Here is a 72,089-nt window from a genome sequence, read left to right on the forward strand (position 1 = left end):
GGGGCCTGGTGGAGGCTGCCCCTGCACTGCTGGGGGGTGGGGGTGGTGGGAGACATGAGTGGGGGCCTGGTGGAGGCTGCCCATGGTGGCAGGGGGGTGGGGGTGGTGGGAGACATGAGTGGCGGCCTGGTGGAGGGTGATCCTGGATGCTGGGGGGTGGGGGTGCAGGGGGACATGAGTGGGGGCCTGGTGGAGGGTGGCCATGGTGGCAGGGGGGTGGGGGTGGTGGTAGACATGAGTGGGGGCCTGGTGGAGGCTGCCCCTGCACTGCTGGGGGGTGGAGGTGGTGGGAGACATGAGTGGGGGCCTGGTGGAGGCTGCCCATGGTGGCAGGGGGGTGGGGGTGGTGGGAGACATGGGTGGGGGCCTGGTGGAGGCTGCCCATGGTGGCAGGGGGGTGGGGGTGGTGGGAGACATGAGTGGGGGCCTGGTGGAGGCTGCCCATGGTGGCAGGGGGGTGGGGTGGTGGGAGACATGAGTGGGGGCCTGGTGGAGGCTGCCCCTGCACTGCTGGGGGGTGGGGGTGGTGGGAGACATGGGTGGGGGCCTGGTGGGGGCTGCCCATGGTGGCAGGGGGGTGGGGGTGGTGGGAGACATGAGTGGGGGCCTGGTGGAGGCTGCCCCTGGTGGCTGGGGGGTGGGGGTGGTGGGAGACATGAGTGGGGGCCTGGTGGAGGCTGCCCATGGTGGCAGGGGGGTGGGGGTGGTGGGAGACATGGGTGGGGGCCTGGTGGGGGCTGCTCATGGTGGCAGAGGGGTGGGGGTGGTGGGAGACATGAGTGGGGGCCTGGTGGAGGCTGCCCCTGGTGGCTGGGGGGTGGGGGTGGTGGGAGACATGAGTGGGGGCCTGGTGGAGGCTGCCCATGGTGGCAGGGGGGTGGGGGTGGTGGGAGACATGGGTGGGGGCCTGGTGGGGGCTGCCCATGGTGGCAGGGGGGTGGGGGTGGTGGGAGACATGAGTGGGGGCCTGGTGGGGGCTGCCCATGGTGGCAGGGGGTGGGGGTGGTGGGAGACATGGGTGGGGGCCTGGTGGGGGCTGCCCATGGTGGCAGGGGGGTGGGGGTGCTGGGAGACATGAGTGGGGGCCTAGTGGGGGCTGCCCATGGTGGCAGGGGGGTGGGGGTGGTGGGTGACATGAGTGGGGGCCTGGTGGAGGCTGCCCCTGGTGGCTGGGGGGTGGGGGTGGTGGGAGACATGAGTGGGGGCCTGGTGGAGGCTGCCCCTGCACTGTTGGGGGGTGGGGGGTGGGAGACATGAGTGGGGGCCTGGTGGAGGCTGCCCATGGTGGCAGGGGGGTGGGGGTGGTGGGAGACATGGGTGGGGGCCTGGTGGAGGCTGCCCACAGTGGCAGAGGGGTGGGGGTGGTGGGAGACATGAGTGGGGGCCTGGTGGAGGCTGCCCATGGTGGCAGGGGGGTGGGGTGGTGGGAGACATGATTGGGGGCCTGGTGGAGGCTGCCCCTGCACTGCTGGGGGTGGGGGTGGTGGGAGACATGAGTGGGGGCCTGGTGGAGGCTGCCCCTGCACTGCTGGGGGTTGGGGGTGGTGGGAGACATGAGTGGGGGCCTGGTGGAGGCTGCCCATGGTGGCAGGGGGGTGGGGGTGGTGGGAGACATGAGTGTGGGCCTGGTGGAGGGTGCCCCTGCACTGCTGGGGGGTGGGGTGGTGGGAGACATGGGTGGGGGCCTGGTGGAGGCTGCCCCTACACTGCTGGGGGGTGGGGGTGGTGGGAGACATGAGTGGGGGCCTGGTGGAGGCTGCCCATGGTGGCAGGGGGTTGGGGGTGGTGGGAGACATGAGTGGGGGCCTGGTGGAGGGTGCCCCTGCACTGCTGGGGGGTAGGGTGGTGGGAGACATGGGTGGGGGCCTGGTGGAGTCTGCCCATGGTGGCAGGGGGGTGGGGGTGGTGGAAGACATGAGTGGGGGCCTGGTGGAAGGTGCCCCTGCACTGCTGGTGGGTGGGGTGGTGGGAGACATGGGTGGGGGCCTGGTGGAGGCTGCCCCTGCACTGCTGGGGGGTGGGGGTGGTGGGAGACATGAGTGGGGGCCTGGTGGAGGGTGCCCCTGCACTGCTGGGGGGTGGGGTGGTGGGAGACATGAGTGGGGGCCTGGTGGGGGCTGACCATGGTGGCAGGGGGATGGGGGTGGTGGGAGACATGAGTGGGGGCCTGGTGGAGGCTGCCCCTGGTGGCTGGGGGGTGGGGGTGGTGGGAGACATGAGTGGGGGCCTGGTGGAGGCTGACCCTGCACTGCTGGGGGGTGGGGGTGGTGGGAGACATGAGTGGGGGCCTGGTGGAGGCTGCCCCTGCACTGCTGGGGGGTGGGGGTGGTGGGAGACATGAGTGGGGGCCTGGTGGAGGCTGCCCCTGCACTGCTGGGGGGTGGGGGTGGTGGGAGACATGAGTGGGGGCCTGGTGGAGGCTGCTCCTGGTGGCTGGGGGTTGGGAGACATGGGTGGGGGCCTGGTGGGGGCTGCCCCTGGTGGCAGGGGGTGGGGGTGGTGGGAGACATGAGAGGGGGCCTGGTGGAGGCTGCCCATGGTGGCAGGGGGGTGGGGGTGGTGGGAGACATGAGTGGGGGCCTGGTGGAGGGTGACACTGGATGCTGGGGGGTGGGGGTGGTGGGAGACATGGGTGGGGGCCTGGTGGGGGCTGTCCATGGTGGCAGGGGGGTGGGGGTGGTGGGAGACATGAGTGGGGGCCTGGTGGAGGCTGCCCCTGGTGGCTGGGGGGTGGGGGTGGTGGGAGACATGGGTGGGGGCCTGGTGGGGGCTGCCCATGGTGGCAGGGTGGTGGGGGTGGTGGGAGACATGAGTGGGGGCCTGGTGGTGGGTGCCCCTGGTGGCTGGGGGGTGGGGGTGGTGGGAGACATGCATTGTTGATCAGTAGTGCAAGGTGACATGTGGGTTGGCTGGGGGGCATGCCCATGGTGGATGGGCTGCCTGCGGGACATGAGCAGGGGTGCAGGGTAGTCCCCCGTGGTGTGGGCTGCCTGCAGGGTCCGTGGAGGTTGTGGAGCGTACACCTGGGAGGACCCACACGGCCAATTCACGTGTGGTACTCCCCAGAACCCCTGAAATACACATACCCTGCTGAAATCGTGTGTGGAACTTCCCGCGCACCCCTGAAATACACGTACCCTGCTCGCACTGGGCCAATCGCGTGTGGAACTTCCCGCGCACCCCTGCAATACACGTACCCTGATGAAATCGCATGTGGGACTTCCCGCGCACCCCTGAAATACACATACCTTGCTGAAATCGCGTGTGGAACTTCCCGCGCACCCCTGAAATACACATACCCTGCTCGCACTGGGCCAATCGCGTGTGGAACTTCTCGCGCACCCCTGCAATACACGTACCCTGATGAAATCGCGTGTGGAACTTCCCGCGCACCCCTGAAATTCACATACCTTGCTGAAATCGCGTGTGGAAATTCCCGCGCACCCCTGAAATACACGTACCCTGCTCGCACTGGGCCAATCGCGTGTGGAACTTTCCGCGCACCCCTGAAATACACGTACCCTGATGAAATCGCGTGTGGAACTTCCTGCGCACCCCTGAAATACACATACCTTGCTGAAATCACGTGTGGAACTTCCCGCGACACCCCTGCAATACACTTACCCTGATGAAATCGCGTGTGGAACTTCCCGCGCACCCCTGAAATACACATACCTTGCTGACATCGCGTGTGGAACTTCCCGCGCACCCCTGAAATACACGTACCTTGCTCGCACTGGGCCAATCGCGTTTGCAACTTCCCGCGCACCCCTGCAATACACGTACCCTGATGAAATCGCGTGTGGAACTTCCCGCGCACCCCTGAGATACACATACCTTGCTGAAATCGCGTGTGGAAATTCCAGCGCACCCCTGAAATACACGTACCCTGCTCGCACTGGGCCAATCGCGTGTGGAACTTCCCGCGCACCCCTGAAATACACGTACACTGATGAAATCGCGTGTGCAACTTCCCGCGCACCCCTGAAATACACATACCCTGCTGAAATCGCGTGTGGAACTTCCTGCGCACCCCTGAAATCCACATACCCGGCCAAATCGCGTGTGAGACTTCCCGCGCACCCCGGTATACACAAACACGTATTTTTTGTCAGCGGGTGTCCGTGTTTGTGGATACCCCTTTGCACGTCATTTGTCCTGGAGGGCCACAGTATAGGACATTCATCATGGCAGTATATAGGTGCTATTTGTTGGCGCACCTTTTGGCGCACATTTCTTACAGCCGCAGAGACGCTACCGCCTGCTTTCTTGTGGCGGTCATGTTTGTGCCTGTGCGCTGGTTTGACCGTGCGCTTTTTTGCCCTATTCTATTCCATGAATACGTGTTGTAGGCGAGCGTGTGGGCGTTCCGCGCAATTGTGCCCTGTACTTCCCCCGTGACGCCCACGTTTTGGCAAGTTGTTCCCCATTCCGAGTGTTACGCCCCGTGTTCCGCCTACTTTTGTTGCGTGCGCCGCGCTATGTGCGATTTTCACTGTGGCCTGTGCAATATTCGCTGTGACCTGGCGCACGCAGTTAGATGGCCTGTGCGCCAAAGTGCGCCGCACACTTTTTTATCGCACATCCGCTGGTTTTCTCGCGCACGGCCTTCCATGAATCGATGTGCGCTGCTTTTCGTGCGATTTACGCACTTGCACTGCGATTTTCGCTATTCCACTGCGATTCGCACGTTTTTGCCCACTTGCGCTGCGCTAATTATTCCATGAATCGGCCTCTGAATGTGGTACCCTGCCGCCTCTCCTGGGACGTGGGAATGCACATTTGCTGTTCTAAGTCCTTGCACTTTTTAAGGAGTCTGTTTGCTTCATTTTGCAAATAGTTGTTTTCATCACTCATCTTATTAATCACCTCCTGCATGTCGCACATTTGCATTCGGCATTCATTGAACTCTTTATTTCTCTTGTCTCTTTCTTGAGTCATTTTAATCATTTCTTGTTCTGCACTCTGGAGATCACATTCTTTTTCACAATGTTCTTTTTGTAAAATCTGCATTTCTGAAACAACCTCATCTTTATCCTGTCTAATGTGGTCCACTAAGGCTTTTAAGTGTATCAATTCTTGCTCACTATCCTCAAATTGTTACTTGCTTTTGGATAACTGAGCATCAAAGTCTCTGCATTTTAATTGCATGTCTTTTTGGCATACATCCAATTCTGCTCTTAACATTTCCTGATTTTTACTTGCCCCATCTAATTCAGTCTTTAACCTGTTAATTAGCTGGGTATCATTTTCCTGCATTCGCAGGGATTTATTAAAAATAAACCATATTTTGCCGCATAGCCGTATTAAACAGTCTTTCTCTGCACTTTTATCGGCTGCATTCAATAATCTTGTAAGGCAGACCTGAATTATGCTGCCTTCTGCAAAAATATTGTCTAGTTTTTCTTTCTGCACCTCACCCTGAATGCGGTCACGCCATTCTAAGGTGCTGTTCGACGACCACGTCCCATGTGCAAACAACTTTGCCTCTAAATATTGCACTAGGTCTGAAAATGTGGTTTCCCTTTGTGACATTCTGAAATTCGTTTTTAATGGCACACTGCTATTATAAAATGGGTTCCCTTTAATGTGCAAATGGCAGTGTGAGACACGCTTGCCACGCCCAGTAGGTACTCTATGATCACTTTCCCGGCCTGCAACGCACCATAAATATGTTGGGTATTTTGTGGATATTTGGGGCTTTGCAGTATTTTCTTACCGCCAAAATACCTTTAGCAATAATCACTCTCTGTATTCATATTGGGTCACACATGACAATAATACATTGTATTATTTCAGAATTCAGACCTATTTAGATGGTATGCGCGGTAGTTTGCGTGGTTGGTTGGTATAGTGGTTGGTTTATTTGTGGCCCCAATATCCAACATCCCTTGTTTTTTATCTAGATTGTTCTTGATCACTAGAGAGACCTCAGGCCTACATTTTAGGGATACCACATTTTCAGTGTTAGTGTTGTGTGCCACCATGTGCAATTGTGGTATTTTTGTGGTAATTTCCACTACCTCATATACGGTAGGGAACTATGTCCAGAGAGTCTCTCTTTCCGTTGACTCATGTACCTCCAACAGGCTATGCTACAAACAGTCACTCACAACTGTCCATACTGAATAGAGTCATGCACACATCTGCTTTAAAATGACAATTGCACTGTTTAAAAATCTACCCACGTTTAAACCTTTCCCCATGCAAAATTAAAGAGAAAGATAATACACACTAGCTATCTGTTTTCAAATATTTTTGTATTATAGAAATTTCATTTAAACAGTTTAACTTTTTTTTACAGAAATAAATAAAATGGTACAACATTATTTGTGATAAAATGAACAGAGAGCTGCGAGAATATATTCAATTGGTAACATTAAATATGCTGATAAGAGACTGAGGCTCCCTCTAATACACTGACTGAACAGCTTCGCGCACTTTCGCACAGCTCCCACTCGCTTCTGTAATTACCTTATCTGTTCAGCATGAGTTTTCTCCGGCTATTCTCTTTCTGAATTTGGCTCCCTTGAAGATCAACCCCAGTGAGACCAAGCGTCTGCTGTTCTCAAACCGGGGTTATTGCCTGGCGCTCTCAGCTTTTGCAGCAGGAATGCCCCAGCCAGGAAAGAGATCCTTCTCCCAGCTCTGCAAGATGTCGACTGTCCTCCCCCTCTTCTCAAGCTTCTCCAGCAAAGTTCTAATCACAGCCTCTAGCATGATGCTTGCTATGACGCTGCTCCAATCAGAATCAATCATGTCATCTCCTCCTTCACTACACAATGGCTCACTTCTACAGTGGCAATTGTAACAAACTGATTTCCTGCTCCTTCAAGCTCTTTGCTTCCTGTAGTTATGTGGACAGAGCAGCAGAGAAAAAAAATGAATGTGCGTTTAAAAGTTCACTTTCAGAGTAGGCCTAATTCTGCAGTGGAGACACATTTTTATTAGTGGGTTATGTTAAATGAAGTTTTATTAGTCAGGTTAGTTGTTAATAAGGTTAGTTATTAATTTTCAAATGTGTCTCTTGCAACATAGGCATTTCAGGTGAAAAATATTGTGCATTTTGAATGTGCAGATGTGTGCTTTTAACTGTAAAAATGGATGTACATCTTATATGTAAAAATCGTTTTTGACTGAATAGCCTGTGTTTACTTATATGTCCATGTTACTCTGGCAACACATATAGCAATGCACCACACCCATGTAGTGCTGCTGCATAAAAAAATGCTACCTGTGCAGTAGTGCTGTACTCTGTGCTGTAACACGCCAAATATCCTTACAGCACATAGGGAAAAATGCAGCTATCAAATGACAAGGCACAATGCATCTATCAATTGGCAGGCATATGGGCAAAATGCAGCTATAAAATGGCATGGCACATATATACATAGTACACAGTGGGTACATCAGGTCCAATGGGCTGGAGCGCATATCCAGGTCAGGGCAGAGTTGGTATGAGTTATTCCTCTCGTCCACTTTGTTCCTCTCTTCCATTTCATTGATTTCATCCAGTTCCTTAAGTTCATCCACTTCACTACTTTCATCCATTTTAGGCAGAATCCTGTGCAGTTCCCTTAGGGAGCACTACAGAAGATTAAGACTACAGGTGTATGCAACAAAATCCCCTTTGGTAATCGTCTGTACTACAAAGATTTAGTTGGTAGCTGTGGCTAAGCAGTCAGACTTATCTCAAGAGGGATATGAGCAGTATTCAGGATTTACACATAAGAACTACAGCACTATGGAACAAGGAAACACTGACCAAAGCTTTGTATATTTATTTTACACACTCTAATGTTCACACACAAATCCATATTTATAAAAGCAAGTTAAATCAGTCAAGAAAAGTATATACAGCTCCCTATTTAAATTGTAGACAAGTTTGAGCAAGAGTGAAAACTGAGCAAAACGGCACAGTGAAAACAAAGCAAAAATGGCACTCTATCAATTTCTCAAAAGGGAGGGAAAGGACAAGTTATACAGGAATACACTCTTTAATACACCAGCAACACTTCCCAGGAAGACTGTGAACAAGTTAAGCAAGGCAGTACTTTAGCATATGCAATACTGAGGTGAAGACCGAGCAAAATGGCACTCCCTCCACAAGTTTAAAAAGAGGGAAGAAAAAGGGGTTATAAGAGTTAGGTGCACCAACACATTTCTAGGTGAGAAGAAATCTAGAGAAGGCAGTTGTTACAGATTTAGCCAGAGTCAATAGGCCTGTGCCAGAGTCAGTGATATAGGGCAATGTGCCCAGGAGCCAAATGTTCTTGTCGCTGAAGTCAAGTCTTTGTTTAACGATTTCGAAAAGGTGGTTGCAGAAGGTGAAAGACAAAGTTACATGATAGGGGTGGCCAACCCAGTAGGTAAGACAAGGATTTAAAACACCTTTAACAATACCCAATGAAAAGGGCGGCTTGGCGGAACAATGTACCTTAGTAGTGGAAGAGGCTCCTGCGGTGGCAGTAGTTCCTGGCAGTTCCTGCAGTTCGGGAGATCCAGCAGAGGAAGAGAGGCTCTCATCATGGAGGAAGGTTCAAGTTACTGCACTGCCCAGGGATGAAACCAGCCGTGGTGCTGCTGGACGAATAAAAGGTACGCTCCTTTAAATCGCAGTCGTGGTGGGCGGGTGCCTGGCTATCCGTACTCCCAGTGCTTGGCACTGGCAAATCGACCAAGGCAGGTCCTGGAAGGTGATTGGCGAACTGGTTGGCCCCACCAGCTCAAAAGAAGAAGACTCTTGCAGGTGAAGATCTTCTTGAGTCGTTGAAGAAAAGTCGTGAGGATCTGCAGCAGGAATTCCCTGGTGGTTCAATTGTTGCACATGTCTTTGGCTCCTCTCCTCTTCGGCTTCTTAGTTCTCAGGACCCTGCTTTTATGCAGCAAGACCCCCATTCATACAGCCTAGCTGTCACTCACACAGTGGGGTGGCTCTCCTGGCGGGAGAACCCCCCAGCCTATCAGGGCAGAGTGCGACTTGGTCCAGGGTGCCTATTCCCCTTCCCACACATCCTGTCTACCCCAGACTCAGTGGCGCCTAGAGGAGGGCTTCTGTGCCGAAGCCCGCCAAAAGGACGAACAAAGGATCGCCGACCTGGGTTAGGCTTACAGAGGAAGACACGAGAAAGAAATATTATTAAAGTTCTGGCAATAAAAACCTACCAGAGTAAATTTAATATAAAAATATACCGGCGGTATGTTAGAGGCTGTCAGTAAAAGTGGTAGCCTCGAACAATGGGAAAATCCCATAGGAAAATATTCTCTGTCGAATATTTTCGGTAGTAACCACTGCCACCAGCCAGAAACTTTTGAGAGAGGAACTGTACGGTACCCCCTCGAAAATGAACACTAGTGAAAAACTATTAACCCTTCCCAGTACTTCCATAGTAAGAGGGTTTGTACTGGTTTGGTTCATAACTATTGACTAGTAAAGTCAATGGCAACTTTACCTGCCCAGGGAGACAGTAGTCAGTCCCAGGGTATGGAGTCTATGTTTGGGGGTCGCTAGGACACCCCTTTGGTACGGCACGGAAGGTGCTGTGTACCACACATGTAAAAAAGATGAGTCCTATGAGGGTGAGAAAACCCCATAGACCACAAGCACACACCATAGCCTAAAACACACACTAGCAAACTGTCTAAGAGTGGGAAAAAAATAAACCCTTTGAACCCAGCAAAGCTGCTGGGGACTCTATAGGTAAGGGAAATTAGCCTTGAAAGAGAATTCTCCCTAACAATCCAGTTTATTCCTTTCATCCACTTCACTACTTTCATCCACTTCACTCGTTCTATTCAGTTTATCCGTTTTAATTTACATTGGCGGTTATTAGTTTTCGATTTCTAGCTCGGATCATGATGCTGGAATGTTATTTATGATAGAGCAGCTTTGGGCTAAGTTCATTGATTGCTGTCATCCAGATTGAGTTAGGAGTCGATTTTAGGGGAAGAGCCATGTTTTCAGTGATTTGCAGAAAGACATGAGGTCCTCGGTGAGTCGGATGTGGGGTGGAAGTGCGTTCCACGGAGTGGGGGCCAGGGCTGAGAATGATGATCCAGCAAACCTGAATGAGTTGGTTTTTGGTATGACTAGGAGGCCGGCAGAGCTTGATCTTAGAGTGCGTGGAGGATGGTAGTTTGTCTTGAAGATATTGAGGTCCGGTTTTATGCATTGCTCGGTGAGATATGCATAAGGATTTGAAGGTCACCCTTCGGGCAACCGGAAGCCCGTACAGAGTTTTGAGGGCTGGGGAGATGTGATCTCTTGGGCCAAGTGCTAGTAGCAGTTTGGCTGCGGCGTTTGTGCTCTTTGTAGTTTAGTCAGTTGGTACGCGTGGACTCCGAGGTAGAGTGGGTTAGCATAGTCCAGTCTTGACATAACAATTGATTGGACCGCAGCGAGTCTGTTGGGAAAGGAGAGGTATGGAAAAATGCACCTGAGAGTTTTAAGGTGGTAGTGGCAGGACTTAGAGATGTTGTTGACTTGGAGTGAGAGGGTTAGGTCTGAGTCTAGGGTGCATCCAAGGTTTTTTGCTGAATTTGAGGGTGTCAGGGAATTGCCCATGGCAGTTGGCCAGGGTAGCGGGTGCGGAATAAGTTTGGTGTTGCCACATACCATGATTTCAGTTTTGGAGGGGTTTAGCAAGAGGTGGTTTGTGGTCATCCAGTGATCTATGTCGAGGAGGTAGGAAGCGAGGTCGGGTTGGCAGTTGGGTTGTGAATTCAGGAGTTTTAGGATTAGTTGTGTGTCATCGGCGTAGTTATAGCACAGGATATTGTGGGAGTGGATTATTCCGGGGAGGGTGGACATATAGAGGTTAAACAGGAGGGCTGATAGGCATGCTCCTTGTGGAACTCCAGTGTTGACTGGTCGGGCGTGGGAAGCATAGGTGGAGAGTAAGGTTATTTGGTTCCTATTGTCGAGGAAGGATGCTATCCATTTGAGAGCGTTTCCACGGATTCCCAGGGAGTGGAGGCGGTCAAGGAGGATTGAGTGTTTGATTGTGTCGAAGGCGGCGGATAGGTCAAGAAGGATTAGGGCGGCGCATCCCGCAGAATCAGCAGTATTTTTAAGGTCATCCCAGATTGAGGTTAGGGTGTTTTCGGTTCTGTGTCGGGCTCTGAAACCTGATTGAGCGGGGTTCAGGAGATTGTTGGCTTCGACAAAGTCATTTAGTTGATAGTAGGCGGTTCGGTAAATGAGTTTGGCAAGTAACCTGGTGTTTGAGATGGGGCGGTAGTTTTTGGGCTTGATAGGGTCGAAGGAAGGTTTTTTTAGAAGATGCTTGACATGAGCAGTTTTGAACGCGTCGGGAAAAATTCCTGAAGAGAGAGAGTCGTTTATGATGGTTCTTGCGTGTTCTCCTGCGCAGGTAGATGCAAACATTTCATTGAGGGTTGTGGCTGGGCAGGGGTCGAGCGGGGAGCTGGATGGTTTGCGGGCAGAGAGAAGTTTGAGAAATTGGTCAGTTGATATTGGAGTGAAGGAGTCAAAAGTCGGTTGGGTAGCGGTCGCAGGCGGTGGGGTGGCAGGTAGGGTGGGTGGATTGTGTGATGGGTGTAAGAGAGCTAGTTTGTTGGTTAGAGAGTTTGTTCTTTTGAGAGCTGTGGTGTTAAAGTGTAGAGAGAGTGAGTCGCACAGTGATTGTGACGGGGGAAAGGTGGTGGTACATGATGGTTTGGTGAATTTGGCGATGATTTTGTGAAGTTCTTTGCTGGGGTTTTTACAGTTTAGGATTCGGGAGTTGTAATGGGCTTTTTTAGCTTTCCGGATTTCGGCCTTGTTGTGTAGTAGTGCCAAGGAGGATCTGCTCAGGGCTGTTTTGTCTTTCCGCCATTTGCGTTCTAGGGGATTATATAGCTGTTTAGTGGTCTTCAGTTCTGGTGTGAACCATTTAGGAAAAAGGCCATGGCGAGCTGATGGTTTGCAAGAGGGGGTGAGCGGGATTAGTGAGGTGTTGAGCCATGAGTCAAAGGTGTTGGAGGTTAGGGGTTCATTGGGTAGGCGGGTAGGTGGAGGAGACTGAAGGAGTGCATCGGCTAGGTTGGGAAGGATTTTTAGTTTCTTCAAGCATTTGCGTAGATTCGGAGGTTCTGGTTTAGGTAATGGGAGCAGGTTGGGTGAGCGAATGGCGAAAGAAACAATGCAGTGATCGGACCAGATGATAGGCGTGGGGTGGTTTAGGTGTATCAGGTTGTGGGAGCTGAAGATGGCATCAAGTGTGTGTCCTTTATAGTGAGTCAGCCCGTTATGTGGGTATGGAGGTTAATCGCGTCTAGGCCGTCAACTAGAGAGTGGGTCATAGGGTTGGTGGGGATGTCAAGGCATATGTTGAAGTCTCCTAGAAGGGTGAGGGTGGGATGGTTTAGTTGGAGGGTGGAAATAGAGGCGCATAGGTTGTTTGAGAATTGTCTATCGTAGCCAGGGGTTCTGTAGATGATTAGGAAGCTGTGGTAGAACGAAGGGGGGTGGGATAGTTTTACGAGGAGTGATTCGCAGGGAGGAATGGATAGCTGGTTGTCGATGATTGAGGCATAGAAGTGAGACTTGAAGACGATTACTATTCCTCCTCCTATAGAGGGACGGTTCAGTGGGATGAGGAAGTAGTCTGGGGGGAAGGCTATGTTGGCGATAGGGGCGAAGTCGTCAGAGAACCAGGTTTCTGTGATAAAGAGGTGAGGAGGTCAAAGATGCTGTGTCTGTTTTTTGCTACAGGTCGGGTATTAAAAAGGATGCAATTTACAGGAGGGTGATGAGGGATTTGCAGAGGTGGGAGGGGAGAGGGTGGAAAATGGGGAGCTCGAGGGGGGGTGCTTGGTGGACGATGGGAAGAGTAGGCGGGCGGTTCAGTTGTTGGGTTTGGGGGGGAGGGGTTGGCATGGTGTGACGGGTAGATTGGATTTGGGTCAGAGGATTTGAAGGTGGGGTGTGAGGGGTTAGGAGTTTCAGTTGTGGTCGGTGAGAATTCGAGGGAGAGGGGTTTCAGGTAGGGTGGGGCAGGGGGGAGGGTGGTGATGATCGAGGTTGGGAGGATGAGGAGGTGGGTCGAGACAGGAGTGGCGATGAGTACTGAGAGATTGCGGGAGACCAAGTACGTTTTCTCTTCAGTGTTTTTGTTGCGGTTGGTGTGTGAGAGAGGGTAGGGGGGTCGGAGGAGGAAAGGGAAGCGGCTACTGTTCTTGCCAGTGCGAGGCATGCAATTTTTGGGGAGGGGAAGGAGTGGGCTTGGGGGGGATGATGGTGGGAGTTGATAAGGGGACTGGGGGTGGATGGTAGCGGGGATGGGTGTGCTTGGGAGGTTAGGCTGGCCGTTGGTCAGTGGAGTGGGGGGAGCGGGTATGATGATAGTAGGCAGGTAGGAGGGGGGATGGGAGGAGGAGTGGTCTTAGGATGGTTGGCTCGCCATTGTGCCCCTCTGGCTTGGTGTTTGGATAGGGGATGGGTAGGGGATGTGGTGGAGGGCAGGATGGTTTGGGGAAGGGGGGGATTGGAGGTAGGGCGGGCGGAGGGGAGGCGGGCGCGAGGGGGTCATTTTCGGCAGACTTTGGTGGGTTGGGAGGACTCATGGTTTGGGTTAGTTTGAGCTGTGTTATAGTTGACGTTGGATGATTTTGTTCACAGCTTCCCACTTCAACTATAACACCGGATGTTAGTTGTACACTCTCTATGATTAACTGTACTACCGCTGTACCACATCGATAATTTGCACTTTCTAAGTTCAGCTATACCACCGGGTGAGATTATTCACAGTTTCTAAATTCAACTATACCACAGGGTCAGATTATTCACAGTTTCTCAATTCACCTATACCACTGTTAGGGAGAATTCTCATTCTATGCCTAATTTCCCTTACATATAGAGTCCCCCAGCAGCTTTGCTGGATTAGAAGGGTTTGTTTCTTTTTACCTGCTAATGGTGAGACTCTTTTTCCCACTCTTAGGCATTTTTGCTATGTGTGTTCTAGGCTATTTTTGTGTTTAATGCCTATGGGATTTTCTCAACCCCATAGGAACCATCATTTTCACATATGTTACACAGCAGCCTCCATGCAGTGACACAGGGGTGTCGTAGCGACCCCCAAACATATACTCCATACCCTGGGACTGACTACTGTCTCCCAGGGCATGTAAAGCCCCAATTGGCTTTACTAGTCAATTCTTATGAACGTAACCCGTAAAACCCATCTTACTATGGAAGTACTGGAAAGGGTTAATAGTTTTTCTCTTATGTTCATTTTCGAGGGGGTACCGTAAAGTCCCTCTCTCTAAAGTTTCTGGCTGGTGGCAGTGGTTACTACCTTAAATATTCGACCGCAAATATTTTCCTATGGGATTTTCCCATTGTTCGAGGCTACGACATTTACTGACAGCCTCTAATGTACCGCCGGTTCATTTTATTATTAATTTTACTCCGGTAGGTTTTATTTGCCAGAACTTTAATTTAACTTCTTTCTCGTGTCTTTCTCGAAACTCCTAACCCAGGTCGGGATCCTTTGTTCGTCCTTTTGGCGGGCTTCTTCCAAGAAGCCCTCCTTTCAGCGCCACTGAGTCTGGGGTGGGTCTATTGTGTGGGAGGGGGAGTAGGACCCCTGGACAGAGTTGCCGAAGCAACTCAAGTCGCACTCTAGCCTGATAGTCTGGAGGGTCTCCCGCCAAAGTGACCACTCCACTGTGTGAGTGACAGCTAGGTTGTATGAATGGGGGGTCTTTCTGCATAAAAGCAGGGTCCTGAGGACTGGAAGAGCAAGACGTCGCCACTGGAACTACGGAACCGAAGGGGAGAGAAGCCACGGACATCTTCAGCACCTGCATCACAGGTGAACCCCTGCTGCAGCATCTCACCACTTTACTTCCACACAACAAGAGGAGATCTTCTTCGAAAGAGCCTTCTGCCCTTGAGCTGGTGGGACCAACCAGTTCACCAATCACTTCCTCGGACCTGCCTTGGTCGAATCGCCAGTGACCAGCACTTGGAGGCCAGATAGCCAGGCAGCCATCCACCCGGACTGCGATTTAAAGGTGCGTACCTTTTTTTCATTTGGCAGCACCGCGGCTGGTTTCATCCCTGGGTAGTACAGTAACTTGGACCTTCCTCCACGTCGATAGCCTCTCTTCCCCTGCTGGATCCCCCGAACTGCAGGAACTACCAGGAACAACCGCCACCGCAGGAGCCACTTCTTCATTTAAAAGGTACATTGTTCCGCCAGGCCTCCCTTTCTGTGTGGTAGCCCTAAAGATGTTTTAAATCCTTTACCTACCTGTTGGGTTGGCCGCCCTTTCGTCTAACATTGTCTTTCGCCTTACAGCCACCTTTTCAAACGTCGTTAACCAAAGACTTGACTGCAGCTACAAGAACATTTTTGCTCCTAAGCCCTTGGTCCTGTACCACTGACTCTGGCTCAGGCCTATTGACTCTGGCTGATTTGTTAGATCTGCTCTCACTAGATTGATTCTCAACTAGAAATGTGTTGATGCTCCAAAATCTTCTAAACCTCTCTTCCTTCCTACTGTTTTAATTTGTGAAGTGCCATTTTGCTCAGTTTTCATTTACTTATCTTTTTGATAAAGTATCACTGTGCATTACTTCACCAAACTTCCAGGAAGTGTTGCTAGGGTGCCTATGAAGATATTTCGGTTTAACTTGCGCTTTCCCTCCCTTTCACTAACTTGCTAGAGTGCCATTTGTAGTTGGTTTTCACTGTGCCGTTTTGCTCAGTTTTCACTCTACCACAAACTTGTCTACAAGTAACTAGATAGTTGTGTATACTTTTCCTTGACTAAATTTAACTTGCTTTATTAACTGTGATTTATGTGTTAAACTAGATGTGTATACATTAAATCTATGTATTCTTTTTAATACAAAGCTTTGGCCAGTGTTTCCTTGTGCCATAGTGCTGTGATACCTATTGTGTAAACCCTGAATACTGCTCATCTCCTTCTTGAGATAAGTCTGACTGCTTAGCCACAGCCACAAACTAAATCTTTGTGGTACGGAATGATACCAAAGGGGATTTTTCTTGCTCATACCTGTAGTCTTAATCTTCTGTAGTTCTCCCTAAGGGAACTGCACAGGATTCTGCCTAACAACCACAGGGTGAGATTATTCACAGTTTCTAACTTCAACTATATAACAGGGTTAATTCAACTATACCACAGGGTGAGAGTATTCACAGTGTCTAAGTTCAACTATATCACAGGGTTATATTATTCACAGTTTCTAGGTACAACTATATGACAGGGTGAGATTATTCACTGTTTCTAAGTACAACTATATCACAGTTTCTATTTAGACTTTAACTAGACCACATATATGTTAATAGGCCGACTTACTAAATGCAACTAAACCACAGATATGCTATTAGGCAGACTTTCTAAATGGAACTAAACCACAAATATGCTGATAAGGAAGATTTTCTGAGTGCAACTAAACCACCGATATGCTATTAGCAGATTTTCTAAATGCAACTAAACCACTGATGTGCTTTTAGGCAGACTTTCTAAATGCAACTATCCACTGATGTGCTTTTAGGCAGACTTTCTAAATGCAACTACACCATTGATGTGCTTTTAGGCAGACTTTCTAAATGCAACTAACCACTGATGTGCTTTTAGGCAGACTTTCTAAATGCAACTAAACCATTGATGTGCTTTTAGGCAGACTTTCTAAATGCAACTAAACCATTGACGTGCTTTTAGGCAGACTTTCTAAATGTAACTAACCACTGATTTGCTACTGGGTGGAGTTTTAGAATTCTGCTAGGCGACAGTTACTTATTAGGTTGACTTTCAAATGCAACTGCACCACAGAAATGTTATTAGGCAGATTTTATTAATGCAACTAGACCACAGATATGCTATTAGGTGGACTTTCTAAATGCAGTTACACCATGGATATGCTATTAGGCAGACTTTCAAACACAACTACACCACAGATATGTTATTAGGTGGACTTTCTAAATGCAAGCTAGACCACAGAAAAGCTATTAGGCAGACTTTCAAACGCAACTACACCACAGAAATGCTATTGAGTGGAGTTTCTGAATTCTACTAGGCGACAGTTATGTATTAGGTGGACTTTCAAAATGCAACTACACCACAGATAAGTTATTAGGCAGATTTTATGAATGAAACTAGACCACAGATATGCTATTACGCAGACCGTCTAAATGCAATCATACCACAGATATGTTATTAGGTGGACATTCTAAATGCAACTACACCAAAGATATGCTATTCGGCACACTTTCTAAATGCAATTATACCACAGATATGCTATTAGGTGGACATTCTAAATGCAACTACACCAAAGATATGATATTCGGCACACTTTCTAAATGCAATTATACCACAGATATGCTATTAGGTGGACATTCTAAATGCAACTACACCAAAGATATGCTATTCGGCACACTTTCTAAATGCAATTATACCACAGATATGCTATTAGGTGGACATTCTAAATGTAAACTAGACCACTGATATGCTATTAGGCAGACCTTCTAAATGCAACTACACCACAGATATGCTATTCGGTGGACATTCTAAATGCAACTACACCATAGATATGCTATTCGGCACACTTTCTAAATGCAATTATACCACAGATATGCTATTAGGTGGACATTCTAAATGCAACTACACCAAAGATATGCTATTCGGCACACTTTCTAAATGCAATTATACCACAGATATGCTATTAGGTGGACATTCTAAATGTAAACTAGACCACTGATATGCTATTAGGCAGACCTTCTAAATGCAACTACACCACAGATATGCTATTAGGTGGACATTCTAAATGTAAACTACACCAAAGATATGCTATTCGGCACACTTTCTAAATGCAATTATACCACAGATATGCTATTAGGTGGACATTCTAAATGCAACTACACCAAAGATATGCTATTCGGCACACTTTCTAAATGCAATTATACCACAGATATGCTATTAGGTGGACATTCTAAATGTAAACTACACCAAAGATATGCTATTCGGCACACTTTCTAAATGCAATTATACCACAGATATGCTATTAGGTGGACATTCTAAATGTAAACTACACCAAAGTTATGCTATTCGGCACACTTTCTAAATGCAATTATACCACAGATATGCTATTAGGTGGACATTCTAAATGCAACTATACCAAAGATATGCTATTCGGCACACTTTCTAAATGCAATTATACCACAGATATGCTATTAGGTGGACATTCTAAATGCAACTACACCAAAGAGATGCTATTTGGCACACTTTCTAAATGCAATTATACCACAGATATGCTATTAGGTGGACATTCTAAATGTAAACTAGACCACTGATATGCTATTAGGCAGACCTTCTAAATGCAACTACACCACAGATATGCTATTAGGTAGACATTTTAAATGTAAACTACACCAAAGATATGCTATTCGGCACACTTTCTAAATGCAATTATACCACAGATATGCTATTAGGTGGACTTTCTAAATGCAACTAAACCATTGATGTGCTTTTAGGCAGACTTTCTAAATGCAACTAAACCATTGACGTGCTTTTAGGCAGACTTTCTAAATGTAACTAACCACTGATTTGCTACTGGGTGGAGTTTTAGAATTCTGCTAGGCGACAGTTACTTATTAGGTTTACTTTCAAATGCAACTGCACCACAGAAATGTTATTAGGCAGATTTTATTAATGCAACTAGACCACAGATATGCTATTAGGTGGACTTTCTAAATGCAGTTACACCATGGATATGCTATTAGGCAGACTTTCAAACACAACTACACCACAGATATGTTATTAGGTGGACTTTCTAAATGCAAGCTAGACCACAGAAAAGCTATTAGGCAGACTTTCAAACGCAACTACACCACAGAAATGCTATTGAGTGGAGTTTCTGAATTCTACTAGGCGACAGTTATGTATTAGGTGGACTTTCAAAATGCAACTACACCACAGATAAGTTATTAGGCAGATTTTATGAATGAAACTAGACCACAGATATGCTATTACGCAGACCGTCTAAATGCAATCATACCACAGATATGTTATTAGGTGGACATTCTAAATGCAACTACACCAAAGATATGCTATTCGGCACACTTTCTAAATGCAATTATACCACAGATATGCTATTAGGTGGACATTCTAAATGCAACTACACCAAAGATATGATATTCGGCACACTTTCTAAATGCAATTATACCACAGATATGCTATTAGGTGGACATTCTAAATGCAACTACACCAAAGATATGCTATTCGGCACACTTTCTAAATGCAATTATACCACAGATATGCTATTAGGTGGACATTCTAAATGTAAACTAGACCACTGATATGCTATTAGGCAGACCTTCTAAATGCAACTACACCACAGATATGCTATTCGGTGGACATTCTAAATGCAACTACACCATAGATATGCTATTCGGCACACTTTCTAAATGCAATTATACCACAGATATGCTATTAGGTGGACATTCTAAATGCAACTACACCAAAGATATGCTATTCGGCACACTTTCTAAATGCAATTATACCACAGATATGCTATTAGGTGGACATTCTAAATGTAAACTAGACCACTGATATGCTATTAGGCAGACCTTCTAAATGCAACTACACCACAGATATGCTATTAGGTGGACATTCTAAATGTAAACTACACCAAAGATATGCTATTCGGCACACTTTCTAAATGCAATTATACCACAGATATGCTATTAGGTGGACGTTCTAAATGCAACTACACCAAAGATATGCTATTCGGCACACTTTCTAAATGCAATTATACCACAGATATGCTATTAGGTGGACATTCTAAATGTAAACTACACCAAAGATATGCTATTCGGCACACTTTCTAAATGCAATTATACCACAGATATGCTATTAGGTGGACATTCTAAATGTAAACTACACCAAAGTTATGCTATTCGGCACACTTTCTAAATGCAATTATACCACAGATATGCTATTAGGTGGACATTCTAAATGCAACTATACCAAAGATATGCTATTCGGCACACTTTCTAAATGCAATTATACCACAGATATGCTATTAGGTGGACATTCTAAATGCAACTACACCAAAGAGATGCTATTTGGCACACTTTCTAAATGCAATTATACCACAGATATGCTATTAGGTGGACATTCTAAATGTAAACTAGACCACTGATATGCTATTAGGCAGACCTTCTAAATGCAACTACACCACAGATATGCTATTAGGTAGACATTTTAAATGTAAACTACACCAAAGATATGCTATTCGGCACACTTTCTAAATGCAATTATACCACAGATATGCTATTAGGTGGACATTCTAAATGCAACTACACCAAAGATATGCTATTCGGCACACTTTCTAAATGCAATTATACCACAGATATGCTATTAGGTGGACATTCTAAATGTAAACTACACCAAAGATATGCTATTCGGCACACTTTCTAAATGCAATTATACCACAGATATGCTATTAGGTGGACATTCTAAATGTAAACTACACCAAAGATATGCTATTCGGCACACTTTCTAAATGCAATTATACCACAGATATGCTATTAGGTGGACATTCTAAATGCAACTATACCAAAGATATGCTATTCGGCACACTTTCTAAATGCAATTATACCACAGATATGCTATTAGGTGGACATTCTAAATGCAACTACACCAAAGATATGCTATTCGGCACACTTTCTAAATGCAATTATACCACAGATATGCTATTAGGTGGACATTCTAAATGTAAACTAGACCACTGATATGCTATTAGGCAGACCTTCTGAATGCAACTACACCACAGATATGCTATTAGGTGGACATTCTAAATGTAAACTACACCAAAGATATGCTATTCGGCACACTTTCTAAATGCAATTATACCACAGTTATGCTATTAGGTGGACATTCTAAATGCAACTACACCAAAGATATGCTATTCGGCACACTTTCTAAATGCAATTATACCACAGATATGCTATTAGGTGGACATTCTAAATGTAAACTACACCAAAGATATGCTATTCGGCACACTTTCTAAATGCAATTATACCACAGATATGCTATTAGGTGGACATTCTAAATGTAAACTACACCAAAGATATGCTATTCGGCACACTTTCTAAATGCAATTATACCACAGATATGCTATTAGGTGGACATTCTAAATGCAACTATACCAAAGATATGCTATTCGGCACACTTTCTAAATGCAATTATACCACAGATATGCTATTAGGTGGACATTCTAAATGCAACTACACCAAAGATATGCTATTCGGCACACTTTCTAAATGCAATTGTACCACAGATATGCTATTAGGTGGACATTCTAAATGTAAACTAGACCACTGATATGCTATTAGGCAGACCTTCTAAATGCAACTACACCACAGATATGCTATTAGGTGGACATTCTAAATGTAAACTACACCAAAGATATGCTATTCGGCACACTTTCTAAATGTAATTATACCACAGATATGCTATTAGGTGGACATTCTAAATGCAACTACACCAAAGATATGCTATCCGGCACACTTTCTAAATGCAATTATACCACAGATATGCTATTAGGTGGACATTCTAAATGTAAACTAGACCACTGATATGCTATTAGGCAGACCTTCTAAATGCAACTACACCACAGATATGCTATTCGGTGGACATTCTAAATGTAAACTACACCAAAGATATGCTATTCGGCAGACTTTCTAAATGCAACTACACCACAGATATGCTATTAGGTGGACATTCTAAATGCAACTACACCATAGATATGCTATTCGGCACACTTTCTAAATGCAATTATACCACAGATATGCTGTTAGCTGGACATTCTAAATGTAAACTAGACCACTGATATGCTATTAGGCAGACCTACTAAATGCAACTACACCACAGATATGCTATTAGGTGGACATTCTAAATGCAACTACACCATAGATATGCTATTCGGCACACTTTCTAAATGCAATTATACCACAGATATGCTATTAGGTGGACATTCTAAATGTAAACTAGACCACTGATATGCTATTAGGCAGACCTTCTAAATGCAACTACACAACAGATATGCTATTAGGTGGACATTCTAAATGCAAACTATACCACAAATATGCTATTAGGTGGACATTCTAAATGCAACTACACCATAGATATGCTATTCGGCAGACTTTCTAAATGCAATTATACCACAGATATGCTATTAGGTTGACATTCTAAATGTAAACTATACCACTGATATGCTATTAGGCAGACCTTCTAAATGCAACTACACCACAGATATGCTATTAGGTGGACATTCTAAATGCAACTACACCATAGATATGCTATTCGGCACACTTTCTAAATGCAATTATACCACAGATATGCTATTAGGTGGACATTCTAAATGCAACTACACCACAGATATGCTATTAGGTGGACATTCTAAATGCAACTACACCACAGATATGCTATTAGGTGGACATTCTAAATGCAACTACACCATAGATATGCGATTCGGCACACTTTCTAAATGCAATTATACCACAGATATGCTATTAGGCAGACCTTCTAAATGCAACTACACCACAGATATGCTATTAGGTGGACATTCTAAATGCAAACTATACCACAAATATGCTATTAGGTGGGCATTCTAAATGCAACTACACCATAGATATGCTATTCGGCAGACTTTCTAAATGCAACTACACCACAGATATGCTATTAGGTGGACATTCTTAATGCAACTACACCATAGATATGCTATTCGGCAGACTTTCTAAATGCAATTATACCACAGATATGCTATTAGGTGGACATTCTAAATGTAAACTAGACCACTGATATGCTATTAGGCAGACCTTCTAAATTCAACGACACCACAGATATGCTATTCGGCACACTTTCTAAATGCAATTATACCACAGATATGCTATTAGGTGGACATTCTAAATGTAAACTAGACCACTGATATGCTATTAGGCACACTTTCTAAATGCAATTGTACCACAGATATGCTATTAGGTGGAGATTCTAAATGTAAACTAGACCACTGATATGCTATTAGGCAGACCTTCTAAATGCAACTACACCACAGAATTGCTATTGAGTGGAGTTTCTGAATTCTACTAAGCGACAGTTATGTATTAGGTGGACTTTCAAAATGCAACTACACCACAGATAAGTTATTAGGCAGATTTTATGAATGAAACTAGACCACAGATATGCTATTACGCAGACCTTCTAAATGGAATCATACCACAGATATGTTATTAGGTGGACATTCTAAATGCAACTACACCAAAGATATGCTATTCGGCACACTTTCTAAATGCAATTATACCACAGATATGCTATTAGGTGGACATTCTAAATGCAACTACACCAAAGATATGCTATTCGGCACACTTTCTAAATGCAATTATACCACAGATATGCTATTAGGTGGACATTCTAAATGTAAACTAGACCACTGATATGCTATTAGGCAGACCTTCTAAATGCAACTACACCACAGATATGCTATTAGGTGGACATTCTAAATGCAACTACACCATAGATATGCTATTCGGCACACTTTCTAAATGCAATTATACCACAGATATGCTATTAGGTGGACATTCTAAATGTAAACTAGACCACTGATATGGTGTTAGGCAGACCTTCTAAATGCAACTACACCACAGATATGCTATTAGGTGGACATTCTAAATGCAAACTATACCACAAATATGCTATTAGGTGGACATTCTAAATGCAACTACACCATAGATATGCTATTCGGCAGACTTTCTAAATGCAATTATACCACAGATATGCTATTAGGTGGACATTCTAAATGCAACTACACCATAGATATGCTATTCGGCACACTTTCTAAATGCAATTATACCACAGATCTGCTATTAGGTGGACATTCTAAATGTAAACTAGACCACTGATATGCTATTAGGCAGACCTTCTAAATGCAACTACACCACAGATATGCTATTAGGTGGACATTCTAAATGCAAACTATACCACAAATATGCTATTAGGTGGACATTCTAAATGCAACTACACCATAGATATGCTATTCGGCAGACTTTCTAAATGCAATTATACCACAGATATGCTATTAGGTTGACATTCTAAATGTAAACTATACCACTGATATGCTATTAGGCAGACCTTCTAAATGCAACTACACCACAGATATGCTATTAGGTGGACATTCTAAATGCAACTACACCATAGATATGCTATTCGGCACACTTTCTAAATGCAATTATACCACAGATATGCTATTAGGTGGACATTCTAAATGCAACTACACCAAAGATATGCTATTCGGCACACTTTCTAAATGCAATTATACCACAGATATGCTATTAGGTGGACATTCTAAATGTAAACTAGACCACTGATATGCTATTAGGCAGACCTTCTAAATGCAACTACACCACAGATATGCTATTAGGTGGACATTCTAAATGTAAACTACACCAAAGATATGCTATTCGGCACACTTTCTAAATGCAATTATACCACAGATATGCTATTAGGTGGACATTCTAAATGCAACTACACCAAAGATATGCTATTCGGCACACTTTCTAAATGCAATTATACCACAGATATGCTATTAGGTGGACATTCTAAATGTAAACTACACCAAAGATATGCTATTCGGCACACTTTCTAAATGCAATTATACCACAGATATGCTATTAGGTGGACATTCTAAATGTAAACTACACCAAAGATATGCTATTCGGCACACTTTCTAAATGCAATTATACCACAGATATGCTATTAGGTGGACATTCTAAATGCAACTATACCAAAGATATGCTATTCGGCACACTTTCTAAATGCAATTATACCACAGATATGCTATTAGGTGGACATTCTAAATGCAACTACACCAAAGATATGCTATTCGGCACACTTTCTAAATGCAATTATACCACAGATATGCTATTAGGTGGACATTCTAAATGTAAACTAGACCACTGATATGCTATTAGGCAGACCTTCTAAATGCAACTACACCACAGATATGCTATTAGGTGGACATTCTAAATGTAAACTACACCAAAGATATGCTATTCGGCACACTTTCTAAATGCAATTATACCACAGATATGCTATTAGGTGGACATTCTAAATGCAACTACACCAAAGATATGCTATTCGGCACACTTTCTAAATGCAATTATACCACAGATATGCTATTAGGTGGACATTCTAAATGTAAACTACACCAAAGATATGCTATTCGGCACACTTTCTAAATGCAATTATACCACAGATATGCTATTAGGTGGACATTCTAAATGTAAACTACACCAAAGATATGCTATTCGGCACACTTTCTAAATGCAATTATACCACAGATATGCTATTAGGTGGACATTCTAAATGCAACTATACCAAAGATATGCTATTCGGCACACTTTCTAAATGCAATTATACCACAGATATGCTATTAGGTGGACATTCTAAATGCAACTACACCAAAGATATGCTATTCGGCACACTTTCTAAATGCAATTATACCACAGATATGCTATTAGGTGGACATTCTAAATGTAAACTAGACCACTGATATGCTATTAGGCAGACCTTCTAAATGCAACTACACCACAGATATGCTATTAGGTGGACATTCTAAATGTAAACTACACCAAAGATATGCTATTCGGCACACTTTCTAAATGCAATTATACCACAGATATGCTATTAGGTGGACATTCTAAATGCAACTACACCAAAGATATGCTATTCGGCACACTTTCTAAATGCAATTATACCACAGATATGCTATTAGGTGGACATTCTAAATGTAAACTACACCAAAGATATGCTATTCGGCACACTTTCTAAATGCAATTATACCACAGATATGCTATTAGGTGGACATTCTAAATGTAAACTACACCAAAGATATGCTATTCGGCACACTTTCTAAATGCAATTATACCACAGATATGCTATTAGGTGGACATTCTAAATGCAACTACACCAAAGATATGCTATTCGGCACACTTTCTAAATGCAATTATACCACAGATATGCTATTAGGTGGACATTCTAAATGCAACTATACCAAAGATATGCTATTCGGCACACTTTCTAAATGCAATTATACCACAGATATGCTATTAGGTGGACATTCTAAATGCAACTACACCAAAGAGATGCTATTTGGCACACTTTCTAAATGCAATTATACCACAGATATGCTATTAGGTGGACATTCTAAATGTAAACTAGACCACTGATATGCTATTAGGCAGACCTTCTAAATGCAACTACACCACAGATATGCTATTAGGTAGACATTTTAAATGTAAACTACACCAAAGATATGCTATTCGGCACACTTTCTAAATGCAATTATACCACAGATATGCTATTAGGTGGACATTCTAAATGCAACTACACCAAAGATATGCTATTCGGCACACTTTCTAAATGCAATTATACCACAGATATGCTATTAGGTGGACATTCTAAATGTAAACTACACCAAAGATATGCTATTCGGCACACTTTCTAAATGCAATTATACCACAGATATGCTATTAGGTGGACATTCTAAATGTAAACTACACCAAAGATATGCTATTCGGCACACTTTCTAAATGCAATTATACCACAGATATGCTATTAGGTGGACATTCTAAATGCAACTATACCAAAGATATGCTATTCGGCACACTTTCTAAATGCAATTATACCACAGATATGCTATTAGGTGGACATTCTAAATGCAACTACACCAAAGATATGCTATTCGGCACACTTTCTAAATGCAATTATACCACAGATATGCTATTAGGTGGACATTCTAAATGTAAACTAGACCACTGATATGCTATTAGGCAGACCTTCTGAATGCAACTACACCACAGATATGCTATTAGGTGGACATTCTAAATGTAAACTACACCAAAGATATGCTATTCGGCACACTTTCTAAATGCAATTATACCACAGTTATGCTATTAGGTGGACATTCTAAATGCAACTACACCAAAGATATGCTATTCGGCACACTTTCTAAATGCAATTATACCACAGATATGCTATTAGGTGGACATTCTAAATGTAAACTACACCAAAGATATGCTATTCGGCACACTTTCTAAATGCAATTATACCACAGATATGCTATTAGGTGGACATTCTAAATGTAAACTACACCAAAGATATGCTATTCGGCACACTTTCTAAATGCAATTATACCACAGATATGCTATTAGGTGGACATTCTAAATGCAACTATACCAAAGATATGCTATTCGGCACACTTTCTAAATGCAATTATACCACAGATATGCTATTAGGTGGACATTCTAAATGCAACTACACCAAAGATATGCTATTCGGCACACTTTCTAAATGCAATTGTACCACAGATATGCTATTAGGTGGACATTCTAAATGTAAACTAGACCACTGATATGCTATTAGGCAGACCTTCTAAATGCAACTACACCACAGATATGCTATTAGGTGGACATTCTAAATGTAAACTACACCAAAGATATGCTATTCGGCACACTTTCTAAATGTAATTATACCACAGATATGCTATTAGGTGGACATTCTAAATGCAACTACACCAAAGATATGCTATCCGGCACACTTTCTAAATGCAATTATACCACAGATATGCTATTAGGTGGACATTCTAAATGTAAACTAGACCACTGATATGCTATTAGGCAGACCTTCTAAATGCAACTACACCACAGATATGCTATTCGGTGAACATTCTAAATGTAAACTACACCAAAGATATGCTATTCGGCAGACTTTCTAAATGCAACTACACCACAGATATGCTATTAGGTGGACATTCTAAATGCAACTACACCATAGATATGCTATTCGGCACACTTTCTAAATGCAATTATACCACAGATATGCTGTTAGCTGGACATTCTAAATGTAAACTAGACCACTGATATGCTATTAGGCAGACCTACTAAATGCAACTACACCACAGATATGCTATTAGGTGGACATTCTAAATGCAACTACACCATAGATATGCTATTCGGCACACTTTCTAAATGCAATTATACCACAGATATGCTATTAGGTGGACATTCTAAATGTAAACTAGACCACTGATATGCTATTAGGCAGACCTTCTAAATGCAACTACACAACAGATATGCTATTAGGTGGACATTCTAAATGCAAACTATACCACAAATATGCTATTAGGTGGACATTCTAAATGCAACTACACCATAGATATGCTATTCGGCAGACTTTCTAAATGCAATTATACCACAGATATGCTATTAGGTTGACATTCTAAATGTAAACTATACCACTGATATGCTATTAGGCAGACCTTCTAAATGCAACTACACCACAGATATGCTATTAGGTGGACATTCTAAATGCAACTACACCATAGATATGCTATTCGGCACACTTTCTAAATGCAATTATACCACAGATATGCTATTAGGTGGACATTCTAAATGCAACTACACCACAGATATGCTATTAGGTGGACATTCTAAATGCAACTACACCACAGATATGCTATTAGGTGGACATTCTAAATGCAACTACACCATAGATATGCGATTCGGCACACTTTCTAAATGCAATTATACCACAGATATGCTATTAGGCAGACCTTCTAAATGCAACTACACCACAGATATGCTATTAGGTGGACATTCTAAATGCAAACTATACCACAAATATGCTATTAGGTGGGCATTCTAAATGCAACTACACCATAGATATGCTATTCGGCAGACTTTCTAAATGCAACTACACCACAGATATGCTATTAGGTGGACATTCTTAATGCAACTACACCATAGATATGCTATTCGGCAGACTTTCTAAATGCAATTATACCACAGATATGCTATTAGGTGGACATTCTAAATGTAAACTAGACCACTGATATGCTATTAGGCAGACCTTCTAAATTCAACGACACCACAGATATGCTATTCGGCACACTTTCTAAATGCAATTATACCACAGATATGCTATTAGGTGGACATTCTAAATGTAAACTAGACCACTGATATGCTATTAGGCACACTTTCTAAATGCAATTGTACCACAGATATGCTATTAGGTGGAGATTCTAAATGTAAACTAGACCACTGATATGCTATTAGGCAGACCTTCTAAATGCAACTACACCACAGAATTGCTATTGAGTGGAGTTTCTGAATTCTACTAAGCGACAGTTATGTATTAGGTGGACTTTCAAAATGCAACTACACCACAGATAAGTTATTAGGCAGATTTTATGAATGAAACTAGACCACAGATATGCTATTACGCAGACCTTCTAAATGGAATCATACCACAGATATGTTATTAGGTGGACATTCTAAATGCAACTACACCAAAGATATGCTATTCGGCACACTTTCTAAATGCAATTATACCACAGATATGCTATTAGGTGGACATTCTAAATGCAACTACACCAAAGATATGCTATTCGGCACACTTTCTAAATGCAATTATACCACAGATATGCTATTAGGTGGACATTCTAAATGTAAACTAGACCACTGATATGCTATTAGGCAGACCTTCTAAATGCAACTACACCACAGATATGCTATTAGGTGGACATTCTAAATGCAACTACACCATAGATATGCTATTCGGCACACTTTCTAAATGCAATTATACCACAGATATGCTATTAGGTGGACATTCTAAATGTAAACTAGACCACTGATATGGTGTTAGGCAGACCTTCTAAATGCAACTACACCACAGATATGCTATTAGGTGGACATTCTAAATGCAAACTATACCACAAATATGCTATTAGGTGGACATTCTAAATGCAACTACACCATAGATATGCTATTCGGCAGACTTTCTAAATGCAATTATACCACAGATATGCTATTAGGTGGACATTCTAAATGCAACTACACCATAGATATGCTATTCGGCACACTTTCTAAATGCAATTATACCACAGATATGCTATTAGGTGGACATTCTAAATGTAAACTAGACCACTGATATGCTATTAGGCAGACCTTCTAAATGCAACTACACCACAGATATGCTATTAGGTGGACATTCTAAATGCAAACTATACCACAAATATGCTATTAGGTGGACATTCTAAATGCAACTACACCATAGATATGCTATTCGGCAGACTTTCTAAATGCAATTATACCACAGATATGCTATTAGGTTGACATTCTAAATGTAAACTATACCACTGATATGCTATTAGGCAGACCTTCTAAATGCAACTACACCACAGATATGCTATTAGGTGGACATTCTAAATGCAACTACACCATAGATATGCTATTCGGCACACTTTCTAAATGCAATTATACCACAGATATGCTATTAGGTGGACATTCTAAATGCAACTACACCAAAGATATGCTATTCGGCACACTTTCTAAATGCAATTATACCACAGATATGCTATTAGGTGGACATTCTAAATGTAAACTAGACCACTGATATGCTATTAGGCAGACCTTCTAAATGCAACTACACCACAGATATGCTATTAGGTGGACATTCTAAATGTAAACTACACCAAAGATATGCTATTCGGCACACTTTCTAAATGCAATTATACCACAGATATGCTATTAGGTGGACATTCTAAATGCAACTACACCAAAGATATGCTATTCGGCACACTTTCTAAATGCAATTATACCACAGATATGCTATTAGGTGGACATTCTAAATGTAAACTACACCAAAGATATGCTATTCGGCACACTTTCTAAATGCAATTATACCACAGATATGCTATTAGGTGGACATTCTAAATGTAAACTACACCAAAGATATGCTATTCGGCACACTTTCTAAATTCAATTATACCACAGATATGCTATTAGGTGGACATTCTAAATGCAACTATACCAAAGATATGCTATTCGGCACACTTTCTAAATGCAATTATACCACAGATATGCTATTAGGTGGACATTCTAAATGCAACTACACCAAAGATATGCTATTCGGCACACTTTCTAAATGCAATTATACCACAGATATGCTATTAGGTGGACATTCTAAATGTAAACTAGACCACTGATATGCTATTAGGCAGACCTTCTAAATGCAACTACACCACAGATATGCTATTAGGTGGACATTCTAAATGTAAACTACACCAAAGATATGCTATTCGGCACACTTTCTAAATGCAATTATACCACAGATATGCTATTAGGTGGACATTCTAAATGTAAACTACACCAAAGATATGCTATTCGGCACACTTTCTAAATGCAATTATACCACAGATATGCTATTAGGTGGACATTCTAAATGCAACTATACCAAAGATATGCTATTCGGCACACTTTCTAAATGCAATTATACCACAGATATGCTATTAGGTGGACATTCTAAATGCAACTACACCAAAGATATGCTATTCGGCACACTTTCTAAATGCAATTATACCACAGATATGCTATTAGGTGGACATTCTAAATGTAAACTAGACCACTAATATGCTATTAGGCAGACCTTCTAAATGCAACTACACCACAGATATGCTATTAGGTGGACATTCTAAATGTAAACTACACCAAAGATATGCTATTCGGCACACTTTCTAAATGCAATTATACCACAGATATGCTATTAGGTGGACATTCTAAATGCAACTACACCAAAGATATGCTATTCGGCACACTTTCTAAATGCAATTATACCACAGATATGCTATTAGGTGGACATTCTAAATGTAAACTACACCAAAGATATGCTATTCGGCACACTTTCTAAATGCAATTATACCACAGATATGCTATTAGGTGGACATTCTAAATGTAAACTACACCAAAGATATGCTATTCGGCACACTTTCTAAATGCAATTATACCACAGATATGCTATTAGGTGGACATTCTAAATGCAACTACACCAAAGATATGCTATTCGGCACACTTTCTAAATGCAATTATACCACAGATATGCTATTAGGTGGACATTCTAAATGTAAACTAGACCACTGATATGCTATTAGGCAGACCTTCTAAATGCAACTACACCACAGATATGCTATTAGGTGGACATTCTAAATGTAAACTACACCAAAGATATGCTATTCGGCACACTTTCTAAATGTAATTATACCACAGATATGCTATTAGGTGGACATTCTAAATGCAACTACACCAAAGATATGCTATCCGGCACACTTTCTAAATGCAATTATACCACAGATATGCTATTAGGTGGACATTCTAAATGTAAACTAGACCACTGATATGCTATTAGGCAGACCTTCTAAATGCAACTACACCACAGATATGCTATTCGGTGGACATTCTAAATGTAAACTACACCAAAGATATGCTATTCGGCAGACTTTCTAAATGCAACTACACCACAGATATGCTATTAGGTGGACATTCTAAATGCAACTACACCATAGATATGCTATTCGGCACACTTTCTAAATGCAATTATACCACAGATATGCTGTTAGCTGGACATTCTAAATGTAAACTAGACCACTGATATGCTATTAGGCAGACCTACTAAATCCAACTACACCACAGATATGCTATTAGGTGGACATTCTAAATGCAACTACACCATAGATATGCTATTCGGCACACTTTCTAAATGCAATTATACCACAGATATGCTATTAGGTGGACATTCTAAATGTAAACTAGACCACTTATATGCTATTAGGCAGACCTTCTAAATGCAACTACACCACAGATATGCTATTAGGTGGACATTCTAAATGCAAACTATACCACAAATATGCTATTAGGTGGACATTCTAAATGCAACTACACCATAGATATGCTATTCGGCAGACTTTCTAAATGCAATTATACCACAGATATGCTATTAGGTTGACATTCTAAATGTAAACTATACCACTGATATGCTATTAGGCAGACCTTCTAAATGCAACTACACCACAGATATGCTATTAGGTGGACATTCTAAATGCAACTACACCATAGATATGCTATTCGGCACACTTTCTAAATGCAATTATACCACAGATATGCTATTAGGTGGACATTCTAAATGCAACTACACCACAGATATGCTATTAGGTGGACATTCTAAATGCAACTACACCATAGATATGCGATTTGGCACACTTTCTAAATGCAATTATACCACAGATATGCTATTAGGCAGACCTTCTAAATGCAACTACACCACAGATATGCTATTAGGTGGACATTCTAAATGCAACTACACCATAGATATGCTATTCGGCACACTTTCTAAATGCAATTATACCACAGATATGCTATTAGGTGGACATTCTAAATGCAACTACACCAAAGATATGCTATTCGGCACACTTTCTAAATGCAATTATACCACAGATATGCTATTAGGTGGACATTCTAAATGCAAACTATACCACAAATATGCTATTAGGTGGACATTCTAAATGCAACTACACCATAGATATGCTATTCGGCAGACTTTCTAAATGCAATTATACCACAGATATGCTATTAGGTTGACATTCTAAATGTAAACTATACCACTGATATGCTATTAGGCAGACCTTCTAAATGCAACTACACCACAGATATGCTATTAGGTGGACATTCTAAATGCAACTACACCATAGATATGCTATTCGGCACACTTTCTAAATGCAATTATACCACAGATATGCTATTAGGTGGACATTCTAAATGCAACTACACCAAAGATATGCTATTCGGCACACTTTCTAAATGCAATTATACCACAGATATGCTATTAGGTGGACATTCTAAATGTAAACTAGACCACTGATATGCTATTAGGCAGACCTTCTAAATGCAACTACACCACAGATATGCTATTAGGTGGACATTCTAAATGTAAACTACACCAAAGATATGCTATTCGGCACACTTTCTAAATGCAATTATACCACAGATATGCTATTAGGTGGACATTCTAAATGCAACTACACCAAAGATATGCTATTCGGCACACTTTCTAAATGCAATTATACCACAGATATGCTATTAGGTGGACATTCTAAATGTAAACTACACCAAAGATATGCTATTCGGCACACTTTCTAAATGCAATTATACCACAGATATGCTATTAGGTGGACATTCTAAATGTAAACTAGACCACTGATATGCTATTAGGCAGACCTTCTAAATGCAACTACACCACAGATATGCTATTAGGTGGACATTCTAAATGTAAACTACACCAAAGATATGCTATTCGGCACACTTTCTAAATGCAATTATACCACAGATATGCTATTAGGTGGACATTCTAAATGTAAACTACACCAAAGATATGCTATTCGGCACACTTTCTAAATGCAATTATACCACAGATATGCTATTAGGTGGACATTCTAAATGCAACTATACCAAAGATATGCTATTCGGCACACTTTCTAAATGCAATTATACCACAGATATGCTATTAGGTGGACATTCTAAATGTAAACTACACCAAAGATATGCTATTCGGCACACTTTCTAAATGCAATTATACCACAGATATGCTATTAGGTGGACATTCTAAATGTAAACTACACCAAAGATATGCTATTCGGCACACTTTCTAAATGCAATTATACCACAGATATGCTATTAGGTGGACATTCTAAATGCAACTATACCAAAGATATGCTATTCGGCACACTTTCTAAATGCAATTATACCACAGATATGCTATTAGGTGGACATTCTAAATGCAACTACACCAAAGATATGCTATTCGGCACACTTTCTAAATGCAATTATACCACAGATATGCTATTAGGTGGACATTCTAAATGTAAACTAGACCACTGATATGCTATTAGGCAGACCTTCTAAATGCAACTACACCACAGATATGCTATTAGGTGGACATTCTAAATGTAAACTACACCAAAGATATGCTATTCGGCACACTTTCTAAATGCAATTATACCACAGATATGCTATTAGGTGGACATTCTAAATGCAACTACACCAAAGATATGCTATTCGGCACACTTTCTAAATGCAATTATACCACAGATATGCTATTAGGTGGACATTCTAAATGTAAACTACACCAAAGATATGCTATTCGGCACACTTTCTAAATGCAATTATACCACAGATATGCTATTAGGTGGACATTCTAAATGTAAACTACACCAAAGATATGCTATTCGGCACACTTTCTAAATGCAATTATACCACAGATATGCTATTAGGTGGACATTCTAAATGCAACTACACCAAAGATATGCTATTCGGCACACTTTCTAAATGCAATTATACCACAGATATGCTATTAGGTGGACATTCTAAATGTAAACTAGACCACTGATATGCTATTAGGCAGACCTTCTAAATGCAACTACACCACAGATATGCTATTAGGTGGACATTCTAAATGTAAACTACACCAAAGATATGCTATTCGGCACACTTTCTAAATGTAATTATACCACAGATATGCTATTAGGTGGACATTCTAAATGCAACTACACCAAAGATATGCTATCCGGCACACTTTCTAAATGCAATTATACCACAGATATGCTATTAGGTGGACATTCTAAATGTAAACTAGACCACTGATATGCTATTAGGCAGACCTTCTAAATGCAACTACACCACAGATATGCTATTCGGTGGACATTCTAAATGTAAACTACACCAAAGATATGCTATTCGGCAGACTTTCTAAATGCAACTACACCACAGATATGCTATTAGGTGGACATTCTAAATGCAACTACACCATAGATATGCTATTCGGCACACTTTCTAAATGCAATTATACCACAGATATGCTGTTAGCTGGACATTCTAAATGTAAACTAGACCACTGATATGCTATTAGGCAGACCTACTAAATCCAACTACACCACAGATATGCTATTAGGTGGACATTCTAAATGCAACTACACCATAGATATGCTATTCGGCACACTTTCTAAATGCAATTATACCACAGATATGCTATTAGGTGGACATTCTAAATGTAAACTAGACCACTTATATGCTATTAGGCAGACCTTCTAAATGCAACTACACCACAGATATGCTATTAGGTGGACATTCTAAATGCAAACTATACCACAAATATGCTATTAGGTGGACATTCTAAATGCAACTACACCATAGATATGCTATTCGGCAGACTTTCTAAATGCAATTATACCACAGATATGCTATTAGGTTGACATTCTAAATGTAAACTATACCACTGATATGCTATTAGGCAGACCTTCTAAATGCAACTACACCACAGATATGCTATTAGGTGGACATTCTAAATGCAACTACACCATAGATATGCTATTCGGCACACTTTCTAAATGCAATTATACCACAGATATGCTATTAGGTGGACATTCTAAATGCAACTACACCACAGATATGCTATTAGGTGGACATTCTAAATGCAACTACACCATAGATATGCGATTTGGCACACTTTCTAAATGCAATTATACCACAGATATGCTATTAGGCAGACCTTCTAAATGCAACTACACCACAGATATGCTATTAGGTGGACATTCTAAATGCAACTACACCATAGATATGCTATTCGGCACACTTTCTAAATGCAATTATACCACAGATATGCTATTAGGTGGACATTCTAAATGCAACTACACCAAAGATATGCTATTCGGCACACTTTCTAAATGCAATTATACCACAGATATGCTATTAGGTGGACATTCTAAATGTAAACTAGACCACTGATATGCTATTAGGCAGACCTTCTAAATGCAACTACACCACAGATATGCTATTAGGTGGACATTCTAAATGTAAACTACACCAAAGATATGCTATTCGGCACACTTTCTAAATGCAATTATACCACAGATATGCTATTAGGTGGACATTCTAAATGCAACTACACCAAAGATATGCTATTCGGCACACTTTCTAAATGCAATTATACCACAGATATGCTATTAGGTGGACATTCTAAATGTAAACTACACCAAAGATATGCTATTCGGCACACTTTCTAAATGCAATTATACCACAGATATGCTATTAGGTGGACATTCTAAATGTAAACTACACCAAAGATATGCTATTCGGCACACTTTCTAAATGCAATTATACCACAGATATGCTATTAGGTGGACATTCTAAATGCAACTATACCAAAGATATGCTATTCGGCACACTTTCTAAATGCAATTATACCACAGATATGCTATTAGGTGGACATTCTAAATCCAACTACACCAAAGATATGCTATTCGGCACACTTTCTAAATGCAATTATACCACAGATATGCTATTAGGTGGACATTCTAAATGTAAACTAGACCACTGATATGCTATTAGGCAGACCTTCTAAATGCAACTACACCACAGATATGCTATTAGGTGGACATTCTAAATGTAAACTACACCAAAGATATGCTATTCGGCACACTTTCTAAATGCAATTATACCACAGATATGCTATTAGGTGGACATTCTAAATGCAACTACACCAAAGATATGCTATTCGGCACACTTTCTAAATGCAATTATACCACAGATATGCTATTAGGTGGACATTCTAAATGTAAACTACACCAAAGATATGCTATTCGGCACACTTTCTAAATGCAATTATACCACAGATATGCTATTAGGTGGACATTCTAAATGTAAACTACACCAAAGATATGCTATTCGGCACACTTTCTAAATGCAATTATACCACAGATATGCTATTAGGTGGACATTCTAAATGCAACTATACCAAAGATATGCTATTCGGCACACTTTCTAAATGCAATTATACCACAGATATGCTATTAGGTGGACATTCTAAATGCAACTACACCAAAGATATGCTATTCGGCACACTTTCTAAATGCAATTAAACCACAGATATGCTATTAGGTGGACATTCTAAATGTAAACTAGACCACTGATATGCTATTAGGCAGACCTTCTAAATGCAACTACACCACAGATATGCTATTAGGTGGACATTCTAAATGTAAACTACACCAAAGATATGCTATTCGGCACACTTTCTAAATGCAATTATACCACAGATATGCTATTAGGTGGACATTCTAAATGCAACTACACCAAAGATATGCTATTCGGCACACTTTCTAAATGCAATTATACCACAGATATGCTATTAGGTGGACATTCTAAATGTAAACTACACCAAAGATATGCTATTCGGCACACTTTCTAAATGCAATTATACCACAGATATGCTATTAGGTGGACATTCTAAATGTAAACTACACCAAAGATATGCTATTCGGCACACTTTCTAAATGCAATTATACCACAGATATGCTATTAGGTGGACATTCTAAATGCAACTACGCCAAAGATATGCTATTCGGCACACTTTCTAAATGCAATTATACCACAGATATGCTATTAGGTGGACATTCTAAATGTAAACTAGACCACTGATATGCTATTAGGCAGACCTTCTAAATGCAACTACACCACAGATATGCTATTAGGTGGACATTCTAAATGTAAACTACACCAAAGATATGCTATTCGGCACCCTTTCTAAATGTAATTATACCACAGATATGCTATTAGGTGGACATTCTAAATGCAACTACACCAAAGATATGCTATCCGGCACACTTTCTAAATGCAATTATACCACAGATATGCTATTAGGTGGACATTCTAAATGTAAACTAGACCACTGATATGCTATTAGGCAGACCTTCTAAATGCAACTACACCACAGATATGCTATTCGGTGGACATTCTAAATGTAAACTACACCAAAGATATGCTATTCGGCAGACTTTCTAAATGCAACTACACCACAGATATGCTATTAGGTGGACATTCTAAATGCAACTACACCATAGATATGCTATTCGGCACACTTTCTAAATGCAATTATACCACAGATATGCTGTTAGCTGGACATTCTAAATGTAAACTAGACCACTGATATGCTATTAGGCAGACCTACTAAATGCAACTACACCACAGATATGCTATTAGGTAGACATTCTAAATGCAACTACACCATAGATATGCTATTCGGCACACTTTCTAAATGCAATTATACCACAGATATGCTATTAGGTGGACATTCTAAATGTAAACTAGACCACTTATATGCTATTAGGCAGACCTTCTAAATGCAACTACACCACAGATATGCTATTAGGTGGACATTCTAAATGCAAACTATACCACAAATATGCTATTAGGTGGACATTCTAAATGCAACTACACCATAGATATGCTATTCGGCAGACTTTCTAAATGCAATTATACCACAGATATGCTATTAGGTTGACATTCTAAATGTAAACTATACCACTGATATGCTATTAGGCAGACCTTCTAAATGCAACTACACCACAGATATGCTAATAGGTGGACATTCTAAATGCAACTACACCATAGATATGCTATTCGGCACACTTTCTAAATGCAATTATACCACAGATATGCTATTAGGTGGACATTCTAAATGCAACTACACCACAGATATGCTATTAGGTGGATATTCTAAATGCAACTACACCACAGATATGCTATTAGGTGGACATTCTAAATGCAACTACACCATAGATATGCGATTTGGCACACTTTCTAAATGCAATTATACCACAGATATGCTATTAGGCAGACCTTCTAAATGCAACTACACCACAGATATGCTATTAGGTGGACATTCTAAATGCAAACTATACCACAAATATGCTATTAGGTGGGCATTCTAAATGCAACTACACCATAGATATGCTATTCGGCAGACTTTCTAAATGCAACTACACCACAGATATGCTATTAGGTGGACATTCTAAATGCAACTACACCATAGATATGCTATTCTGCAGACTTTCTAAATGCAATTATACCACAGATATGCTATTAGGTGGACATTCTAAATGTAAACTAGACCACTGATATGCTATTAGGCAGACCTTCTAAATGCAACTACACCACAGAATTGCTATTGAGTGGAGTTTCTGAATTCTACTAGGCGACAGTTATGTATTAGGTGGACTTTCAAAATGCAACTACACCACAGATAAGTTATTAGGCAGATTTTATGAATGAAACTAGACCACAGATATGCTATTACGCAGACCTTCTAAATGGAATCATACCACAGATATGTTATTAGGTGGACATTCTAAATGCAACTACACCAAAGATATGCTATTCGGCACACTTTCTAAATGCAATTATACCACAGATATGCTATTAGGTGGACATTCTAAATGCAACTACACCAAAGATATGCTATTCGGCACACTTTCTAAATGCAATTATACCACAGATATGCTATTAGGTGGACATTCTAAATGTAAACTAGACCACTGATATGCTATTAGGCAGACCTTCTAAATGCAACTACACCACAGATATGCTATTAGGTGGACATTCTAAATGCAACTACACCATAGATATGCTATTCGGCACACTTTCTAAATGCAATTATACCACAGATATGCTATTAGGTGGACATTCTAAATGTAAACTAGACCACTGATATGCTATTAGGCAGACCTTCTAAATGCAACTACACCACAGATATGCTATTAGGTGGACATTCTAAATGCAAACTATACCACAAATATGCTATTAGGTGGACATTCTAAATGCAACTACACCATAGATATGCTATTCGGCAGACTTTCTAAATGCAATTATACCACAGATATGCTATTAGGTGGACATTCTAAATGTAAACTAGACCACTGATATGCTATTAGGCAGACCTTCTAAATGCAATCATACCACAGATATGCTATTAGGAGGACTTTCTAAATGCAATTATAACACAGATATGCTATTAGGTGGACATTCTAAATGTAAACTAGACCCCTGATATGCTATTAGGCACACTTTCTAAATGCAATTATACCACAGATATGCTATTAGGTGGACATTCTAAATGTAAACTAGACCACTGATATGCTATTAGGCTGACCATCTAAATGCAACTACACCACAGAAATGCTATTGAGTGGGGTTTCTGAATTCTGCTAGGCGACAGTTATGTATTAGGTGGACTTTCAAAATGCAACTACACCACAGATAAGTTATTAGGCAGATTTTATGAATGAAACTAGACCACAGATATGCTATTACGCAGACCTTCTAAATGCAATCATTCCACAGATATGTTATTAGGTGGACATTCTAAATGCAACTACACCAAAGATATGCTATTCGGCACACTTTCTAAATGCAATTATTCCACAGATATGCTATTAGGTGGACATTCTAAATGCAACTACACCAAAGATATGCTATTCGGCACACTTTCTAAATGCAATTATACCACAGATATGCTATTAGGTGGACATTCTAAATGTAAACTAGACCACTGATATGCTATTAGGCAGACCTTCTAAATGCAACTACACCACAGATATGCTATTAGGTGGACATTCTAAATGCAACTACACCATAGATATGCTATTCGGCACACTTTCTAAATGCAATTATACCACAGATATGCTATTAGGTGGACATTCTAAATGTAAACTAGACCACTGATATGCTATTAGGCAGACCTTCTAAATGCAACTACACCACAGATATGCTATTAGGTGGACATTCTAAATGCAAACTATACCACAAATATGCTATTAGGTGGACATTCTAAATGCAACTACACCATAGATATGCTATTCGGCAGACTTTCTAAATGCAATTATACCACAGATATGCTATTAGGTGGACATTCTAAATGTAAACTAGACCACTGATATGCTATTAGGCAGACCTTCTAAATGCAATCATACCACAGATATGCTATTAGGAGGACTTTCTAAATGCAATTATAACACAGATATGCTATTAGGTGGACATTCTAAATGTAAACTAGACCCCTGATATGCTATTAGGCACACTTTCTAAATGCAATTATACCACAGATATGCTATTAGGTGGACATTCTAAATGTAAACTAGACCACTGATATGCTATTAGGCTGACCATCTAAATGCAACTACACCACAGAAATGCTATTGAGTGGGGTTTCTGAATTCTGCTAGGCGACAGTTATGTATTAGGTGGACTTTCAAAATGCAACTACACCACAGATAAGTTATTAGGCAGATTTTATGAATGAAACTAGACCACAGATATGCTATTACGCAGACCTTCTAAATGCAATCATTCCACAGATATGTTATTAGGTGGACATTCTAAATGCAACTACACCAAAGATATGCTATTCGGCACACTTTCTAAATGCAATTATTCCACAGATATGCTATTAGGTGGACATTCTAAATGCAACTACACCAAAGATATGCTATTCGGCACACTTTCTAAATGCAATTATACCACAGATATGCTATTAGGTGGACATTCTAAATGTAAACTAGACCACTGATATGCTATTAGGCAGACCTTCTAAATGCAACTACACCACAGATATGCTATTAGGTGGACATTCTAAATGCAACTACACCATAGATATGCTATTCGGCACACTTTCTAAATGCAATTATACCACAGATATGCTATTAGGTGGACATTCTAAATGTAAACTAGACCACTGATATGGTGTTAGGCAGACCTTCTAAATGCAACTACACCACAGATATGCTATTAGGTGGACATTCTAAATGCAAACTATACCACAAATATGCTATTAGGTGGACATTCTAAATGCAACTACACCATAGATATGCTATTCGGCAGACTTTCTAAATGCAATTATACCACATATATGCTATTAGTTGGACATTCTAAATGCAACTACACCATAGATATGCTATTCGGCACACTTTCTAAATGCAATTATACCACAGATATGCTATTAGGTGAACATTCTAAATGTAAACTAGACCACTGATATGCTATTAGGCAGACCTTCTAAATGCAACTACACCACAGATATGCTATTAGGTGGACATTCTAAATGCAAACTATACCACAAATATGCTATTAGGTGGACATTCTAAATGCAACTACACCATAGATATGCTATTCGGCAGACTTTCTAAATGCAATTATACCACAGATATGCTATTAGGTGGACATTCTAAATGTAAACTAGACCACTGATATGCTATTAGGCAGACCTTCTAAATACAATCATACCACAGATATGCTATTAGGAGGACTTTCTAAATGCAATTATAACACAGATATGCTATTAGGTGGACATTCTAAATGTAAACTAGACCCCTGATATGCTATTAGGCACACTTTCTAAATGCAATTATACCACAGATATGCTATTAGGTGGGCATTCTAAATGTAAACTAGACCACTGATATGCTATTAGGCTGACCTTCTAAATGTAACTACACCACAGAAATGCTATTGAGTGGGGTTTCTGAATTCTACTAGGCGACAGTTATGTATTAGGTGGACTTTCAAAATGCAACTACACCACAGATAAGTTATTAGGCAGATTTTATGAATGAAACTAGACCACAGATATGCTATTACGCAGACCTTCTAAATGCAATCATACCACAGATATGTTATTAGGTGGACATTCTAAATGCAACTACACCAAAGATATGCTATTCGGCACACTTTCTAAATGCAATTATTCCACAGATATGCTATTAGGTGGACATTCTAAATGCAACTACACCAAAGATATGCTATTCGGCACACTTTCTAAATGCAATTATACCACAGATATGCTATTAGGTGGACATTCTAAATGTAAACTAGACCACTGATATGCTATTAGGCAGACCTTCTAAATGCAACTACACCACAGAATATGCTATTAGGTGGACATTCTAAATGCAACTACACCATAGATATGCTATTCGGCACACTTTCTAAATGCAATTATACCACAGATATGCTATTAGGTGGACATTCTAAATGTAAACTAGACCACTGATATGGTATTAGGCAGACCTTCTAAATGCAACTACACCACAGATATGCTATTAGGTGGACATTCTAAATGCAAACTATACCACAAATATGCTATTAGGTGGACATTCTAAATGCAACTACACCATAGATATGCTATTCGGCAGACTTTCTAAATGCAATTATACCACAGATATGCTATTAGGTGGACATTCTAAATGCAACTACACCATAGATATGCTATTCGGCACACTTTCTAAATGTAATTATACCACAGATATGCTATTAGGTGGACATTCTAAATGTAAACTAGACCACTGATATGCTATTAGGCAGACCTTCTAAATGCAACTACACCACAGATATGCTATTCGGCACACTTTCTAAATGCAATTATACCACAGATATGCTATTAGGTGGACATTCTAAATGTAAACTAGACCACTGATATGCTATTAGGCAGACCTTCTAAATGCAACTACACCACATATATGCTATTAGGTGGACATTCTAAATGTAAACTAGACCACTGATATGCTATTAGGCAGACCTTCTAAATGCAACTACACCACAGAAATGCTATTGAGTGGAGTTTCTGAATTCTACTAGGCGACAGTTATGTATTAGGTGGACTTTCAAAATGCAACTACACCACAGATAAGTTATTAGGCAGATTTTATAAATGAAACTAGACCACAGATATGCTATTACGCAGACCTTCTAAATGCAATCATACCACAGATATGTTATTAGGTGGACATTCTAAATGCAACTACACCACTGATATGCTATTAGGCACACTTTCTAAATGCAATTATACCACAGATATGCTATTAGGTGGACATTCTAAATGTAAACTAGACCACTGATATGCTATTAGGCAGACCTTCTAAATGCAACTACACCACAGAAATGCTATTGAGTTGAGTTTCTGAATTCTACTAGGCAACAGTTATGTATTAGGTGGACTTTCAAAATGCAACTACACCACAGATAAGTTATTAGGCAGATTTTATGAATGAAACTAGACAACAGATATGCTATTACGCAGACCTTCTAAATGCAATCATACCACAGATATGTTATTAGGTGGACATTCTAAATGCAACTACACCAAAGATATGCTATTCGGCACACTTTCTAAATGCAATTATACCACAGATATGCTATTAGGTGGACATTCTAAATGCAACTACACCAAAGATATGCTATTCGGCACACTTTCTAAATGCAATTATACCACAGATATGCTGTTAGGTGGACATTCTAAATGTAAACTAGACCACTGATATGCTATTAGGCAGACCTTCTAAATGCAACTACACCACAGATATGCTATTAGGTGGACATTTTAAATGCAACTACACCATAGATATGCTATTCGGCACACTTTCTAAATGCAATTATACCACAGATATGCTATTAGGTGGACATTCTAAATGTAAACTAGACCACTGATATGCTATTAGGCAGACCTTCTAAATGCAACTACACCACAGAAATGCTATTAGGTGGACATTCTAAATGCAACTACACCATAGATATGCTATTCGGCAGACTTTCTAAATGCAATTATACCACAGATATGCTATTAGGTGGACATTCTAAATGCAACTACACCATAGATATGCTATTCGGCACACTTTCTAAATGCAATTATACCACAGATATGCTATTAGGTGGACATTCTAAATGTAAACTAGACCACTGATATGCTATTAGGCAGACCTTCTAAATGCAACTACACCACAGATATGCTATTCGGCACACTTTCTAAATGCAATTATACCACAGATATGCTATTAGGTGGACATTCTAAATGTAAACTAGACCACTGATATGCTATTAGGCAGACCTTCTAAATGCAACTACACCACATATATGCTATTAGGTGGACATTCTAAATGTAAACTAGACCACTGATATGCTATTAGGCAGACCTTCTAAATGCAACTACACCACAGAAATGCTATTGAGTGGAGTTTCTGAATTCTACTAGGCGACAGTTATGTATTAGGTGGACTTTCAAAATGCAACTACACCACAGATAAGTTATTAGGCAGATTTTATGAATGAAACTAGACCACAGATATGCTATTACGTAGACCTTCTAAATGCAATCATACCACAGATATGTTATTAGTTGGACATTCTAAATGCAACTACACCAAAGATATGCTATTCGGCACACTTTCTAAATGCAATTATACCACAGATATGCTATTAGGTGGACATTCTAAATGCAACTACACCAAATATATGCTATTCGGCACACTTTCTAAATGCAATTATACCACAGATATGCTATTAGGTGGACATTCTAAATGTAAACTAGACCACTGATATGCTATTAGGCAGACCTTATAAATGCAACTACACCACAGATATGCTATTAGGTGGACATTCTAAATGCAACTACACCATAGATATGCTATTCGGCACACTTTCTAAATGCAATTATACCACAGATATGCTATTAGGTGGACATTCTAAATGTAAACTAGACCACTGATATGCTATTAGGGAGACCTTCTAAATGCAACTACACCACAGATATGCTATTAGGTGGACATTCTAAATGCAAACTATACCACAAATATGCTATTAGGTGGACATTCTAAATGCAACTACACCATAGATATGCTATTCGGCAGACTTTCTAAATGCAATTATACCACAGATATGCTATTAGGTGGACATTCTAAATGTAAACTAGACCACTGATATGCTATTAGGAAGACCTTCTAAATGCAACTACACCACAGATATGCTATTCGGCACACTTTCTAAATGCAATTATACCACAGATATGCTATTAGGTGGACATTCTAAATGGAAACTAGACCACTGATATGCTATTAGGCAGACCTTCTAAATGCAACTACACCACAGAAATGCTATTGAGTGGAGTTTCTGAATTCTACTAGGCGACAGTTATGTATTAGGTGGACTTTCAAAATGCAACTACACCACAGATAAGTTATTAGGCAGATTTTATGAATGAAACTAGACCACAGATATGCTATTACGCAGACCTTCTAAATGCAATCATACCACAGATATGTTATTAGGTGGACATTCTAAATGCAACTACACCAAAGATATGCTATTCGGCACACTTTCTAAATGCAATTATACCACAGATATGCTATTAGGTGGACATTCTAAATGCAACTGCACCAACGATATGCTATTCGGCACACTTTCTAAATGCAATTATACCACAGATATGCTATTAGGTGGACATTCTAAATGTAAACTAGACCACTGATATGCTATTAGGCAGACCTTCTAAATGCAACTACACCACAGATATGCTATTCGGCACACTTTCTAAATGCAATTATACCACAGATATGCTATTAGGTGGACATTCTAAATGTAAACTAGACCACTGATATGCTATTAGGCAGACCTTCTAAATGCAACTACACCACAGATATGCTATTAGGTGGACATTCTAAATGCAAACTATACCACAAATATGCTATTAGGTGGACATTCTAAATGCAACTACACCATAGATATGCTATTCGGCAGACTTTCTAAATGCAATTATACCACAGATATGCTATTAAGTGGACATTCTAAATGCAATTATACCACAGATATGCTATTAGGAGGACTTTCGAAATGCAATTATAACACAGATATGCTATTAGGAGGACTTTCTAAATGCAACTACACCACGGATATGCTATTAGGTGGACATTCTAAATGCAATTATACCACAGATAGAAGAGTTTACAACAGTTTAGCTTCAGGGGTTGAGTGGTAGGGTCGTATGGTCTGAAGTCATTGCTTCTGTCCCTGCCCTGCCACACTTACTTATTGTTGGCTTCTTGCTTCTACCTGCAGATACGATCTGGAGCATCTAGTTGGAGCCGTCCTTTGCCTTGAGGTTCTTAGCCACTGGGGCTGCACGGGCAGAGGTCTGCCCTGGGAGGGTCGGTAATGGCTTGGGTAAGATGGTCAATGGACCAATCGGGGCACGGAGGGCGGGTCGGGAGGCGGGAGGTGGGGAATCAGGAAGCGGGGAGGCAGCGAGGGAGCAGGGATGCTAGGGCGATTTCAGGGCCTGGGGAAAGGGCTTGGCACGACACAAAAAACAAATTTCAGGTGGCACAAAGGAGGATTACTAACTGAAGGGTTCACACGAAGTAAGGGCTTTGGTGAGAGCAACGGGCACTAGACCCAAACACAGAGCGGTCTTCTGGGCCAATCAGAGCACGGTGGCCGGGTCGGGAGGTGGGGAATCAGGAAGCGGGGAAGCAGCGAGAGAGCAGGGACTCTAGGGCGATCTCAGGGCCTGGGGAAAGGGCTTGGCACGACACAAAAAACAAATTTCAGGCGGCACAAAGGAGGATTACTCACTGAAGGGTCCACACGAAGTGAGGGCTTTGGTGAGAGCAACTAGACCCAAACACAGAGCGGTACTCTGGGCCAATCAGGGCATGCTGGGTGGGTCGGGAGGCAGGAGGTGGGGAATTAGGAAGTGGGGAGGCAGCGAGGGAGTGGGGACTCTAGGGCGATCTCAGGGCCTGGGGAAAAGGGCTTGGCACGACACAAAAAACTAATTTCAGGCGGCACAAAGGAGGATTACTCACTGAAGGGTCCACACGAAGTGAGGACTTCGGTGAGAGCAACGGGCACTAGACCCAAACACAGAGCAGTCCTCTGGGCCAATCAGGGCACGGTGGCCGGGGTGGGAGGCGGGAGGTGGGGAATCAGGAAGCGGGGAGGCAGCGAGGGACAGGGGACTACAGGGGGATCTCAGGGCTTGGGGAAAGGGCTTGGCATGACACAAAAAACAAATTTCAGTCGGCACAAAGGAGGATTACTCACTGAAGTGTCCACACGAAGATGTGCATGATACAGGGTGTAGGAGCAAGCTATGATATGCCCATGCATTATTGCTGCTATAACCAAGATTCCTCTGGGGCGCGTCTATAACACTGCCGGAAGACCAATATTCATAATGAGAGACACATGCACTTGCCTCTTCGCTGCAGCTTTCCGTGGTGTTACTAAAACTCTGCAAAGGTGCAAGTGCCATTAGCACAACAGAAAAAACTGTCCTAGTGGGAAAACATATTTCAATGCATGTTTGCACCTGGGCAAAGGACTATGACTGGGGCAATTATTGCCATGTTGCAAAAATGCATTGAAAGATGAACACCCTCATTTTAAATGGGGAGATTATACACATGGCAATGTAAATGCGAGGCGTAATGCATTCACACTTCCACTTCTATGATCAACTATATACTTCCTGAAAGTCCAATATTCACAGTCAGTGACACATGCAATTGCTACTTACATGCAGAGTGCAGTGTTGTTAGTGAAACTTTGCAAAGGTTCAAATGCAGTTAGCCCTAGGGCAAACATTGTCCTGGTGGAAACACATATTTCAATGCATGTTTTCACAAGGGTAAAGCCTCATTACGGGTGAGTGGGTCTGGTAAAAATGCGGAATGATGTACTACCTGCTCTGGCTTTTTTACCGGACCGGCTCAATCTGTGTCTGCCAGTAGTGTATATATATATATATATATGATAGGTAAGTGGCAGTGAACTACCAGCAGACCTGAGCTGCCAGGAGTTCAGGCGCTACCGGCTGAGAAATTACTGAATCACCGGCACCGTACAACTGTTGCTGGCACCTGTAATATCCCAGTAACACTGGCATATCGGGCGCTGGTAACGGTAATGGTGAGTTTACTGATAACCCGCCGTTAGTACATGTGGGTTACCAGCAAACTCGTAATGAGGGCCCATGACTGGGTCAAATATTGCACTGGCACAAACATGCATTGAAAGATTAACACCCTAACTTTAAATGGGGCGGATTGGGACATGGCAATGTAAGTGCCAGGCGTAATGCATTCACGCTCCACTTCACTCTCTTCCCCAATTTCATGCTGGCGCAAGGCGGAGGAGGGGTTTGAAGCAGAGGTAAGCTCTCTGCCGTGCTCACCTTCACAGGCCTGGAGTGGCATGAAGCAGAGGTAAGCTCTCTGCCATGCTCCCCTACACAGGCCTGGAGAGGCATGAAGCAGAGGTAAGCTCTCTGCCGTGCTCACCGTCACAGGCCTGGAGGGGCATGAAGCAGAGGTAAGCTCTCTGCCGTGCTCCCCTACACAGGCCTGGAGAGGCATGAAGCAGAGGTAAGCTCTCTGCCATGCTCACCTTAACAGGCCTGGAGAGTCATGAAGCAGAGGTAAGCTCTCTGCCGTGCTCACCGTCACAGGCCTGGAGGGGCATGAAGCAGAGGTAAGCTCTCTGCCGTGCTCCCCTACACAGGCCTGGAGAGGCATGAAGCAGAGGTAAGCTCTCTGCCATGCTCCCCTTCACAGGCCTGGAGGGGCATGAAGCAGAGGTAAGCTCTCTGCCATGCTCACCTTAACAGGCCTGGAGGGGCATGAAGCAGAGGTAAGCTCTCTGCCGTGCTCCCCTACACAGGCCTGGAGAGGCATGAAGCAGAGGTAAGCTCTCTGCCGTGCTCCCCTACACAGGCCTGGAGAGGCATGAAGCAGAGGTAAGCTCTCTGCCATGCTCCCCTTCACAGGCCTGGACAGGGGTAAAATGAATGGATTCCTATCGAATCCTCCTCCGTTTTGCACCGGTCCAGCCCAGGCAGAGTCCTTAGCAATCCATCGGTAAACCTGCAAATTGTATTTACAGGCAGTGTTTACTTTTTCAAATGAAAGAGTAACAGCAAGTTGGCCTTGCTTTTATTAATTCCTTCTCCCCTCCACCTCGTGATGGTTAAAACCATATGCAGGGGACGCCACAGCAGGCAAGTGCTAACGTGTGTACTCCCCTGCATGCAATTTACATTTCATGTAAAAAGACCCTCCATGAGTTTTGCATTCAGCCAATTTTTCCCCTGTTACTAAATGCACTTCCAACACTGCAAAGTGTTTGTAATGCAGCCCTTTGTCTTTTAAAATGACGACATGGAACTGGGAAACGTGAACCTGAAAATGTGCCCTAAGATAGCTCAGCATATCAACAACTTGCTTAAAAAATCGTTCTGCAATTTGTAGCTGCACATTCATGTACTAAACTGGTCAAAAGGCCCCTTCAGCTCCATTAACAACAGCAACAATTGTTGCAGTGCCAAGAAGTGTACCCAATCCAGAATAAAGCACTATACAAAAATGTCATCTGGTCATTCTTATGAAGTGCACATGGTTAGTCAGGGTAATCTAGAGGGTAAGAGGGCTCTTTGCAAGATTCTGAGTGACTCTGAGGCACTAGGCGAATAAAACAACTGAATTCACATTGTCAAACAATTGCACACACTTTCCTGACCTGAGATTATACAGACTGAGACAGCAGTGGCTGAGCATAAGCACTTTGCTGTGATTAAAATAAACATTATTTCAGCCATATCACACCTTACAGTATAGCATTAGAACTCATGTGGGAAACTGCACCAATGCCCTAAATTACACAACCGTCAAATAACTCAACAAATGCCCACGTGTGTCAACATCCCACCCTATCATTGTTTGCTCCTCAGTAGACCTAATTAAATGCTTGACTTTAGTGGTTCTACTTAATTTTAAAGTACTAGCAAAGCCGCCCATCCTATAAACATATGTTAACATTTTCATCTTAGAGTGACCGAGAAAAAGCAAAGAAAGGGCGACCTGAAAACACATAGAATTCTAAACAGACCATCTAACATGCCAGGAGGGGGGCTTTATAAAGGTTCCATAGGTGAGATGTTTGGTAATTTACCAATCCACCATCTATATGTACCTGACATCCTTACTATCTTCTGCCCCTCTTCCGATCACAGACCAAATACACCTCAGGTTTAGTTCTCTCCATTTCGCTTGAGCAAATGAGCATTTGTAACTATCACTTACCATTTCAACACTTACACAACATGAGCCTGTTGTACATACCTCAGAGAAAAGGAACCACACATTTGAATGAGGGGGGCTCAAGCCCACATTCTGGGTGCAGAATGACAGAAATGCATGGAACTTAACAACTCTTAACAACTTCAAAATAGTTTACTTCTTGCACAGCTGGGCAGACGAGTTCGGCAGAGGAGGTGCAGTGCTGTTCCAGAAGACAGGAGTGCTCAATGTTGCTACTGGTATATGAATACAATGGCTGCAACAGGGGCAGAGTCAAACACATGAAGAAAGTCACACAGATGCAATAGAGAAGCAGACATGCACCCTCTGAACAGCCTTCCCTCAGTTCCTCTTCCTCTCTTAAATATACTGATGAAGCCAATCAGAAGTTCAGAATCACTCATGGCCAACTAAAGCCAATTAGAAGTTCAGAATCGCCAATGGCCAACCAAAGCCAATCAGAAGTTCATAATCATCGCCAGCCAACCAAAGCCAATCAGAAGTTCAGAATTATCCCTGGCCAACCATGGCGATGATTCCCAAAGCTCAAAAAAGTGACACCGGTTACAAGAGGCGCAGCTGCTCACGCCAACTTTTCCAGCATTAATGCTTCATTAAAAGTTGTGCTTATTGCCCAAATATCCAACACGTTTTTGACTCAGTTGTCTTTGCAAACGTTTTCAGTAAGTATAATGAAGAAGAAACTCTGGTGGCTGTTATCTCCTGATGTGAATTTTTTGCCTAAATATAACTCTCTCACTGTTTCTGCAATTATACACGTGTCTGTGCACCTGAGGCATGACAGGGATTTTACATTTCTAAATATTACTTTTCACCGCTGGCTTTCCCATTGAAAACAGTCAGACAAAGACTGGCATATAATGCACTATGGCTGCGCTAAATAACATTAAAGGACAGAACAATATTAACTAACCACTGCTGTGGAGCACATACAAATAGTGTATGTACTTTAACAATAAAAATGTTGAATTACAAGTCCATCTCACTTAGGGTTCTACTCAAACAAGCTGGAAAGATATCCCAAAGTTTACAGCAGTAATGTAAAAAGATCACAGATTAGGAAATAGAGGAAGAGGCAGCCCAAAGCACTCTAGAAAGTGAGGATCCATTCACACCAGGGAGACAATGAGCACATTGTGGCAGCCATGATGAATGTAAGCTTAGACATGCGTGTACACACTTCATGAACACAGTGTTGGCATTGGTAGTGTAGAGGCTTGAAAACTGGAAATGAAAATGAGAGCAGAGTGAATCACATGATGCAGCAAAGCCAGAGGGGCATGTTCTCCACCAACTGCCACCCCCTAAATAACAAAAAACATTAAACACCTAATAACAATGGTAAACAGCTGGTGGGTGGTAAAACCTTGACTGTGTCACAGCACCAAACATGGGTGAAGGCCAACCCAAGGAAAAAGCAAAGGAGAATTGAAGAATGTGTGTCCCTAATGCTGGCACATGATGGCAGGAAAGTGTCAGCAGCACCACATCCATGGGCAGGTGCTAGAGAGGTGAGAGGTTCTGAGCCTGTCCTGACTGGGTGAAGTGCTGCAGGAGAGACAAAAGGGATACCCCAATAACCAAAGGGGACAATGGTGACCTAAATATCAACCTTTTGTATCCACAAGCAGATGGCATAGCAGTGACGGTAAAATGACTGAGAAGTGAATCAGTAACAGGGAGGGTCACGTGATGCATATGGTAGAGGCAAACCACTCCCTCATGGCTTAAGGAGCATCAATTCCAGAGTGTAGGAGCATGGAGGATGAATGTCCTTGGATCCTTTAAGGTAAATGCACAAGGTCCAATGTGGTAATTGATGGATATAATAGTGAGCAATATTGTACCTGAGCCAAAGGTGTTTAAGCTATTTCTGTTGGCGATGGCACACCTGACATTGGATCCCCAAACCCTCCTTGGGAAGCAGTCCCGATCAATCATTGCCAGTATCTTGAATAATAACGGTAGAGATGCCATCCTCCCAGGAACAATCAAACATTGGAGACTGCAAAGAGAGCCAAGACCCCTCTGAGAGGGTATAAACAGACTATTTGTTTAGCAAAAAAAAGAGTTCCTTGGGAAAAAGTTAAAGGCAGCCGATAATCTCCCAAGGGAACTATTCTCCATTATATCAAAATTTTGCAATCCAGCCTGTAAATCCACGCCGATTTAATCTTCTTTTATTCAGGCAAATCTGTTTAATTCCTTTTTTATAGACAAGATTGAAGGTATCGAGGCTGATATTGCCAAAAAGATTCAGCCCACAAGGGACGGATTTGTGGAATCCCTTAATAATCTAAGACCTTAATTGAGCAGAAGACAATCTTTGACTTTCACCGAGTCAGTGAAGCAGAGATGCATCACCTGTTGGATATGCTCAAGCCCACAAATGACTCACTTTTTGCTCTTCCTGCCTATGTGGTCAAACGGTTGGCTTCTGATCTGACACCATTTGTTACCAAGTTTGTTAATAAATCTCTTTCATGGGGGAAGATTCCATTTAGTCTGAAACACGCAATAGTTATTCCTTTGCTGATGAAGCCCACAGTGGACTAAAAAATTCTTCAGAATTTCCAGCAAATAGCAGGACTTCCCTGGCCAGCAAAAATACTAGAAAAGATAGTCAGCAGTCAACTTCAGGGCTTTGTAGAAAGGGAACTGATATTGGACAAATTCCAATCTGGTTTTAGACCCAAGTTTGAAACTGAAACGGCCCTTCTGGCCGTTCAGGATGACCTGTTGAGGGCTGCGGATCCCTTTTAGTGATGCTCGATCTATCCGTGGCTTTTGACACGGTCGATCATACCATCCTCTTGGGTCGACTACAAAACGTGGGAAAGGTATCTGAATATGTTCTGCGCTGGTTCAGATCGTTTCTGACTGATCGATACCAACATGTAGGATTGGAAGGTTTCCTGTCAGATGCTATTAGATTGATCTGTGGGGTTCCACAGGAGTCCTCTCTGTCATCTTTGCTATTTAATCTATATGTTCACCCTCTTCTAGAGATCCTGAGACGTCATGGACTGAATTTCAATTCGTACACAGAGGATATTCAGATCTTTCTAAGAGTCTCTAATTTTGATGATGCATTTGGAAAATTGGCATAATGTTTGGATGAGGTTAGTACCTGGATGGCCCATAATCAGCTACAGCTGAATGCTGCCAAAACTGAGCTGATTTTATTTGGACGTAAACATCTTCTAGTGGTTGCTAGGAAGCAACCCATACCAACCTTAAATGTGTTTCTAAGGTTACAAATCTTGCCTGCTTTTGGCAGGATGACCTAGGGAGTGAGGCCCAAGTTGGAGCAAAGGTTAAGGCGGTACATTTCATCCTTAGGCTCCTTAGGCAGGCACTACCTTTCATCCCCAGGAAGGGGTATGCCATGGTAGTTGGCACTCTATTCAATGGACACTTGGACTATTGCAACAGCCAACTGCTTGGCATTCCTCACAAACAAATTTTAAGACTGCAGAAAGCTCAAAATGCTGCAGTAAGAATCATTTTTAGCCTAGATCGATGTGGACATGTCTCAACAACGCAGCAAGCACTACATTGGTTGGCCGTGGAAGACTGGATCAGATTTAAAGTGGCATGTCTGGTACATAAATGTATTAATGGTCCTGCCTCAAAGTATCTAAGAGATCTGATTCAAGCATATCAGCCATCAAGATCCCTACTCTCTACCGATCAACATATTCTGATATCCCTCATTCTGTTTACAACTCAAGGGGAGACAGAAGATTTGCTGTATTTGGCCCAACATTATGGACTTCACTTCAACTGGAAATAAGAACCGTACAGTCACTTCCACAATTTCAGAGAGCACTAAAGACCTTTTTATTTAGATAGTTCATTTATTATCCCTCTATGGTTAAAGCTGGACTACTGTAACAGCCTATATCTAAATCTGCCTGCCTCTACTCTCCGCCCTCTGCAATTCATCCAGAACAGGACTGCGAGACTTGTCCTTGGCCTCAAGCCCAGGGACCGTATCTCTCCAGGACTGAAATCTCTGCACTGGCTCTCAGTGGCTGCGAGGATTAAGTTCAAAACCCTCTGCATCGTCCACAAGGCCTTCTGGGGCCTGGGGCAGAAATACCTTCAACTCTCTTTTCCTAAATATCTTCCTTCTCGAGCTCTTCGCTCATCCGCCTCCAACTCCCTCAGGGTCAGCCGCTTCTCCAACCAACGAGTTGGGGGTATATCTCTCTCCACGGTGAGGGCATCCCTCTGGAACACCCTTCCTGCCTCCCTGAAACTTGAGGAGAACCATCTCCGGTTCCAGAAGCACCTAAAAACCTTCCTTTTTGCTTCTGCTTTCTCTCCCCCTCTCCCCTGCTAAATTCCTGATTGAAACTGCACTGAATCTGCACTGGGCCACTCTCACTGATCTTGGTCCCTGGCCCAGCCACTTGCCCCCTGCACTGACTCCCTGGCAACCCCTGCACTGCGGGACTGTCTCTGCATCCCTACAGCCACCCGGTCAGCACTTGTCTGAACTTACCTTGCACTTGCCACCAGCTGGCCCTTTATTATTTATCTGTTATTCTACTACCCCTGTACTGCACTTTCCCCTCTCCCTTTCCCCTTGCACTTTCTCTTCCCATGCACATGTGCGATCTGAATGACACCTGTCTTCCCTTTGTCCCCCCTCCCTGCCTCGTCGCGCCTTGAAACGCTTGTGTATAGGCGCGTTACAAATGCCATATCATGTCCTATCATCATATCATATGGTCTACTTGTCTGCTGGACTCTAGCCCATCCTTTGTATAACTTTTGGTTTCCATATGCTCCTCTATACGGCTTCGGCTGTCATGTGCGTGGTACAAATACAAAAAATCAAATCAAATAAATTGAAGACATTCAATGCAATAGCAACTGGGTCAGCTTTTACCCTGACTTAATGTTGGTGGTATGGTGAGCCAGGTAGTAGTTTGGAACAGTCAGGAAGACTTTCAGAGAATATGGGCTCTATTATTCCATGCTGCAATCCAGTAGGCTGTGGTCAGCATCGAAGGACACATTTCATTTTTTGCAGGCCCAGATGCAGTGCTACAAATTTGGTGAAGTTTACCCCATCATCATGAAGTCTGACCATGTCTAGTTGAAAATGTGCATCTTCCCAGGCTGGACTACGCCATTTTATCATATATGTAAATAAGTGTGTATACTCAGCATATAATACAGCATCTAGTGTTCTCCCACATTACCTCTTTCTCTCATGCTCTTTGGCTTTCTCTAACTTTGTCTCACATTTCCTTTGCAGTCTACATAACGCAGACCCGGAAGCCAGAGGCACAAAAGGATGCGCACAAAAGTGTCACATGCTGTACGTTCAGCTTCCAGGGCCACAGTATTAAGACAGTGAGGGGGAGGCAGCCAGAGGCCACAGCAGACAAGTAGATGGGGGGTTCGGGAGCAGGTGGAGTGAGGCAGAGGTGTGCGTGCAGCAGAGAGGGATTTGGGAAAGAGACCGGGAGAGGGCTCCTTATAAAATGCCAATACTGGTGAATGTGGCCTTTAGGTTTGGAAATTCTCAAGGTTGGCATTTCTCTAGCTGACCGTCGGACATGGATATAGCACATGTATGTTTCATTCCTTCTTTCTCTTTCTCTCTGTCCCTCTCTCTCTTACCTTCCCTCTCTGTCTCTCTCTCATTCTCTATCTCTCTATGTGGGCAAGAGTCAGGCTGTCATGTGTGCATTTGCTAGACCCACACATGCCATAGGTGAAAACTGCATGACCAGTGAAAAAACACAAACATATTGAGAGAGAGGAAAGAAGAGGCTGCTGATTTTTTGTGCTTCAAAGTACAATGCAAGTATCAGTAACAAAGGTACTCCCCCTGATGGCTAGGCCTGGTATTATTCCCCCTGTTGGCTGGACCTGAGATTATTCCCCCTGATGGCTGGGCCTGGTATTATTCCCCCTGAGGGCTGTGCCTGGTATTATTCCCCCTGATCGCTGGTCTTGGTATTATTCCCCCTTATGTTTGGGCCTGGTATTATTTCCCCTGATGGCTGGGCCTGGTATTATTCCCTCTGATGGCTGGGCCTGGTATTATTCCCCCTGATGGCTGGGCCTGGTATTATTCCCCCTGATGGCAGGGACTGGTATTATTCACTCTGATGGCTGCACCTGGTATTATTTCCCCTGTTGGTTGGGCCTGGTATTATTCCCCCTGATGGCTGGGCCTGGTATTATTCCCCCTGATGGCTGGGCTTAGTATTATTCCCCCTGATGGCTGGGCCTGGTATTATTCCCCCTGATGGCTGGTCCTGGTATTATTCCACCTTATGTTTGGGCCTGATATTATTCCCCCTGATGGCTGGGCCTGATATTATTCCCCCTAATGGCTGGGCCTGGTATTAGTCCCCCTGATGGCTGGGCCTTGTGTTATTCTACCTGATGGCTGGACCTGTATTATTCAACCTGATGGCTGGGCATGTTATTATTCCCCCTAATGGCTGGGCCTGTTATTATTCCCCCTGATCGCTGGGCCTGGTATTATTCCCCCTGATGGCTGGGCCTGGTATTATTCTACCTGATGGATGGGCCCGGTATAATTCCCCCTGATGGCTGGGCCTGGTATTATTCTACCTGATGGCTGGGCCTGGTATTTGGAGACATAAATTCACATCACAAGTGTTCTGCAGAAATGTCATCATCACAATGAGGACACATGGCCCATAAAAGGGAAGTCAAGGGGGATGAAGACATGCTGTACAGAAAGTGCTGGGGTGCTGACATATACATTAATATTACTGTCATACTATGAATATTAAACATGTCTTGCAGAGCAATGCTCATTATAAAATACCTAGAAAAGCCATACATTTATTTTCTGATAGCAGTTTATCATTACAAGTTAGACAGTCTGGTACATTACTATTTCATTTTTCTGAAACAGGCAATAGTAGACTTAAAAGACAATGGGCCTCATTACGACCCAGGCGGTAAGTTACCGCCTGGTCGTACCTTTACCACCATGGCGTAAACTATGACTTACCGCCCCATTCCGAGGTTGGCGGGGCGGTAAGTCCCCATTAACCCATTTACCCTTCCCCATTCCCATTTTTGCCCCATAGGGCTTAATGGGAGTGGGGAAGGCATTAATTACGCCACCGTAAATTACGGTGGCGTAATTAACAACAAGGTCCCTTAGCGCCATGGATTTTAACACCTGCTAAAAGCAGGTGTTAAATCCTCCATGGCGCTAAGGGACCTCGGAATCAGGCGGTAAGGGTCGGCGCTGTTTACGCCGCCGTAAACCCCTTACCGCCTGGGTCCTAATGAGGCCCAATGCAGAGAAATATAAAATAAGACGGTTCCTGTCTGCTTTCCATAAAATCAGCGATGTTAGACAGAATTATATGCAGTACCCTTTGGGAACGCTGCACACAAATAGGACTACAAGTGGCAGCACAAATTTACCTTTGGTACAAGCCTGTACTACACAGTAAAAGTGGTAGCAATGGCTGAGCAGCCAGAACTATCTCAAGAGCAAGTGAGCAGTATCAATAGTTACACAAAGGACAGCAATTACTATGATTCAGGCAAACACTGACTCAGGGTTTCTGAGTAAAAGAATATATATTTATTTACACATCATTTGTATAACATTTCACTAAAGTAAAGCAGTTCAAAAATCACACTCTTAATACACTACACCACACCCAATAGTTTCCAGACAAGTTAAGCTGACAAAATGGCACTCTAGTAATTAAAAAGGGAGGGAAAGACAAAGTTAGGTAGAAATTGAGCAGCACCAACAGGTAAGTCAGCAGGGCAATCTAGAAAGAGGAACTACAGTGATAGGATCAAGTCAGATAGGCTTTGGGCCAAAGTCAATAGGACAAAAGTATTTTGCTCAAGATCACACAGTTAAGGGTAGTTTGTGGTTAAGTCTTTGCCAAGAGTTCCGAACGAAGTTGGACAGCAGAAAAGTTTGTTTAAAGAGAAGAGAAGGACAAGCCCTCGGATTGGAGAAAGATTTCACACACTTTCACCGCGGCTGAACGAAACGAACAACCAGATTTGCACAGTACCTTTAAATGGAGAAGAAGCTGTAGCTGAGGCGGACGTTCCTGGTAGTTCCTGCAGGCTCACGGTTCCTGAAGCGACTGTCGGAAGACTGGAGGGTCCTGCGCTACCCAGGGAAGAAACCAGCAGCAGAGCAAAACAACAACTAAAAGGTGCGCTCCTTAAAACCCAAGCAGGGTCCGACCTTCCTGGCTATCCGGCTCACTGTAGCTCTGTAAAGCGAATTCGACGAGAGGAGGGAGTCCTGGCTTGCAGTTTGGGCAAACTGGTTGGTCCCACCAGCTCAAGGGAAGAATATTCCTGGAGGATCTTCTCTGTCGTTGGAGTCCGAGGATTCGGACCTGCAGCAGGGCTTCACCGGGCAGTTCAGTTGTTGTAGGGGTGGTCCTCTTCCATCAGCTCCTCGTTGGTTCTTTCGTTCCAGTGGCGACTCTGCCTTTCCAGACCCAGAGACCTGCTTTTTATGCAGTTTTCTCCCATTCACACAGCCCGCCTGTCAATCACACAGCAGGGTGGCCGTCCTGCCGGGACAGTCACCACAGCCAATCATGTCAGAGTGCGACATGGGTATCCAAGGAGACCCTGTGCATGGAGTCCTAAACCCCTCCCTCACAACCTGTCCCCCCAGACATATAGGCGCCTAAGGAGGGCTTCTGCGTAGAAGCCCGCGAAAAGACGGTGAACAAAGGAACCAAACCTGGTTTGGCATGCAGAGAAAAACACGAGAAAGACATTTTCAAAAAGAAATGGCGAATAAACCCAGCCGGAAAACAATATTAAAACCAATATGGTCAAGCGGGTTTAAGGTCGAGGCTACCAAGATAGCCTAAAACAATACCAAGGTTATTTGAGATAACCGGGGCAGGAAACATAGGGTAGTTCCCACTGCCACCAGCCAATTCTTGATGAAAAGGGAGCAAAACAGGGCCCCAAGAGAAACAGACAAAACGATAAGTATTAACCCTTTCCAGTACTCCATGGAAGATGGTTTGTACTGGGTCTGTGGTTTTAAAAGACTAATAAAGTCAATGGCAACTTTAGATGTTCTGGGAGACAGTAGTCAGTCCCAGAAAATAGAGTCTGAGTTGAGAAGTCTAAAAGACAACCCTGTGTCACTGCACTGAAGGTGTTGTGTAACACACAAGAAAAAGATGATGCCTGTGGAGTAGGTGAGGCTCCACAGTCTATGGTCACACAATGTTAAACACACACAGCAAAACACATGTAAGAGTAGGAAAAAGGGGCTCACACTCTTACCAGGTGAAAAAATAAATCCTAGAAATCTAGCAAATCTGCTGAGGGACATTAGCCATTCTTGAGAATTCTCCCTAACAAGGGAAAATAATAATGACCACAGATATTTATATTGGATAAATATGTCTGTGATTCAATGCATTTTTTGTTTGACCAATATGCTTGGTGCTCATTTTATTTTTCACAACGCTCACCCTAATACTAAAGTGCTTTAACAGTTAACTATGTATATTCTTTTGGACAGCCTTAGTATTCAGATGTAGTTGTAACATTTGTCCTTCAGATATGTCTCAGGACTGTCCTGTTTCTTGTTTGCAAAGATGTTTCCTCTCCCGTATGGTGACACTCCACACTACTGGTGGTTTCCAGGTTGCAGGATTCTGCATATGCCCTGCATTCCCCAAAGCACAACAAATCAAAGATTTAGTTAAAGGTATTTCTAGGTGATGAGTTCACGATTAATGATTACTAATGGGGCAGGAGTAATGTAAAGGGGATGCTGTGATAATGTGATTGGTTACTAGTTGTGTATCTGGAATGAGGAAGAGTGAGGCAGTAATAATGGTAATATATTACTAATAGGCTATCTCCCTATTCCTATCTCCAAGGAATAGGGAGATAGCGTTAATGTAATGGTTTACACATGGGGTACCAGGATGAGGAATTCGTAGGCCGTGGAAATATAATGGATTATTAATGGGGTATTGGGAAGAAGAAGAGGGGCAATGTAAAGGATTACTATAGGGATAAGGAGGAGGGAGGCAGAGGTAATGTAATAGATTTCTAATGATGCTCCATGAAGAGGAGGAGGAAGGGATGGGTAATGTAATGTGTAACTAATGGTGTACCAGGACAATATAGGAGGAAGTGGGGGTGATGTAATGTATTAGAAATGGAGTACTGGGCTGAGGAATCAAGAATCATGGGCAATGTAATGGGTTATTACAGGGGTACTGAGGCGAGGAAGAGGGAGGGTGGCTAAAATAATGCTTTACTAATGGGATATCAGATGAGGACGTTGGGAAGCGTGAATAATGCAATGGATTACTAATGGGCTATTGGGATGAAGAAGAAGGTGGAGGGGATAATGGAATGGATTACCTATGTGGTACCGAGATGAGAAAGAGATTGGCCAGTTTAATATAATAGATTACTACCGGATACCCGGACGAGAAAGGAGAAGGCAAGGGTAATGTATTGCATTACTCACAGGATTCTGGACGAAGGAAGAGGTGCAAGGGGAAATGCAATGAATTAATAAAGGGATACCACAATGGGGAAAAGAGAGGCACAAGTTATGTAATGGATGACTAATAGGGCACAGGCGCAAGGAAGAGGCAGGCTGGAGTTGTGCTATGGATTATTAAAGACGTACCTAATGAGGAAGAGGGAGGCGGGTGTAAAGTAATTAATTACCAATGAAATACCAGGATAAGGAAGAGGAGCGGGGTAAAGTAATGTATTAATAACATGTATACAGTTTGATATATGATATGATATGGTATTTGTATACACAAGTGTTTCAAGGCGTGACGAGGCAAGGAAGGGGGGACAGAGGGAGGACATGTACAACAATCTTACTAGGCCAAGTGACATTGAGCTTGCGCAAGTGCAGGAGAAGCGGGAGGGAAAAAGCGCCAGGTGAAAGGGGAGTGGGCAGTGCTGTATATGGGATCAAATCAGTAACAAGAAGTGTGGCCAGCAGGTGGCAGGCGCAAGGCTAAGTGCAGACAGCAGGTGTCAAAAAGTGCAGGTAGGGGAACTGTAGGGTTACAGATACGGACCCAAGTACAAGTGTTGCCGCGAGGCAGTGTGGGTGTGCAACTGGGTGAGTAGGGACCTGGGGTCCGAAATCAGAGGGTAGCCAGGTGACCAGTGCAGTATCAGACAGGAAATTAGCAGGGGAGAGGAAGAGAGAAGGCAGAATCAAAGTGGAAGGTCTTGAGGTGCTTACGGAACCAGAGATGGTTCTCCTCGAGTTTCAGAGAGGCAGGAAGTCTGTTCCAGATGGTGGCCCCAGCCAAAGAAAGAGATCTACCACCAACTTGTTGCTTTGAGAAGCGACTGACCCTGAGGAAGTTGAAGCCGGAGGAGCAAAGAGCTTGATTAGGAAGGTATTTTACGAAGAGAGAGTTGGAGGTATTGAGGACCCAGGTCCCAGAAGGCCTTGTGGACAATGCAGAGGGTCTTAAACTTAATCCTTGCAGCCACTGGGAGCCAATGCAGAGATCTGAGTGATGGAGAGATACGATCGCTGGGCATGAGACCAAGGACAAGTCTTGCAGTACTGTTCTGGATGAGTTGCAGAGGACAGAGAGTTGAAGCATGCAGATTTAGAAAGAGGCTGTTGCAGTAGTCTAGCCTAGAGAGAACCGGAGCTCTAGAGACATTGAGCTTCTGGGGGAAGAAGAGGAAAGGAGGAATACCTCTTAAGATGTGCAATTGGTAGTTTGACTTCTTAGAGACGTCAGAGATGCGAGGAGAAAAGGAGAGTGTGGAGTTGAATATGACCCAAGGTTCTTAGCCTCACAGGTGGGAGCAGGATGAGGACCAAGGGAGGCCTGCCAGAGAGTGACAGGCAAGGAGGGTGCATGTGTGCTGATGAGGAGATACTCCCTCTTACAGGCATTAAGGCAGAGATCGTTGGAGGCACACCACTCCTGGATAGCAGACAGACAGAGATGAGAGAAGGAGAATAGGTGGCAGAGGGGAGCCTGAAAACGAGCTGAGTCTCATCCGCATAGCACTGAAAGTTGGAGCAGAGAGCGGCAATGCAATGGGTGAGATTTGCCAGGCATTTGTTGAACAGCCACGGAGGGAGGTTAGACCCCTGGGGAACACTACAGGTAGAGAGTGAGATAGAAGAAAGGAAGGACCCAAGTTGGACCGGGGAGGGTCGATCAGAGAGGAACGAGGTCAGCCAGGCCAGGTCCTGATCAGTGATGATTGAGCAGGATGGCATTGTTGACCGTGTCAAAGGCAGAAGAGAGTACGAGTAAGATGAGGACAGAGGGGAGATTATAATCAAGGTTAGAGAGCAGGTCTTCACGGATGTTCATGAGAGCAGTTTCCGTGCTTCTGGCTGCTATGAAGAGGGTGGCAGAGTTAATGTAACGGATTACAAAATGGTGTACCGGAATGAAGATGAGGAAGGAGAGGGAATTGTAATAGATTAGTAATGGGGAGACAGTGGTAATGCAATGGCTCACTAATGGGATACCAGGACAAGGAAGATGAAAGTGGGAGAAATATAATGGAATTTTACTGGAGTGCAGAGGAAGGAGTTGGGAAACAGGATAAATAATGGGGAGGCAGGGTTAATGTGATCAATTACGAATGGGATATCATGTCAAGAAAGACAAAGGCAAGAGGAATGTCAGGTCAGGTCAAACAAGTTTATTCGGAAATAAGAAAATTTCCATTAAACGACAGAAAAAAGAAATATAATTTACACAATTCCAATAATACAAAAACACCAATTGAATAAAAAAACGGATAGAAATAGATACCGAGTATTACAAAACACAATCAGCATTAATAATCATAACTTACACTTGCTTGCCAATCAAGAGGGCAATGTTTTAAAAATTGTACATTATAATCAAGCATAAAACAAAACTCAACCACTTTTCCCCCAACATAATTCATTATTAAAATTGGTGGCGCTAACTACCCCCATCTTGTAGATTCAATAGATTCTTTCTAAAATGCATCGCTCTTTTTAAGAAAGACAACAGGGCCCAGGATGTAAAAACTGACTCAGCCCTCAGAAGAAACTCGAGTGCTGCCTTATGTAGACGGATCTCCGTTTTCTTAAGCGCGGGGACCAAGGTCACTCTGCGTATACCCGCATATCCTATACAAAAAAACAATAGGTGCGAAAGGTCCTCGCGCTTGTAACCACAGACTGGACAGCCGGCATCACTAGGAAAACTTTTCCAGTTGCATGTATTTCCCTGTAGCCGGAGGCAGTCAAAGCGGGCCCTCGTGATCAACCACCTTTCTGATTTAAAAGTGCTCCTAGTCAGATAAGGTTGAATTCCGAAGAGATTACTAATACTAGAGTGAAAAGAATCAGATTTCTGGGTATATCCCAGAAGAATTTTCCTCCTAACTACGATTTCGCTCAGTTTAACCTTATAAGCTGCCCCCTCTGGCTTAGTAATTAGAAATTAATGTAATGAATTACAGGGATACGTGGTAATATGAAGGATTTTTAATGGGTTACCAGGACAAGGAAGAGAGAGGTGGTGGAAATGCCATGGATTTCTAATGGTATAGTGGGGCAAAGAAGAGGGAGGCAGGGATAAAGTAAAGGATTACTAATCTGGCTTCTGGGTCAAGGAGGGGGACACTGGGGTAATGTAATGGATTACTAAAAGGGTCCCGGAACGAGATAGAGGGAGGCTCAGGTGACTTATTGGATTACTATTGGGGTACAATGACAAGGAAGAGGGAGAGGGTGTAGTGTACTAGATTACTAATAAGAAACCAGGGCAAGGGCAAGGAAGATGGGATAAATGTAATGATTTATGTGGCACAGACATGGGGAAGAGGAAGGTGGAAGTTCAATAATGGATTACTAATGGGGATAAGGATGAGAAAGAGGGCGGTGACAGTAGTGTAATAGATTACTAATGGGGAACCGGGATAACGAAGAGGGAGGTGTGGGTAATGTAATGGATTATTAATGAGGTGCAATGACAAGGAAGAGGGAGGAGGGTGTGATGTCATGGATTACATATGGGCTACCCAGATAAGGAAGGAGTTTTGAGTAATGTAATGGATTCTTAATTGTGCACCATGCGATAAATAAAAAGGTAGTGATCATTTATCAGAAGGAGGAAGAAGGAGATGGGGGTAATCTAATGGATTACTAATGGGGTACCAGGACAAGGAAAAGGGAAGCAGCGTTAAAATAATTCATTACTATTTGGTTCCAGGATGAGAAAGAGGGGTGTAAGAAGTGTTATAGATTACTAATTTGGAACCTGGACGAGCAAGGGATAAGGTGGGACTGTGATGAGGAACCGGGAAACAGGCTAATGTACTGGATTACTAAAGGAGAAATGAGATGAGGAACAGGGAAGTGGAAGCAGAGGAGGGAGGCTGGGGCAATGCAATGGATATTTAATTTAGTACTAGAACGAGGAAGTGGATGGTGGGAGTAATTTAATGGATTACAAATTGGATACTGGGACAATGAAGATAGAAGTTGGGGTAATGTAATCATTACTAAGAAGTACCGGGATAAGGAATATGGAGAAGGCGTAATGAAACAGATTACTAATGGGGTTCCAGGGCAAAGTAGTGGGAGGGGGTAAATTAAGGGTTTACTGTTGGGGTTCCAGGACGAGGAAGAGGGATGTGGTGTAGTGTGATAGATTACTAATGGGGTACCTGGACAGGGGAGAATGAGTTGCGGTAATGTAGTGGATTACTAATGAGATACCAGAAAAAGCACGAGGAAGATGGGAGTGATGAAACAGCTTATTAATAAAATACCTGGACCATGAAGAAGGAAGTCAGGGTATTCAAATGAATAACTAAGGAGGGTGAAGGATAAATAAGGGAGGGTGGATTAAAGGATTACTAAAGGTGATGTTAATGTCATGGATGACACATTAAGTATCACCATGAAGAAGGCGAGGTTGGGGAAATGCAATGGTGGATTTTGGGAGTTTGAATATGAGGATGACTGAGGCCTGTTTAATGTAAAGTATTACTAATGGGGTACTGGAGTCAAGGAAGAGGAAGGTGGTAGTAATGTAATAGATTACTTATGGTGCACCAAGATGTTAATGCTAATGTGAAAGGATATTTATACCGCACACTATCACCACCAGAGTGGTCCCCTCGTGCTCTGGCAGATTTGAAAGGCAAGAGGGTGGGATGGGTTACTAGGGTTTAGTGGGAAAGGTCCCCATTTCCTCCTAGGTGCTAGTTGTGCGTTGTTTCTCCCTCGTCGTCTGCAAACCAAGGTGTCTGAACCTATGGTGCTGCTTACAGTGCGGAGAAGACTGGGGGTGGGTCCATCCTGTGCGTGTGTTGAGGTGCGTTCTATTTGGAGTCAGGTCTTTGTTTTCTAGTCGTTTTCATCTGGTTCTGAAATGAAGAGCCAGGTTTTAAGAAATTATCTGAATTTTAGATGATTCTTCGTATTGCGTATTTCATAAGGAAGGGTGTTCCAAGTTTTTGCTTCGAAGTGGGAGAATGAGGATCCTCCACATTTATTTCTCATATATGGTTTTGGTTCTAGGCAAATGTTGTTTCTTGATCTGAGTACTCTTGTCGGTAGGTACATGGTGTAGAGGAGGAGCCAAGTACCCCCACCTCAACCACCTTGCCTATATTGCCTATATGTTGGGAGCCGGAGTAGGAAAACCGTGCAGTACCATTGGGAATACCAATACCTAGGAGAATCCTGGAAGCAAGGTTCCCATTGAGAAAACCATACCTACATACAAGAAAATATGATGGCCATTTAAATAAAATTCCAGAAGAAGCAGAGCAAATGACTGGCAAATATGAATGGTTACGTCACACAGAGTCGAGCTGACATACATAGAGGAGGCAGACAAGAGAGAATGAAGATATTCTATAAGGCATCAAGAAAGTATCAAAGATAAGGGACGTCTTGGGACCAAGGTGAATAAACTTATGCTACAGAACTGATGAAGATATTAAGTCATTTTACATGCGTACAGATGTAAAGAAATGCAAGCAGACAAAGTAATCATGAGGCTAGCTTAGTAGTAAATAGATTGTGGCAAGCACCAACGTATCTATATATATATATATATATATATGTGTATGGACAAGTAAAGGATGGATGTTTCCACTTCGTATTATAGCAGAACTTTAAAAAGAAGGCCTAATTTCTAGTGTGTCGCAGTTAACAAAAACGGAATTAACAAAGTGAATCTCAAAAAGGCGAGGTTGGATGACCTAAAGAAGTCAAGGTCTTATCAGACTGGAGTAAGCTGACATTGGATACAAACCGTGTGAAAGACCAAATCTCCTGTTCAGAAAGCATGGGCAAAACAAGGAAGACGTCAGAGGTCTATTAAAGAATAGTATTTTAAAGACATTAAAAGCTCGATTCCATGGTCTTCAGTCACGTGGAAGGATGAAATTGGACAAACACGATGACCACACCTACGCATGAGGGCAGAGCGTGCCTTTACTCCCCTGAATTCTCCAGAGCAAAGAACACTCCCAAGGACAAATCAAACCCCTAATTGACAGCAGACCACTGAGGTGATGATTGATGATATGCTAATTGGTGGGAAGCTATGAATAAGGCAAGCTCACCAGCACCTGGAAGGCCAGCCTGCGTGCTAATTGACGTAGGTGGAAAAGTACTGATAAAGGTTAGAGTGCCAATCAATTGTAGACGACTGCGTAATTAAGGATCCTACAATTTGTGTAACCAATGAGACGTTGTACATTTAGTGACATTTATAGTGGCCATTTTAAGGGAGGGCTTAGTTGCCCCACCTGATGTTAAGTAACCAATCACATAGTTTCACTCTCTTAGACCAGTATGGAACTTATACTTAGATATTCACTAAGAACAAATCACTTTTCTTCATACGTTTTTGTAGTTTGCCACATAGGATGACGTAGGTTAACGTTAGTGATGACAAGTTTTTAGTATATAAGCTACGTTTTTTAATAAAACTCATTGAATAAGAGTATCGAGCGTGATCGCTGATGTTCGTTGTACTCCCTGTTTTAGATAATTGATATTAAAACAGTTATCTTTGTTGCCAACTACCTGAGTCATTTTGATTATTGATGTATCAATAAAAACTGCATTCCCATCCATCTCCATGGTATTGCTACTCATCTTAAAGGGCTGGGTTATCCAGTTCAATGGTTGTTTTCTTTTGTAGGAATTCTTCTCCTTGGCCATGGATTGCTCTTTGCAATGTCAAGGATGAAGAAAAGGGATGTGAGGGTTATGTAATATTTTACAAATGGACTACAGGGACAACAAAGTGGAAGGTGGCAGTAATGTGATACATTTTGAATGGTTACCAGAATGTAATCGGTTACTGATTGGGTACATGTTCTAGGAAAATGGAGGCGGGGTTCATATAATAGATTTCTAGTTGTGTACTGAGATTAGGAAGAGCAAGTCATCATTAATCTAATGGTGACTCGGATGAGAAAGAGAGAGAAAGTGTTCAGGTAATGGTTTACTAATTGGGTAGTGGTAAGTGGAAGAGGCAGGAGGGGTAAATGTAATGGATTACTAATGGGGTACTGTGCAAGGACTAGGGAGGTGGGGGTAATGTAAAGGATTACAACAGCGGTAGCAGGAGGGGGCATACATTGGCAGATGTAACGTAATGGATTACTAAAGGGATGAGAAAGAGTGAGGTGAAGGTCATAAAATGGATTACAATTGGGATACCATGACGAGCAAGAGTGAGGTGGGGTATAGAAATAGATTACTAATGGAGAAATGGGATGAGGACAAAAGAAGTGGGGAGAGTGTTTAATGTAATGGATGGTTAATGGAGAAAATGGATGAGGATGAGTGTGATGAGTGCTTTAATGGAGTACAAATGGGCTACCGGGATAAGGAAAAAGGAGGCTTGGGTGATGTAATGGATTTGTAATGGTACCTGAAAGAAGAAGTGGAAGTTGGGGGCCATTTAACAGATTACTAAAGGGAAACTGGGATGAGGAAGATGGACCCTGTGGTAATGTAAGGAATACTAATCGGGTACCGGGATGAGGAAGAGGGCTGTGGGGTAAAGTAATGGATACTTTAAGGATTCCAGGATGAGGAAAGGGGAGGTGAGAGTATTGGAATAGATTACTAATGGGGAACTATGACGAGGAAGATGGAGGTGTAGGTAATTATATTGTTTATTAATGGGCTACCAAGACAAAGAAGGGGGGTGAATTGTAATGGACTACTAATGACGTAGCCTTTTGGGGAAAAGGGTGGGTGAGCATTATGTAAGGGATTAATAAGCAAGTACCATGATGATTAAACAGTAGGTGGTGAATTAAGGCACCATGATAAGAAAAAGGGAGGGGGGTATTGATGTAATGGAGTTGGGAGAAATGAAATGGAGAACCAAAGGGGTACAGAAATGAGGATGAGAGAGGAGTGACTAATGGGATAGTGGGAAGAGGTAAAGGGATGTGGTGGGAATCTAATCTAATCTAATAATGGCGCACACAGATGAGGAAAAGAGAGTCATCTGTAATGCAATGGATTGCCGATAGGTTACCAGGACTAGGAAGAGGGAAGTGAGAATAATGTAATAGGTCACTAGTTGGGTACTTAGATTAGGAACGGCAAGACATTTGTAATGTAGTGCGTCAATAAAGGGGTACTGGAATGAGGAAGAGTGCAACATGATTAATGTAATGAATTACTAATGACGTACTGGGACATGGAAGATGGAGGGAGGGAAAATGTAATATCATAAATAATGGGATATTGGAATGACGATAGAAGGCAGCACACATGATATACTGATTTATTTCCAGGATGAGGAAGAGAGAGGCAAAGGTAATATCATGGATTACTAATGTGTTACCATGCTAAGAAAGAGGAGGGCATGCATAGTTAATGTAATGGATTACTAATTGAGAAACTGGATGAAGGAGAAGGATGTTGGGGTATTTTGATAGATTGCAAATTGGATATCAGGATGAGGAAGAGTGAGGCTTGGGGAAAATAATGGATTTTTAATTGGGTGTTGGGATAAGGAAGTGATAGGTGGGTGCAATTTGAAATGGGATGTGGAAAATGGACACTGGGGTAATGCATTGAATACTAATGGGATACATGGGTGATGAAGACAGAGACAAGGGTAATGTAATAGATTACGTCCTGGGACGAGAAAGAGGAAGTTGGTTGTAATGTAATGGATTGCTACTAGTGTACTAGGATGATAAGAATGAGGCAGCACTAATGTGGTGTATTACTAATGGGTACAGAGTTAAGGAAGAGGAAGGTAGCATTAATGTATGGATTAATAAAGAGTTACCCAGAACGATAGTGAGTGACAGTGGGAATGTGATGGATTAATAATGGCTTACTGGGATGAGGAATTAGGAGGGGTTACCAGAACAAGGAACAGTTAGTTTATTAATTTAATACAGGATGACAAAGAGTCAGGTGGATGTAATGTAATAGATTACTAATGGGGTTTCATGACGAAGATGGAGAACTTTGTAACGTTGTGGTTTACTAATGGGTATGGAACCAGGAATATTGACATTGGGGTAATGTAATTGCTTTGAACATGGGATACTGATATGAGGAAGGGGGATCTTGGGTTATACAAACGATTACAAATGGAGTTTTTGTATGACAACAAGGGTAGTGGTGTAATGTAATTATTAGGAATAGGGTTTCCAGGTGTAGGAAGAAGGAGACAGGGGTAATGCAATGGATTACTAAATGGGTATTGTGACGATCCGTGAATGAGACGCGGACACAGAGGACTCATAGTTATGGCTATACACTTTTATTCAAAAGGGTTGGGGAAATGGCTTAATATCCCTATCCTAGGAGGAATTTCCCAACCTCAACCAAAAACTAAGGGGTCTGTTCATTGTCAAGATGCCAAAAGTAAAAATATGTCCTATGTCTGAAATCTTATTATGGCCCTCGCACTCTAAAAATTAACTTTGAGGTGCAAAGGATATTCTCTATAGATCTCAAGGTGCACAAATATTCTAAATCAACAAAATTATATAACTCCAACCCAAAAGTTCAAGTGCACTATGTTCCCAGTTCTAGGGAATTGCTCCCTTCCCCAGGTTTCCGTTACGAATATGCACATTTCTTGTAGCCCAAGGAGATGGCTTCTCCCTCTTGGTGCACACACATGTTCCTTTTTATAGCTAAGTTCAAAACAAAGAATCATGTTTCAAATATTTCAAGATCCTAGGGTATCTGACTTCCTAAGAGTTCTACATTCACTTTACAATTCGTATGCAGGTCCCAGGCTTGCATGTCACCTGGTATACTCCCCTGCAAGACCCTTATTCACTCTTATTTTACTTTGCAATTTGAAAGGTGTGTATCTTCCTTGAGATTCTCTTGTAACTTCAAGCTTCATTGGGCCTGGTATTACCTCCT

The sequence above is a fragment of the Ambystoma mexicanum genome, chromosome 3p, assembly GCF_040938575.1.
Source record: "Ambystoma mexicanum isolate Mex_15411 chromosome 3p, UKY_AmexF1_1, whole genome shotgun sequence".
Taxonomy (NCBI): Eukaryota; Metazoa; Chordata; class Amphibia; order Caudata; family Ambystomatidae; genus Ambystoma; species Ambystoma mexicanum.